Source organism: Dromiciops gliroides, chromosome 4 (assembly GCF_019393635.1).
Source record: "Dromiciops gliroides isolate mDroGli1 chromosome 4, mDroGli1.pri, whole genome shotgun sequence".
In the NCBI taxonomy this organism is placed as follows: domain Eukaryota; kingdom Metazoa; phylum Chordata; class Mammalia; order Microbiotheria; family Microbiotheriidae; genus Dromiciops; species Dromiciops gliroides.
The window spans coordinates 150,940,684-151,012,772 of NC_057864.1; positions in this window are offsets into that span (position 1 = coordinate 150,940,684).

Here is a 72,089-nt window from a genome sequence, read left to right on the forward strand (position 1 = left end):
CTGGATAAAAGAGTATATAGCAGGGAGTAAGGTGTAAGCAAATTGGAAAGATAGAATGGGGCTAGTTTATAAAGGTCTTTAAGTGCCAAAAAAGGCTTTTGTATTTCATCCTAGAGGCACTGAAGTTTAGTGATTAGGGGCGAAGGCTGTTCATGATGTGGTCAGACCTGTATTTTAGGAAAATCATTTTGGTGGCTGAATAGAGGATGGATTAGAGGAGGGAAGGCAGGCTATTGCAATAGCAATGTGATGTGTGCCTGCACCAGAGCAGTGACAGTGTCAGAGGTGAGAAGGGCATGACAAAGGTGAAATCAATAGGCCTTGACAATAGATAGGAAATGGTGAGAGACAATAAGGAATCCAAGAGAACTCCTCGGTCGCAAGTCTAAAGGATTGGGAAGGTGGCATTGCCCTCTACACTAATAGGGAAAGTTAATGAATTTGATTTTAGATATATTAGATTTAAGATCTTGCTGGACATCCAGTTTGAGATGTCTGAAAGGCAATTGGAGATGTGAGATTGGAGGTCAGCAGAGAGGGTGGGGTGGATAGGTAGGTTTGAGATTCATCAGCAACCAGATGGTAATTAAATCCAATTTGGTTGAATAGTCCAGATTGAAGATGTTATACTTTCATCCAATCATTGCATCATTGAGTCTTTTTAAAGGTGAAGAAGCAGAGTTCCAGAGATGTTAAGTGACTTGCCCAGGTCACATAGCTAGCAAGCATGAGAGGCAGAATTTGAATTCAAGTTTTCAAGTGTAGCATTCTATTCACTATTGTTTTTTTAGTCTTTTCATCTTTATCTTTCCTTTTAATTTGCTGCTGGTTTTTAATTTTTTTGTGGGTTTTTTTGGTGAGGCAATTGGGGTTAAGTGACTTACCCAGGGTCACACAGCTAGTAAATGTTAAGTGTCTGAGGCCAGATTTGAACTCAAGTCCTCCTGATTCCAGGGCCAGTGCTCTATCCACTGCGTCACCTAGCTGCCCCTTGCTGCTGGTTTTTAATTTTGTCTTGATTATTTCATGATCTGCCTGCACACAGCATGCAGATTGAGAAAGTACTACTACTTCAACAACCAGTCATTTCCTTCTTATCAAGATATATTCAATTTAATTTTCTTGTGATATGCAAAGCTTACCATGTATAGTGCCTTCCCATTCATGCTCTTTTTTGTTTGTTTGTTTTGTTTTTGTTTTTTAAAATTTTTTATGATTTGGGGGTTTTAGTGGTTTACAAGGTGGGTTTGGTTTTTTCTTTTTTTGTGGGGCAACGAGGGTTAAGTGACTTGCTCAGTGTCATACAGCTAGTGTCAAGTGTCTGAGGCTGGATTTGAACTCAGGTCTTCCTGAATCCAGAGCCGGTGCTGCTTTATCCCCATCCATGCTCTTTTAGAGGAGAGTATTCAGTTTATATAAACATGAGGCTTCTGGGTAGTCTACCAGGGCTAGGAAGGTGATCTTCTTTCACTTCTCAATCCCAAGCCATATTTTCTACTCTATCTTTTCCTGTCCTTCTGCGGGCCTACTTTCCTATTGAAATCACTAAGCACCAAGGTCTATGTTAACTGGGTTGGTAAGCTCTTGTTGTTTTCTTCACAGACTTTCTATTTCTCTTCATCCTTTTCCATACACACTGGCATATAAACTACAACTGTCCTCATGGTGGGTTTTCATTTGTTTGGTCTTGGTTTTGGTTTGTTCAGTTGCTTCAGCCATATCCAACTCTTCAACCCATTTGGGTTTTTCTTGACAAAGATATTGGAGTGGTTTGCCATTTTTTTCTCCCGCTCATTTTACAGATGAAGAAACTGAGGTAGTCAGGGTTAAATGACTTTCCCAGGGTCGTACAGCTAGAAAATGGCTGAGGATGGATTGGAATTCAGGCCTTCCTGATTCCAGACTTTGTACTTTATCTACTACACCACCTAGCTGCTCATGCTTATAAATACTTGCAACACAGCAATGACCTAAGGTCCCATGAAACGGTATTTCTTTTCACTTTTGAATTCATGAGGAAATTAATTTTGCCTACATGTTTATCTCTAGAAGTAGAACCTGTGAGCTATCCCTCCATCTAACTTCCCCTTCCTTGTGAATTCTGATTTAATTTTGTAACGATTGGAATAACGCCACCTGCTGGATACTTACTGTAGAAGAGTTCTGCCCATGAAGGGAAGGTCTTTGAGGGCAAGACCAGGAGTCAGGAAGTGACGCGGGCTAGTGGGAGGAGGAAGGAAGAGACTGGCGCTCAGTCTCGCTCTTTTTCCTGAGGACGCTGGCGGAGAAGGGAGCTAGAAATGTGCTCTCCCTTTAATAGATAGGAATCTAGGCCTTTCTCTCTCTCTTTACCAAATTCTTATTCTCCTTAATAAATGCTTAAAAGTCTAACTCTTGCTAAAGCTTATAATTTATTGGCGACCACTCATTAGATATTTTAGACAGTTTAGCTAGAATTTTAGCCCTTAACAATTTATAGAGGTAGCATTTAGATAGCACTTTAAGGCTTTAAAAGTGCTTTACAAAAAAATCTTATCTGATGTTCACAACAACCCTGGAAGGTAGGTGCTATTCTTACCCCCAATTTGTAGATGAAGAAACTGAGGCAGACAGGAATTAAATGACTTGCCCAGGGTCACACAGCTAGTAAATATCTGAGGCTGGATTTGAATTTATGCCTTCCTGATTCCAGGCCCCATACTCTATCCACTTTATTTCTAGCTGCACCTAGAATATCAGTAATACTGATCTGTCCTCGCTTAGGATAGAGACACTCATTTAAGCTAAGAAGAGGATGACAAAACATTACAAGGAGTTTCACCTCACCACAAAAAACAATGAACGGGGAAGGAAGTCTGAAGAAAGCTCTGCATGAAACCCACTGCCATCAGATCATCACGGCACATTTGTAAGTCTGGAAAAAAAACCCAAAGAGGTGAAAACTCTGGAGCATTTGTAAAAATGTCTACAATTACCTACTGCTATCTTTGAAGACCATGGGTCAATCATATTTATTTCCCAAGACCCCAGTCAGGACCTGTTATGCTATTTGAAGAAATAAAATGACATTTAAGAATTTGAGGTTGGTTAAAGCAGATGGGCCTGACCAACTACACTCTGCAATATGTTCGGATAATATGTATCCAGACAAGGAAATATAAAAACATACAAAATCAATAAAAATTAATTGGGGGAGGCTGGGGGGGAGAAGAGCCAGACCTTTGATTTCACTGGGATGGGGAACTTCTAAGAAGGAAACTCCCAATATTTGTCATAGAGAACACTTGATGATTTTAAGACCAGTTCTCTATCCCTTATATACACCACACAGAGAGGGAGAATGCTAAAAACTAGGGAAAAGGGAAAGTTCTCTTATAGGAGGTGGCCCCATAATATGACAACAATCCACCTAAAGTTAGATGTACAGTTGAATGGTGATGATAAATATGAGTGATGCTTCAGTGGTGTATGCACATATTTATGGGACTGACCACAGGCCTCTAATAAACAGGCCCCATTTGAATAAAACTTTTCTTCTATAATATTGGGAAACTATGTATTCCCCAAATTTTCTGAGTGGGGGCTATGAGTCAAGGGAGTGACAAAAATCACAATGGTCTCTTTGTGTCACACATGTCTGAGGCCCAGGGTCAAACAGAGTCAGGCAAGTAAACAAGGGTCAGTAGTCCATCAGGCAGGCAATTCAGAACCATTAGTCTAGAAGACAAATCAAACATAAATACAAGAAGCAGTACTAGGTCAAGTGATAGTGGATCTTGCAGTGCTGAAACCCCACATAATGGGCTGAGAGCCAAGACCTGGCAGCTGCTTTCAAAAGCACCATCCACTTTGGTCTGTACTGTGTTAGGTGCCCTGTGCCCTTTGGTAGATGGCGTAAGGGGCCTCTGAGGTCATCTAGTCCAACTAGAATTTCTCTATATGATCTCCAACAAGTGGTTAGCCAGTTTTTATTTAAACACTTCTAGTGATGGGGGTAGACAGGAGATTCACAACGTAACTTGACAATCCATTCCATTTTTGTAGGAGGAAGGAGGGATACAAGCATTTATTAAGTGCCTACTATGTGCCAGGCAGCTAGGTGGAGCAGGGGAAAGAGTGCCAAGCTTGGAGTCAGGAAGGCATGAGTTAAAATCTAATCTCAGCCACTTAATAGCTGTGTGACCCTGGGCAAATCATTTAACCTTATTTGTCTCAATCTCTTCATCTATAAAGTGGAGAAGGGAATAGCAAACAATTCCAGTATCTTTGCCAAGAAAACCCCAAATGGGATCATGAAGAGTCACACATGACTAAAACAATTGGGGAACAAATGTACCAGGCACTGGGCTAAGTGCTTTACAAATACTATTTCGAGACACACAACCACCTTGCAAGGTAGGTGCTATTATTATCCTCATTTCATTGATGAGGAAACTGAAGCAGGCAGAAGTTAGGTGAATTGCTCTAGGTTTCACAGCTAGGAAGTAGCTGAGGCCAAATTTAAACTTAGGTCTTCCTGACTCTAGGGCCAATACACAACTGTGCTACTTGTCTGCCTCTAATTGTGCAAACTGCTTTAATGATCAAGGAGTTCATCCTTATAGTTAGCTGAAATCTGCTCCCCTCAAAATTTCATGTATTGGTTTTAGTTCCACCCTTTGGGAATTGGGAAGTGTTGGTGATGGAAGCAAGTAGAATTAGTCTTTTCCCTTCTCCTTGTGATAAACCTTCAAATGTTTGTAGAAAGCAACCACATTCTTTCTTGTCCTCTTATCCAAGCTAAGCATCCCTAGTTATTTCAGATGATCCTCATATGTCATGGTTTCCAGATATCCCTCACCATTCTGATCACCTCCTTTGGATGGATTGAAGCTTATCCCTAAAATATAGTACCCAGATCTGACTATAATACTTCAGGTATGATCTGTCCAGCACTGAGTACAATGGTAATATGAGTACAAGGGTACCACTCTATTCTCACTCACAATATTTCTCATAATACAACCTGAGATCACATTATCCATTTTTGTTGTTATTTCGCATCATTGACTCATATCTAGATTGCAATCCACAAAAACTCCCAGGTCTTTTTTCACATAAACTGCAGGTAACCCATTTCTTCTCTATCCTGAATCTGTGCGAGATGATTTTTTTGGAGCTAAATGAAAGTCTTTACCTCTATCCTTGTAAAATTTTAAGCTTGTTCGATCCAGCCCATTGCTCCAGTGTGTCAAAATCACTTTGGAGCATGATTCTTTATTGGATCCTGATTCAGAACTAGATGAGGCAAAGCTCTGGCATAGACATTGCAGAAGAGGCTCTTAGATTAGCTAGAGGAATAAAGATGACCTAAGCGATTGTTTTCCAACTCTGTTGTGCATGATTCACAAGGATTTTCATCTCTCCCATATTAATTCAGGCAACATGTTGTCCTATTTGCTGCTCAGTTCTATAAATATTTACCAACAGCATAGAAATTACCTATACATGCATGCATTTCCTTTTCATTTTTGCAGTAACTATGATTTGTCTGGACATGATGAATAAAGAACATGGTAGATAGGGTGCCTATTCAAAGCATATATGTATTAATGCTCTGTTGTTCAGCCCAGAGCTTTTTCATGTAATGTGCCCAGTAGCTAAGTACTGCCCAGCAAAGCCATTTATCTGTTCACCTGAATGATTGGATTGTTTATTCTGAGTGGTCCATGAGCCACTTCTTGATGCCTATATTCTTGGCCCATCTCCAGATAACAAATGTGCAATGCAGTCTAATGAAAACACATGACCTTCAGGGAACTGTTTTCTCATGCCTGTCATATGCAGCCCACCAAACAACTCCTGTGTGCCCAGCTGAAGTGTGGAAACAGCAACTATACCACAGGGGGTGGTGGAGAGGGGGTGAGAAATGCCTCTTTCTTTGGAAGGACTTCAAGTAATGTAGGATAGATGTTACCCTCTGGGAAATAAGAACAGGGCAGGCCCTGAGCAAACTGAGGAAGAGAGTAAATTGCCTTTTGTTCCTCTAGCCTCTCTCCTTCTTCATTCTTTTGTTCCCTGTGGTATCTCCTTTCTTTGTATAAGGCGCCAAGGTCTTCCGGGTTCTTTGTTCTGGACTTTTCCCTATCAAAGGCTGCTTTCAAGAAAGAGAAGCTAAAAAATGCATGGACACTGATACAAATGAACTTAAAGTATTAGTCTTGTTAGGGATCCTACTGTTCTGACAGAGGGATCTAACATAAAATAAGGGATTGCACTTCTGACTTGGACTTGCTTCTAGAATTGGTATTTTGGGGAACAAACAGACCCTTCCAGAACCCCTGCAAGCTACATGATACCAGTCAGCAAATTAGGAGATTTTTTGACATCACTGAAAGAATAAATTCCTGAATAATATGACCTCCCTTACTAAGCATCAGTGCCTTCTTTGAAAAGTATAATCTTAGAGAATTGACTAGAGAGGTGAAGGGCTTTTTTCAGTGTCATATTGTTGTTTGTTCTTGAAGAGGACCTATGACATCAGGAGGGTGATATCTTGACTTGCAAGTGAATTGGAATTATGTGAGGGAGGGCAGTGCAAGGTCACCAACCTCACTCCAAAGCCATCCAGGTCCAGTGGAAAGACATAGATCAGATCAACTGGAGATGGTCCTGGATGCAGTGGGAGATCTTGGCCTTTTTAAGCTAGGTCTTTTCCCAGGTTTCAGCCTGTCTGAGGCAACATCCATTCAGTAATTAAAGGCTAGGTAAGAATTGAGGCAAAAGATAGCCTAGTTGGCCTTCACACAAAAAATCAAATTGGGAGGGGAAGACCCTCAAGGCTTCTGCCCAGAACAGAAATAATTGCTATTTACACTTACTCTCAGACATCAAAACCCAAAGGGTGAGCAAATGAGGTTTGGGCTGGGACCTATTATTGGCCAATTGGTGAGAGCCAGAGTGATTTGGTTTTAAAGGCATAGTCAAGGGGGCAGCTAGGTGGCACAGTGGATAAAGCACTGGCCTTGGATTCAGGAGGACCTGAGTTCAAATCCGGCCTTAGATACTTGACACTTACTAGTTGTGTGACCCTGGGAAAGTCACTTAACCCCAACTGCCTCACCAAAAAAAAAAAAAAGAAAGAAAGAAAAAATAAAGGCATAGTCAAGTAGCTCCATTTGAATCCCAATGGGCTTTATCACAGCCTGGTTTTCTAGAGCTATATTCAAGAAATCGTACATGAAAACTACATGACACAAAAGATTTAATTGTCCCACTTTTTTGAAAAACAAACAAACCAATGATAGAAAAAATTAAGGGGAAAATCTAGCTCCCAAAGCCCATGATACCTTGTGAAGGATAAACAATCAAAACTTATATTCCTTTGGCTAGAACACCCACATGTAAAGGAATGACTTCCCACAAGTACAAGAGAAAGAGTTCAGGGTCACAAAGCTATTATGTGTCAGAGGCAGGATTTGAACTCAGGTCTTGTTGGCTATGAGGCTGTTCTCTAACTTTGAGGTTATCTAATCACCTAAATATATATATGAAATTAGGTATATGCTATTTATTTGCTTTTCCTATATTGTATGTGTTCTTATATAGACTATATGCTTGCTTTTCCCTTTTAGGTGGCAAACTCCTCAAAGGCAGAGATCATATCTAGTCTTTCCTGTACTTCAATCTAATAAAGTGTTAAAGCAATGCTGTTGATTAACTACCTTTGTTTCAGGTTCTGAAATCCCTGGTCTTTGATATTTTGTTCCAAGGAGACAATTAATAGCACCTGCCGTCAGTTTCTCCCCTCTCCACACAGCTACCAAATGGATATTCCTAAAACCTAGATGTGATAAATGGGTAGTTGTCTCCTCTCAATGTGGATATAACAGTCAGTCATACTACCCCTGACCTCTTTGTAGGACAAAGGTCTCAGATCCCCTCCTCACCCTCAGGTTAGCAAGGTCACATGGTTCAAGGAGCCCTGGTCTCAATAAGGTCCGCTCCAGAGTTGTTTCCATATAAGGAAGTATAAGGTCCACTCCTGAGTTATGCCTATACAAGGAAAAGGGGTGGGAGTCCTGCGTTCCGATTAGCTAATTTTGCGTGTAGATTGTAACCCCACTAGTGATGAAAAAGGGGAGGGTCCATTTGTGTTAGGGACTAGGGTATAAAACAGAGGCTGCAAGCCCCCTTTCTGGGCACCCACTAGCTGCACACTAGGGTGCCTCCTTCTCATGAGAAGAAAATAAAGCCTTTGTCACTTTGATGCTGAGTTCCTGAGAATTATTGAGAAGAGGACGGATTTTTCCCTCACACTAGATCTGATTATGTCATTCCCTTTCCCCCTCGAAACTCTTCAATGCCTTCCTTTGCCTCTTGGGTAAAATAATAACATCTTTCTCGTGATATTTAAAGCCTTCCTTAGTCATTTCCATCTTTTTCTATATTTCTCCCTCACTCTGTATATTAGTTAAACTGGCCTGCTAACTCTTCCCCCAATACAACATTTTATCTCCCACCTCCGTACATTTGCACAATTAGCACCCTAATCTGGAGCACAAAGTCTCCTCACCTTTGCTTCTCAGAATCCCTGGCTCTATTCAAATCACAGCTCAGGAGCCATGTCCTCCATGAATCACAACTCAGCTCCCACATCCTACATCTCTTCCTGATGATGATCTCCCCAGTGAATGGCATTCATTTTATCTTCCAATTGTTTTGCACATACTCTGTTCTTATTTACTTATATACATGTTGTATCCCGAGCAGTAGATGGTAAGCTCCTTGGAGATAGGGACTATTTAATTTTCTTTTTGGTTTGTTTTTTTATACCTAGTGCTTAGCACAATGCCTCTTCATGTTGACTCTTGCTTCTTGAAGGGATCCTTGAGGTAAGTCAGGAGAAGCCATAGCATTTAAGCAGACACTTAGGATAGGTGGAGTAGATACTGCAGTTCTGTGGTAGCCTCCTCTCCCAATCCCTGCTGGATGAAGTCATTTTGTACATGGACAACAACAGATTTGGCGGCATCTGGTACTGTGTCCCTTATGGCTCAAAGCCAAAGTAGTCATAAATCTTGCCTTCTGCCTACCTTTGCCTCTTTTTTTGTCTTTCAATCTTACAGCAAATGTTCCCAAAGAGACACCCAAAGCCTTAGTATTTTAAGTTGCTTTTTTACAAGGTTATTTGTCAATGCAATCTGAGGCCATAACCCCATAGACTTTGATCTCTATATTTGCAGAGACCAGTGAAATATTCCCATTTTACAGCCGGTAAAGTTGAGAACCAGATTTTCCCCAAAGCACAGGTGCTGATATTCTTGCTCCTCCTTGTATCACCCAAGAATCCGGAGCTATACCGACTTTGAATTATTTTAAAATGTGTAGTTCAATGAGGATGCTTTGCTGCTCTTGCTTTCCAAGCTGTTCTCTTCTCCCTGGCAGCTTTTTTGTTCTTTCCAGTCCTTCCCATAGTAGGTCTCATTGTTGGGAAGCCTCTGATTAACCTTGTAGTGCATTTTATTTCCCAGATGTAGTGATGAGGAAGACACTATAGCACCATTTTTTTTTTATAGCGCCATTTTTACAGCACTGTTGTCCATCTGGCTTGCTCCTTGGCTTGTGTGCAAGAGCTTCTTCTGGCAAATGGGATCAAAGACAAGATTTTCCTTTTGAGTCAGCTGCTCGAAGAATAAGTTATAGAGAACCGCCTTTCACATCTCACTCATTTTAGACACATTCTAATTAACTCTGACTGAAAAATAATTGGCTTAGATCAGGTTGATCTGATTGAAGATCTAAATAACCTCGCTTGAGTGGTATTTATATTTTAGCAACTGGTCTTGGGTAAAGAAAGTGTGCAGCATGAATACTAATTGCTGACTAAGTAGATACTGAAAGGATGCTAAAGTTCATCAAATGATTAAAAAAACCCAAACAACTTGTCTTTAATTTCCTTGAAAATGTGTTGAGGCACTCCTCAACTTAGGAACAAATTCTAAAATTTAATTTGTAAGTTGGCTGTTTAGAATTTCATTTCTCGATTGGAACAATATTATACATGGTGGTCAGTTCCTGGGACAGCCTTTTAAAGCTATAATGTAGTTATACAATAAATGCTGACATATTTAGTAACCTGATTTTAGACCCTGAAAATAGAGGTGCATGTGGTCCAGAAGGGAGAAGACAGTGAAGGAGGATAAAGTGAAAGAGAACAAAGAGTGAAGAACCTTGGGGCAGTATTGAGTCTATCGCTTCCAATAACTTAAGAAGTCCTATCTATTCTACCTTCATAATGTCTTTCATATTGTCCTCTATTTTCTAGTCCCATAACTCCACCCTAGTATATCTTTCTCACCACCCACTTGTAACATTGCATTAGCCTTCTAGCAGGTCTTCCTGCCTCCACTCTTTTCTTCATCCAATCCATCCTTCATTCTTGCTCATACATAAATTTGGGCATATTACTCTCCTTTATTTAAAAAAATTAATATTTTACTTTTTCCCAATTACATATAAGAACAATTTTAACTTTAGTGTTTTTTTAAACAATTTTGAGTCCCAAATTCTTTTCCACCCTCTCTCTGCTTCAGAAGGCAAGCAATTTGATATAGATTATACATGTACAGTCAGGAAAAACATATATCAGCCATGTTGCAAAAATAAATGCAGACCAAAAACCCAAACACCCAAGAAAAATAAAGGTTTTTTTAAAGTATACTTCTATCTGCATTCAGATCCCATCACTTCTTTTTCTGGCATTTTTCATCGTAAGTCCTTCAGAACTGTCTTCTATTTTTGTATTGCTGAGAATAGCTGTCATTCACAATTGATCATTGTAAAATATTGCTGTTACTCTGTACAATATTCTCCTTGTTCTGCTCACTTCTCTTTGCAACAGTTCATTTAAATCTTTCCAGGTTTTTCTGAAATCTCCCTGCTCATCATTTCTTACAGCACATTAGTATTCTGTCACAATCATATACCACAACTTGTTCATTCATTCCCCAATTGTTGGACATCCCTCCAATATAATTCCCCTTTAAAAGGGGATATCTTCTACCTCTTCTTGGTGGAAGACATCAACTTTGAAAGGTATAAGAACTCTAATGCAATTATGATCCTACAGGACTTGATGATAAATCATGATACCTCCTGATAGAGGTGAGACATACATTACATATCTCTATCTATACACACATATACACACACACATATTTGGACTTGACAAATATGTAAATATCTTTTGTTTAGCTATAATTATTTGTTGCATAGCTTGTGCTTTTTTAAAAAACTGGAGGGGGCAACTAAATGGCACAGTGGCTAGAGCACTGGCCCTGGATTCAGGAGGACCTGAGTTCAAATCCAGCCTCAGACACTTGACACTTACTAGCTGTGTGACCCCAGGCAAATCACTTAACCCCCATTACCCTGGAAAAACAAAAACAAAAACAATTTTAAAAATTGGGGACTAGGGGCGGCTAGGTGGCGCAGTGGATAAAGCACCGGCCCTGGATTCAGGAGTTCCTGAGTTCAAATCCAGCCTCAGACACTTAACACTTACTAGCTGTGTGACCCTGGGCAAGTCACTTAACCCCATTGCCCGTTAAAAAAAAAATTGGGGACTGAGGAAGGTTGTAGGAACATTTTTTTTTAATCTACAGAAAAGAATTGAGAGAAGTTCAGAAGAAACAAAGACAGACAGTATAATGCCTGCAAAATTTACATGTTTAACTTATTTTATTTTTGGTTTTGAAAAAAGTGAGCTAAAGGGATTTATGTTTTCCTATATAAACCTCTTTTTTCTGTTCTATTTTATACATGAAAAATGTTTTTCCTTTTTTGTGTTTGTTAAGTTTTTAAAAAATCAAAAGAAACAAAAAAGTCTGTGGTGGCCTATTGAATAACGTTCAAACTCTTTTCTGCGACATTCATGGCCATATTCCATAGTACTTCTCTCCATTCATTGTACTTCAACCATATTGGACTAGGGTGTGCTCTCAGTATAAAATCTCCACTCTCACTTCCTTCATGTTCTTCATGCTGTTGCTTATACCTGGAATGTCCTCTTTCCCTATTTTCACTCACTGGATTTTTGCCCCCCCCCCTTGGCATAGGGCAATGAGGGTTAAGTGACTTGCCCAAGGGTCACACAGCTAAAATTGATGCCTTCGTTTTTGTTTTTTTTAGGACGATGAGGGTTGTGACTTGCCCAGGGTCACATAGCTAGTGTCAAGTGTCTGAGACCAGATTTGAACTCAGGTCCTCTTGAATCCAGAGCCAGTGCTTTATCCACTGCACCACCTAGCTGCCCCAATTTTTGCTTTTCTTAAAATTCATCTCAAATATTGTCTCCTCCACAAATCTTCTCTCCACTCCTGAACTTACAAGTATCAATCTTGCCCTTCAAACTTCACATTGCACTTAGTTTTTAATTCTCTACATTACATATTATGGCTGTCTGGATTGAAGTCTTATTCCCCTACTATATTGTGAGTTCCATGAGAGCTGAGATTCTGTCTTATGTAAACTTTGATCCTTTTCAACACCTAACAAGGTGCTCTGCAAAAGATAGGTGGCTAATAAATGATTGATGTATGAATGGAAAAAAGGGATAAAGTCACCTCCTTTGCTGGTCCAGGACAGGTTTTTTGAAATAGCTGGTTTTTCTTTGGTATTCTCCCACCTTCCTTTTCTTCCCTTCTTCCCAATATCCTTTTCCCTCTCTTACCAGGATCCCAGAAGCTTAGTGCCCTTGTACATTTCTAATACATTGGAGCATCTCACAAAAAGATATCATTCCCTCCTACCCTAAAGTGTCCCACATTACAAAATTCCTTTCCCAAGCCCTATCAAAAAGTTCTATTCCCACCCCCCACCCCTCCATGCAGAGGTATTAGAAAGAAAGCAACCTGACTAGATTCACAGGTATATTCATATCCTTTAATCCCTAGTTTAAAAAAGAGAGATGCTTTATCATTAAAATTCGTATTTAATTGGTAGAAATTTATGAATTGTAAAAAGTGAACATTTGAGGCAAAATGTTAAAGGGAGAAATCGGAGGGGGAGGGGCGAGCAGGGAGCATACCCCAAGGTAGGCAGAATCCCTATCTGGGATTTTGATTCTGTGATCAAAAGACCTAAGTCTCTCTGGAAGTCTGCCAATGCAACCCTCTGGTTTTGAAGGTGAGAAAACTGAGACCCACAGATGGGAGGTAATTTGTTCAAGGTCACACAGCTAGTTAGTAATTGAATTAGAGCTGAGCTCAAGTCTCCTGACTCCTTAGGCCTTGAGGTCTTTCCACTACCCCCATTGCCATTTGTTAAAGCTTCTTCCTTTCTATTTCTGAAGAAACACATTCTCTTAAAATAAAATAAAATAAAATGAAGAAACACATTCTCAAAAAGCCTCCAGGTTTATTATTTTTTAAAATTTTTCCCAAATATTCAGGATAGCAGTAGAGAAGACTCCAGGGGTTATGGAGAGGGAAGGTGTGTGTGTGTGTGTGTGTGTGTGTGTGTGTGTGTGTGTGTTGGGGGGGGTCATAAGAACAAAGAGAATTATTGATCTGCCTGGGTTATTTGTATATTGGGGACTGCATATACAGCTCAGCTTAAAAGGCTTCTTCTAATCTCTGATCTTCCTTTACCAACTTAGGAGAATTAGATGCAGGCCTCAAGGACATTAATCATTTTGAGCTTCTAAAGATAGTAATAGCTCTACCCAGGATGGTGTTGATTTGACTAAACTCACCGTCTGCGATGGATATGTTCTTTTATCCATGTAGGTATTTCTTCTACCTAGGAAGAATACAAGCCCTCTAGGACTGTCATCTTATTTGATCCTTTCACAGAGGATTTGTTCAACACCCTGAAGATTTTCTCCTTATTGTTTTTGTTGACCATGAGTAGCCCTGAGATGGGAACTGAAGCCCCTTTTCTCTCTTTCTGGATTGGCTCACTCATGCCAATCTGCTCTCACAGTGGCAAGTCTGGAATGTTTTCCCAGAGTGAAGATCAGCCACAGGCATGTGATTACTATTCAAACTCTCTTTTGGGGTCTTAGGCATAACCCTGGTTTAGGTGGGAGATACATTCTCATTCGTCATCATTTAAACATCTGAGAATCAGTTTACTTCCCATTTACACAAATCAGTCACAGTGATATAATTGACTCCTAAACATGAAACACTTACTAAACAATAAGTCATAGCATTTATTCAGTAGAAGGTAATGGCAGGAATAATCAAAATATAACAATAAATATAATAATCAAGATATTATATTATAATAAAAATATAACATTACTCATACACACAATGTCTGTTGGGGGAGGTGGACATGCACTTAGAGAAACCTAGCAGTGAAACACACAACTAGAAAAGTCCATATTTCCAGTTCATCTCATGACTCTGCATGGTAGACATTTATGTCCTTGGTCTCTTTAGAGAACAGTTTGCACTAGAGTCACTTGCTAGGCAAAACCACTTCTCTGCTATCTACTTCCCTTCTGGTCCTCATAACTATCATGGTAGGCAAAAATCACTTCTTCACTACTCTCCAGTCATTGATGCTGTGACCAACTCTTTTAGCAAACAGTCATCCTTGACAGAGTACTGAGAGAAAATTATGCTCTTTCAACAACAAGCAGTTACCTTAAGTCAGAGAACTGCCAAGCTCTCTCAAATTTGTCTGGGGTTTTGAGGATCGACTCTAAAATTGAAAATAGTAATAGATGTATGCAGCTTTTCTCCAGTCAGCTCTTTAAATAAAAAAAGGATTCTTCTTTGTCTGATCAGCTCTCTGCCAAGCCATGCTTCTTCTCATAGCAAAGTAGATACAAAGTCCATCTTTGGTGCAGAGAGACCTGGAGTCAGGAAGGACTGAATTAAAATTTGACCTCTGATACTAGCTGTGTGACCTTGGGGAAGCCACTTAACCTCTGTTTGCTTCAGTTTCCTCATCTGTATCTTCCAGGGTTGTTGTGAAGATCAAATGAGATATTTGTAAAAAAACAAAACACTTAGCACATGCCTAGCACATAGTAGGCAGCATGTAAATGCTTATTCCTTTCCTCTTTCTTTCCTCCTTTCTCTCTCCCTCTTAAACCAGAAAGGACAGTAAAGGACAATACAGGAAAACCTAGAAAGATTTCCCCTTCCAAGCTGTAGAAGGTGATAAAGGCTGATGCTTCTTGTTTCTAGCCAATCCAATCTCAGTAAAATAATGCCTCTTCCAATCCTCATGGCTCCCAGCAGAATAGCTGCACTATCTTCTAATACCTCCCATAAGGGTCTCCTATTACTCAAATGCTTTCTATCCTTACATAATGTCTTAGTTGCCCAATAGTTATTGGATTTATTATTTATCAGCCATAGCTTTCAAAACTCTGAAAACAGTCCTAGGCAAATGAGTTAATGGACCACAATGCCCTTCATCTATGTCAATGTTCTATTCATAAACACATCCTTTTCTTTACATTTATCTGAGTGGCAGTTCTCTCTCAGGTCCTCTGAACAGTCTATTCTCTCCTCCACATTTGATCTGAGAGGTTATGAATCTTTTCAAGATGATTTTTTACCTGTACTTCTTACACAAATTAGATCCATTGGATTATGAGCTCTCTGAGGACAGAGACTGTCTTTTGCTTCTTTTCATATCCCCAGAGCTCAGCATATAATAGGCACTTAATAAATATTTAGTGACTGATTTGTTGATTTGTTGATGGGTGATCTTGTTCTATCCCTTTCAGAAACCAAAATGTCCACATATACAAAGGGCAGCACCTGAAATTTTAATATTTCCAGGTACAATGTACCACTGTGGTTGTCTCTGAGCTGTCTCTCATTTTTCATGCCCAATAGACCCATCATATCCTTTATAATGTCTTTTATTTCTTCTTTCAAGCCCAAGTCATCATGTTTAACACATTGCAGCCTACTTACACCCACCATTCACCTTGCCCTTTGGGCTTTTTGCAATCTCAATTCTTCCAAGTCTGTGGTATTCCATGATTCACAGCCATTATAGTATGAGTAGGAGAGTGCTGGTATTAAAGAGAGAGGCTTTTGCAGCAATGAATGATTTGGAAAAATTGCGAGCACTGAATAATTTCCCCAATACAATTCAGCTCCATCTCCTCCTTATATTCAATTTTGGACCTAGCTCCCTGTCCATCTGCAGCACCTGTCCAACATAAATATGTTGAATAGACTAACTGACAGGCTACCACCCAGCTAAATAGAGAGCAGACAAGCTTTTATGATTTTCTACAGCACATCTTTATATTTATGGTAGTGACCGGAGGTGCCGAGAATGTAAAATTTACAGTGTCTTTTATCTGTTGATTTGTATAAAGTCATTTAATTCCTGAAAACAAAATGCAGCCTTGAAATTTATCAACAAGCAAGGCATTGTGTTCATTCATTTATTCAAGAAACATTTATTAAATTTCTACTACATTATGTGTTGGGGAAGATACAAAGCACAGGCCATAGCTGCCCACATGGAGTTTACAGTATTCCTAAGGGAAATAAGATTTAAACAGGTTAATATTAAATATTATATGATAAGTTCATTAGAAAGTCACTGGACAAAATACTATATGAGATGAGAGTGGGAAGGCCATTATCTCTAAAGGCAGGTAAGAAATCAAGGAAGGCTTTGGGAAAGAGGTGGCCTTTAAGTTAGAATTTAAAAGTAGGAATTTCTCTAATATAGAAGGAAGAGCACACAGACATTAAAATTACATGAGACAGATGTGATGACAGGGGTAACTTTCTAACATTCAGCAAAATGTAAAGCAGTGAAACATATGCTCACAAAAGAGGTTCACTCATGTCATGACAGATGTTCCGTAAAGAGACCAAATAAAACAAGGATTTTCTTTAATACTTTAATGAATCTATGATTTCACTGATATGTGTTCTTATCCAGTTGGGAAGATAGCAATCTACCCAGAACTTTTGCTCCCATGTCTTCCCATAAATATTCCATGAGAGCCTTCCCAATATGATGAGGGCTTTATTCCATATCTCTTGGAATCACATGGATACCAATGGAACATATATGTTATCTATTGATTGGTTATTCCTTGATCTTACCATGTGACTAATCCACTTCCAATTTCTGGTCATAATTCTTTATGCGACTTCTCCTGCAAAATTATTTGCTGGTAATATACTCTAGTCTACTCAGGATCACTATAGGCCTTTCTGTACTCCTTTGGGTGATCTGCAAATTTTATTCCTTGGAGACTCTGATAATCTGTGACGAACCAGGACTGAATCCATCTCATTGTCTCATTGTTCAAATCACATTTTCATCCCTCTCTCCAACAAGAATAACATAAAAGTAAATTTGGTAAATGCATTGCCAAAGACTAGGCAAACTATATGGAAACTATACATTATTCCCTTGAATGGTTTAGTAACCCTATCCAAAAAAAAAAAAAGAATGAGGTTAGTCTGGTATGACTGGGTTTTTTTTGTCACAAAGAACATGGTCTCTTTGTGCTTGGTCACTTCCTTTTCTGGATTTTCACTAACCATCCTTTTAATATAGGTTGTCCCAAATGTCTTAGTGTGGTTTTAAGCTATTAAAGCATATATACTTTGGAACACACCCTGTAATTTGTTTGAGAATTTTGCCAGAGGGCAACTAGGTGGTGAAGTGGATAGAGCACCTGCCCTGAATTTGGAGGATCTGAGTTCAAATCCGACCTCAGACACTTAACACTTACTAGCTGTGTGACCCTGGGCAAGTCACTTAACCCCAAAATGCCTCAAAAAAAAGATATAAAGAGAATTTTGCCAGAAATCTAAGTCATACTACACTCTGAAAACTTCATTTTGTCCATATAGTTGACAATTGGGACAAATTTGACCCCTTTCCCTATAATTTTTCTCTAGTACGCTATGGATTTTCAAAGATCATTGACAGTGACTCAATGATCACATCTGTCCATCCTTTCTGCACTCTAGGATATAATTTTTCTGGACCTGGTGACTTAAACCCATCAAGGTGAGTCAGAGGTTCTCTCAACACCTTTCACACTCCCTTGGTTATCAAATGCCCACATAATTTGTTGTTGTTGTTGTTCTATCTCTTCCAGTCATCATTTTGGCAGAGCAAACAGAAGTAAAATAGCCAACAAAGGGTCATACAAGAGAAGTAACATAAAGGATATCAGCAGAAAGATGCCAATGACAGGTGGTACCATGGATAAAGCACTGAACTGAGAGGTTGGAAGACTTAAGTTCAAATATGGCTTCAGACACTTACTAGCCATGTGATTCTGGGCAAGTCACACCTGCTTCTATTCATTTCACTCTGATTCAATTCATGTAAGTCTTCCCAAGTTTCTCTAAATTCATCCCTTTGGTCATATCCTATTAGGTAATAAAACTCCATTTGATTCATATGCTGTAATTTTCTCAGTCACTCTCCAGTTGATGGACATTGCTCTCTCAGTTTCCTGTCCTTTCCTACAACAAAAAGTGTTGCCATGAATATTTTTGTAGATATGGGTTCTTTCTCTCTTCCTTATATCTCTTTGGAATGTATGCTGATGAGTAGTAATGCTGTGTCAAAGGGTGTGCATAGTTTAGTTAACTTTTTGAGTATTGTTCCAGGTTGCTTTCCAAAATGGCTGGACAGCTCCACCAATAGAGTATTAGTGTGCCTGTTCAATTGCACAGCCTCCAACAACTGTCACCCTGGTTCAGGCCTGCCTTTATTATCTCTTGCTTAGTCTATGGCCCTAGCCCCCTAAATGGTTTCCCTGCCTCTAATCTCTCCTCCTTTCCAAATTATCCTCCATAAAGTTGCCAGATTAATATTCCAGTAGCACAAATTTGGCCTCTGCTCAAGAAGGTTCAGTGGCTCCCCATTGCCTTTAGGATAAAACACAAACTCCTCAGTTTGGCAATTAAAACCCTTTGCAACCTGGCTCCAATCTATCTTTCCAATTTGATTTCACATTTCTCCCTCTCACATACTTTATGTTCCAGCCAGACTGGCCTACTTGCCGTTCCCCAGACACATCAATCCATCTGTTGCCTCTGTGTCTTTTCACAGATGGTTCCCTTACACTTGGACTTCACTCTCTCCTCCCCTCTCCCTTTTAGAAGCCTTATCTTCCCTCCAGCTCAGTTCAGGTGCCACTTCTTCTGTACCATCTTGCCTGATCCTCCTGATTGGTTGTGTTCCTCCTATCCTCAAGTGAGCTTGCATTTACTCAGCTTGTTATATCCCCCAGTAGAATTTAAACTTCTTGAGAGTAGGGGTTATTTTTCTTCTTTATCTTTTTGTCCCTAGCACCTGACATGATGCCCTGCAATGAATAAATGCTTGCTGAATTCAGCTGGATTGTTGTTAATTAAAGGCATGAGGAAAACAAGAGAGTCCCATGAAAATGGGACTGCCTGTGGAACTGTCCAGCCCTGGCCTCTCCCAGGAGGACTTAGTCAGGTGTATTTATTTGCCCAAAGATTGCCCACTCCAAGTTTGGGCTTCATAATACTTTGGGACCTCTGGAAACATTCCAAACCATAACCTGCTTCAGTAAGGAACAGGGGTGGTATGTTAGGGGTGTGAAGGCCAAAATTTGATATATGGAGCGTTGTTTGGGTGACTCGCCTTAATATTGGGGTCCCGGAAATATGAGGGACCCTTTTAAGTTTAACCCCCCCCCTCTGAGCTGCCCTTTTTAGATATTTTTCCCAGACCAATGAGAAAGGAGTCTCTAAGCTTTAGTTCACAAAAGGATCAGATTTTATTAGTTGGAAATTAATTAAACAACAAAGGTGAAACTAATAAAAATCAAAGATAAGGAAATAGGAAAATAGAAATACAGAGAAATGCTCTTAACTCTAAACTTAGCTTAAGCTGGTTCAAAGGAATTTAGGGTTTTCAGTAAGTAACTCACCAACCTGAACAGCCCGCCAGTCTAAGGTTGCTTGTATGCCACCAGGACCTCAGTCACCAGCCAGAAAGAGCGAACTTGAGTTCCGTAAGTCACTCTAGAGTTAGTGTTCCAGAAGTGCCTCAAGAACTTAGCATTCCAGAAGTGCCCTTTAACCTCCCTTCAGGGAGTGTTCAATCTTTTCTCCCCCAAAAGGGGAGGTCCTTCAAAAGCTGCCTATACCACAAATAATTTTTACCACAGCGGAAAAAAACATTAGCTACAGAGCCAGGGGACTGGGGTTTGATTCCCACTTCTGCCTCCTACTGCTTTTGTGACTTTGGGCTCATTTATTCTCCTTCCTGGGCATCAGTTTCCTTAGTTATAAAATGAAAAAAATCAGATTAAGTGATTATTGAGGTCATTTTTAGCTTTAAAACCCCATGATCTTGCATCCCTATATAGTCCACCATCAGCACAATGATAATAGGAAAACAAATCCACCATAGACTTCTCCATTTGGGTCTAGTCATATATAAAAACTTATATCTGAGTGAAGCAGAGATTTTAGGGGTCACCTTAGGTTTGAATTTTAAAAGGGAACAGAGAGAGGAAGCCCTCTCTATGAAGGAACTTAGGGTGAAACATGGGGTTGGTTAGGAAAAGATTAAAGGTGACTCTTTACACTAGTAAAACCATGCTTCTACATGCAGTATTAAGGCAGTCAGGGCCTCATATAAATCTAAGGCATACCCTAAATACCCAGCCCCACTTAAATAGAAAGACCTGCTGGACACCAGAAACCTGGGTATTTGCAATAGGTCCATCAGGGCAAGTCAGTCTCCAGAAAGAATTTCTGGAGTCAGAGAACATAAGAGGCATTTTTGGAGACAGTGAAAAGGAGCAGAACATGAAATCTTGGGTATCAGAACCTGTCTGAGCATAACCTTTATGACAGTTGTTTGGGAAGAGTCAAATGGAATCCCTTAGAGTTGCCAGAGCTGTGCTGTGACATTAACACCAAGTGATAACAGTTTCTGGGGGGGCATGAAAGCCATCTCCACCCTAGTGATAGAGAGAAAAAGGATAGAGTACTTGGCTAAGCCAGATCCCTTTCCACTATGTGGCCCTTGAGGAAGGCAGATGCCCCTTGACAGCTTCACTGGGTGACAGGGAATTGAACAACATTGTCCTGCCAATTGCTAACGCCATTTTTGACTTTATCAATATGGTGGACTAGGTAGTCCAGGCCCCAGGTGAGGGGCTTATTGACCTCTCCCGGGGTTTTTTCTTCTATTCCTCTGGTTGAAAATAGTCAAGAACAGTTTTCTTTCACCTGGGAATGTGTCTACTTTCCCCATTCTTCCCTAGGGCTACCTGAACTCTCTTTCTTACTGTCACACTCTGGCAGTTAGAAACCAAAAGGAGGCTGAGATACCAGCCCTATGGCTATTGTGTAGTAATCTTGAGGTAGAGAGTGCATGGATTCCTTAGAGAGGTAGCCATGGATGTGGGCCCTAGAAGAAACAGGACTGACCCAGTTCTGACCTCACCTTTGGGTCAGAACCAATGGAAGTGCTTTCCCAATGCCCCCTCTTGTATACAGTTGTTTATGGGGCATATCAACACCCATCAGAGAGATGATACACCCTCTGCTGAACTAAACAACCAGAGTGACATTCTTACAAGAACGGCAGGATTAGAATGTTAGCAATAAAAATTGCTTTAAGATGTCACCCATATTTTACATTTGGAGAAAAACAGAGATCCAAAGAAGTTAAGCTATTTGAAGGGTATGGTGTCTGGTTTGGACTTGTAAAGAGTTAACTATTGAGAAAAATGTGGTGTAAGGGAACTACACATATCCCTGAGTATTGTGTACCAGTGACTCATGCTCCACCAGGCCAGTGATTAGCTCGCATGTGCCTTAGCCAAGAGTTAATCATAAGAGTCACTGAACTGGTAAACAAACCAGGCCAAATCCACCAGGAGTGGTCTACCACAAAGCCAGAGCTTAGGAACCAACAAATCTAATAGCATTGTCAAAATCCAAGACTGGCAAATTCACAGGCAGAGAAAGAACCAATCCAGAGGCTAAGCAGAGAAGCATGATTAGCGTTCACAAATGACCCTTTAAGAACCCGAGGATCAAAACCAGAGGAAGATCAGGGCAGTCCATGGGTACAGAAATATGATGCATCCAAATGACATTTTGCTTTGCTCAAGGACCAGCTGCAGGAGGTAACACAATATGGCAGCTGGCCTGCTCATTATTTTCACCAATCCAATGATGATGTAGCTTTGGGCTTGGACACTTGAGTGTGGATACTCAAAAATGGAGACAAAAATGTTATTGGACGTTGTCAATTCGTGGAGGCTGAAGCCAGTTTTTACCACTACCTCATAGCTGTGGTAATCTGACTGGCTCTCCCAGGTTCCTTGGCTCTTAAACATTTTTGCCCATGAATGAACAGTCTGATAATGCCCCAGTCAAAGGACAAAGTTTTCCACTCTTAGGCAAGACAATGTTCCCTGTGACTAGGTCTAGGGATATACATGAAACTCATACTGATGGGAAAGAAAGAAATTCTAACACTACAATTGGGAGGAAAAAAAACCCCCAAAACTAGTTGTATAGCACTGGGTATAAATGTCAATCTGTCAAATGCATGGTAATCATACTTGGAATAACTTTCTGACATGATAGAGTTGTCCGAGTGTGTAATAAAGACAATCTGAACAGAAAGGTGAATTAGATAAGGAGTTATGGAAATAGAACATGGGACTGGCAATGAAGCATAATATGGTAGTGATCAGCTAGGTAAGCTTTTTAAGAGTCCACTGGGTGGTATGGTATATAGAATGCTGGGCCTAGAGTCAACAAGAGTCAACAAGAGTTCAAATTCAGCCTCAGATATTTAGTAGCTATGTGGCTCTAGGAAAGTCACTTGACCTCTATTTACCATAGTTTCTTCTACTATAAAATGGAGATAATTATGACACCTATATTATAGGGTTATTGTGAAGATCAAATGAGATAATATTTGTATAAAAGGGCTTAGTACAATACTTGGCATATAGTAGGTGCGACATAAACACTCATTTCTTTCTTTCCTTTTAATGGTCACTAGGGGTGATCAATTTTCCCCCAGCTAATGCTGAACTCCATTTCTGACATAAAGGTCATCTGAGTCTTCTGAAAACCACCTGTACAGAAAGAAGAACTAGATCACGAATTCAGAAAATAAACCAGTAATAAGGCATAATATGGTCACGATTAGGACTTCAGTTATTCGGACTAGAGCTCCCTCTTTGCCAAAAGCAGAGCAGTTAGTAACTTCACACTAAAAATAATTTCATCCTCCAAAAGGTTGAGAAACCAATAAGGAAATTCTATTTTGGATCAGATTTCTACTAAAAGGGGAACTTGCAGCTAGGGTAGAAATAATGGGAACCTTGTGGGGAAATAACTATTCTTTTCCTGGAGTATGTGGTAGAAGAAAGTAAAGATGGTCTTGGTCTGACAAGACCAGATTTTTGGAGAGAAGATTTCAAGAAACTGAGAGGAAGGATAGAAAGGACCTCATGTACTAAAAGTCTACAGGGTAAGGCAGCCCAGGAGAGATGGGAAACTTTCAAAAGTCAAGGTCTGAAAATACTAAGGGAAACACTTTCAATGAGAAGGACAGACAGCAATTGTTTGAGGAGGTCAATATGTCTGCAGGGAACTCAGCATGCAACTTAGACTTTTAAAAAAGCTATGACACAAGATGGAAGCCAGGACAAGTAACACAGCATGCATAAAAAAAGAGTAGCATAAGATTATAAGAATAATGTCAGAACTGTCAAAACTTAGAATAAGCTGAAACTGTTGAGGAAATCTAAGAATAGCAAAAAGATTGTTGTTGTTTTAAATCTACGTTGAGGAAAAGAAGAGGCTCAAAAAAAGATTTGGACAGCTGCTTGGGAGTGAATGGGATGATGGTAACCAAAAACAGAAAGAAGGCAAAGCTGTTCAAATTGTTACTTGGTTTCTCTACCAAGGAAAATCACTTTTAAACTGGACAGAACAAAAATGGCTAATAGGGAATAGTAGCCTAGATAGGGCAGGAGATAATAAGAGAGTAATTGTGTATCCTTAATGAATTCCAGACTCCTAGCACATATGTATTGCATCCTCAGGTACTGAAAGAACTGGCTTATGTGATTAGTGCATACCCTCTAGGTGAAGCTTGAGAGACTAGGTAGAATGAGAGGCTGAGAAAGGCAGATGTCCCCATTGTCCAAAAACAAAAGGCGGTGGTAGAGGAGAAAATGCAATCTGCAAATGATAGGTCACCAAGCTTTGCTTTAATTCCTGGGGAGAATCTAATATGGATTATTAAAGAACCAACCAGTGAACATCTAGAAAATAAAGCCATGATCACAAAAAGCCAGATGAAGCTTATTTCCATTTTTTATCAGGGTTATGAAACTGATAGATCAGTGAGGTGGCACATCATGATAGAGTGCTGAACATGGAGCAAGGAAGACATCTCACTGAATTCAAATCCAACCTCAGACACTAGCTGGGCAAGTCACTTAACTGTTTGCCTCAGTTTCCTCATCTGTAAATTGAGCTGGAGAAAGAAATGGCAAATCCCTCCAGTATCTTTGCCAAGAGAACTCCAAATGGGGTCACAAAGAGTCAGACACTACTGAATACAACTGAACAACAACAAAAACTAAATACATAGATCAGGGGATGCTGTAGATGAGAGGTTTCAAACACAAAATTCATGGGAATCATGTTAAAATGGAATCAGGAACTAACAAAGTGAAAAAAAATACAATAGAACATAGATAATGTTAATATGTAGTTTTCTGAACCAATATGCCCTAGATAGGGATCCTTATGTATGGTTTTATGACCCCTTTTCTATTAGCTAGTTTGATGCTCTTACCTCATCCCCACCTCCATATCCAATCTGTAGTCAGTCTATTTCACTTTTGCAGTCTCCTAATTATGCCCCTTCTCTCCTCTGACACTGCCTCAACTCTGGCACAGGTCCAGATCACCTCCTGCCTATATTACTACAATAGCCTTCTGGTGGGTCTACCCACTCCAATCCATCCTCCACTCAGCCACCAAAGTGATTTTCCTAAGGTGCAGGTCTGACCATATCACCCTCCCCACTCACACTCAATAAGCTACAAGTGACTTCCTATTGTCTCCAGCATCAAATATAAAACCCTCTGTGAAGCACTCAAAGCCCTTCATAACCTAGCCCCCTCCTATCTTTACAGTCTTCTTAACCTCATTCCACTTGTGTTCTTTGATCCAGTGACACTCCTGGCTTTTCCACAAACAATGTGTTCCCTCTCTTGGCTCTGGGCATTTTCTCTGACTGTCCCCCATGCCTGGAATGCTCTTCCTCATCATCTCTGCCTCTTGGCTTTCCTGACTCTCCTTAAGTCTCAGCGGAGGAACCGCATTGTACACAGTAACAGCAATATTATACGAAGAACAACTATGAATGACTTAGTTATTCTCAGCAATATAATGATCCAAGAAAATTGCAAAAGATTAATGATGATAAATGCTCTCCACCTCCAGAGAAAGAACTGATGGAGTCTGAATGTAGATCACAGCACACTATTTTTCACTTTATTTTGTGCGTGTGTATGTATGGGTGTGTGTGTTTCTATTTTGATTTGTTTCTTCTTTCACAACATGACTAATATGGAAATATGTTTTGTATGATTGCACATCTATAACGTACATCAAATTGTTTACTGTCTCAGGGATGGAAAGAATTTGAAACTCATTTTTTAAATGAATGTTAAGAATTATCTTTACATATAATTGGGGGAAAAATAAAATACTATTTTTAAAAAGTCTCAGCTAAAATCTGGCTTTCTATAGGAAGCCTTTTCTTTTCTTTTCTTTTCTTTTTTTTTTGGTGGGGCAATGGGGGTTAAGTGACTTGCCCAGGGTCACACAGCTAGTAAGTGTCAAGGGTCTGAGGCCAGATTTGAACTCAGGTCCTCCTGAATCCAGGGCCGGTGCTCTATCCACTGCACCACCTAGCTGCCCCAGGAAGCCTTTTCTAACACTTCTTAAATCTAGTGCTTTCCCCTCTGCTAATTATTTCCTATTTACCTTTTTTATAGCTTGTTTGTTTATATTTGTTTGTTATCTCTTCTATTAAATTGTAAGTTCCTTGAGGAGCAGTAACTATCTTTTGCCTCCTTTTTTTTTTTACACTCAGAACTTAGCACAGTGCCTAGCACATAGTAGGTACTTAATAATATTCAGTGAGTAATTGATCTAGTAAATGACACATGCTACAGATCAAAGCTCCTTAAATTGTGGATTGTGACCCCATATGACAGAATGTGGGGTCACAAAAAATCTGGCAACAATAAAGGTTATGTGTACCTATTTTATATACCTATATACCTGGGGTCGAATAAAATTTCTCAGGCAAAAAGGGGTTGTGAGTGGAAAAAGTTTAAGAATCCCTGCGGTAGATAATACCTTGCCTAGATCTTAGCAAGGCATTTGACAAATTATATTGTGCTATTTTCATGGAAAGATGGAGAAATGTGGGCTGGACAACGATACAAGATGAATTTGGAACTGGTTAAATGGCTGGATTCATTCATGATTTTGTGTCAACTTGGAAGGAGATCTCTAGTAGAGTGTCCCAAGGATCTCTTCTTGGCCCCCTGAAGTTGACTTTTCAAAGATCAATGACTTGGATAAAGGAATAGCTTGCATTCTCATCAAATTTGCAAATAACAGAAAAGTAGGAAAGATACTGAATGACTATCAGGGTACAACAAAATCTTCACAGCTCAGAACATTAGGTTAAATCTAATAAGATGAAATTTTTGTTGTTGTTGGGTTGTTTCAGTAACGTCCAACTCTTCATTATCCCATTTGGGGTTTTCTTGGCAAAGATACTGGAGTGATTTGTCATTCTCTTCTCCAGCTTATTTTACAAATGAAGAACTGAGGGGAACAGGGTTAAGTGACTTGCCCAGGATCACACAGCTAGCACATGTCTGAGTCCATATTTGAGCTTAGGAAGAAAAGTCTTCCTGACTTCTGGCCTGGCACTCTATCCAAAGTGCCACATAGCTGTCCTACTTTCTGAAAAGATAGTGACCCAATATCATAGTTCCAGAGTGCTTGAGGATGCCAAATGGTTAATTGATCATTCAAAGCATGCACAAGGTTATTAAAATCAGTTCCTCAATCAATACCCTTTAACAGGGACAGAGAGAGGGTCCGTTACCTTTCAGGGATGATAGTCAAAAAAAGCAATAACTGTGGCACAAATGACCCAGGAAGTCCTATTAGTAGGCAGCTCTTTGAGAGTACTAGTCTGACCCAACAGGTTTGGGTTCGATGAATGACAGAAGCATATAAGGGGAAAGCTTCCCAGAAGGGGATGATTAGCTTCCTGATCTCTGCCCCGGTCAGACGTCATCTCAAGTATCACCTTCAGTTCTAGGAGCTACCACTTGGGAATGATATTGAAAAAGCTGGGCACCATCCCTAAGAGATACCTAGGATAATGAAGGGCCTTGAGTTCATGCCTTTAGGATCAGTTGGAAGAACGGGGGATGCTTAACCTGGGAAAGAAAAGGGAGATGTTATGACTGTGTCCAAGTATTTGAAAGCTTATCTTACAAAAGAGAGAGTTCAGATTTGTTTTGTTTGGTCCCAGAGGGCAAAACCAAGAACAATATTGAAATGTGTGAAAATTGTAAAGAGACAAATTTAGGTTTGAAGTTAGGAATAAAGGGCATACCATCTAATCCTTTGTCCAAAAATCAGAGGTATCCCTAAAGGGAATGGTTTGTCTCAGCACATAGTGAGTTCTCCCTCATCAGAGGGGAAAGGGAGAGAAACAGTCATTTAAGTACCTACTATGTACCAGGCACTGTGATAAGGGCTTTACAAATATTACCTCATTAGATCCTCAAATCAACTCTGGAATGTAAGTGCTATTATTATCTCCATTTTATAGATGAGGAAACTGAGCCAGAGAGAGGGTAAGTAACTTGCCCAATGATTAAAATTCTGCTATTGAGTTTTGTTTTGTTTTTTTAGTGATACAATTGGGGTTAAGTGACTTGCCCAGGGTCACACAGCTAGATGATTAAAAATCTGAGTCAGGATTTGAACCCAGGTCTTCCTGACTCTAGGCCCATTGCTCTATCCCCTGTGCCACTTTGCTGTCACCTAGCTATGTTCTTCAAATATAGGCTGGACAACAACTTGCCAGGTATATTATAGTAGGTATTCTTTTTTCATATATGGATTGTATTGTTCAGTCATTTCAGTCATGACCCAGTTTGGGTCTTGGTAAAGAAACAATAGTGGTTTGCTATTTCCTTCTCTAGCTCATTTTACAGATTAGCTCATTTTACAGATGAGGAAACTGAGGAAAATAGGGTTAAGTGACTTGTCCAGGGTCACACAGCTAGTAAGTGTCTAAGGCTGGATTTGAACTTAGAAAAAAATGAGTTTTCCTGACTCCAGGCCCAATGCTCCACCCTCTGTGCTACCTAGCTGCCCACTATTTAAAACAACATTATTATTGTATTAATGGCTTGCTGAGGTCCCTTCTGCCTCTAAAATTCTGTGATTTGTGATTCTATGGTCAGACACCTCCATCAGCAACAGATCACCAGAGGAGTATTTCCTCTCTCACTGGCTTTCATCCCCTGACTGGCAATTGGTTGCACAGAAGAAAATTAGTAAATGAAAACAGTCCATGTTGGGCTGCCTTCAGGCAGTCCTGAGGTGGCCTCTTCTGCCTCTTCCCCTCTCCCCCTTTTTCTGATAGCTCTGTCAGTTGCTGAGGATGGTGCTTGTTCTCTGTAGCTTTTGTTTCTCTTTCTCCAGGCAAGAGTATTGATCTTGACCCCTGGAGAGGTTGGGGTAATATTTTGTTTAGGTGAACACTATCTCCCTGGTACTTTGAAATAGTCCTAGAAGGTAATCTCCTGGAGCCTAAGGGGTTAATTAAGACCCTTCTCAGATATTTCTGAATATTTGCATTCCCTGCCAGAAGATTAGCCACTCCAGGAGTTACAGTAGAGTGGAAGGATTCTGAGTGGGGGGCCTGGGTTTGAATCTCAGCTCTCCCCCTGAATACCTAAATCACTCAACTTCTCTGGGCTTCAGTTTCCTCTTTTATGAAATGGGGAGAGTTTGACTGGATGATCTTCCAGCTCTAGGTCCTGTGATTCTGGGATTTCTGGGAAGGAAGCTAAATAATTTGGGGAGGGGCACTAGCAGTATCTTCATCTTTGCCATTGATTGAACAGAGATGATACAGGAGAGAAAAGTAAATTTAGGAAGTTAACAACTGGTTAAGAATACAGTTCAAGAGAAAATATGACAGATATCTGGTGGTGGTTGTTGTTGTTGTTCAGTCATGTCCAATTCTTTGTGACCCCTTTTGGGGGGTTTTCTTGGCAAAGATACTGTTATTTCCTTCTCCACCACATTTTACAGATGAGGGAAACTGAGGCAAACAGGGTGGAGTGACTTGTTCAGGGTCACACAGTTAGTAAATGTCTGGGGCTGGATTTGAACTTAGGTCTTCCTGACTCCAGGCCTGGCACACTATTCATTTCACTACCTTGAATTTCTGGATAGTTGGGGGTGGGGGTGGGGGTGGGGGTGGGGACAGGGCTAAAGATACAGGAGTGGTAATCTCTTAGCATTGTTTAAACTATAGCTCCCAATGGAAAAGAAGAAATGATCTGTTCAGGATGGTTATATTAACCATATCAAGATAGTTAAATTAAAGAAGGGCGAGGAGACTGGGTAGAGAATAGGATGAAGAAAACTATTTACAGAAGAGAAGCCTTGTAATTCATAGGAGACAATATCCAAGAAGAGGGGCAATGATACTGCTTATAACATTAGATATTTATATACAAATGTACAGAATCTGGATAATAAAATGAACTAGAAATCTCAATGCAAGGAGGTAAATTCCATTTCATAGGTACTTCAGTTTATTAGGCTGTGACTCTTTTAACTGGAGCATATCCATGAAAGGCAGAAAAACTTATTCCAAAGGAAAAGACTAGATCAAAGAAGTGGTGGGAGAGTAGTTCTTCCCCGTAGCACCAAACCTGGTAGGGCTGGGAGGAGGCCTGAGGCACTCTTAGGGAGGTGCCTGGGGCAGGGCAAGGGTGGAGACCTCACCCTATTGGGATGGAAGGGGCAATGTTTCAAGGAGGAGTATCAATCATTTAGGTACAGACTCCCCTGGCTTAAAACCTCCACTCTGGCCCTTAGCATCCAGCTTTCAGCTCAGCCCCTTGGACGTTAGCATTTCTGAGAAACTCTGGTTTCTTCTCCTACCCAGTCCTCAGTCCTACTGGCCTCAGGGCCCACCCAACTTTTGTCATCAAGAGAAATGGAGTGGGGAGGAGGGGAAAGGGTGGTTTTCAGGCACAGTGATTAGGCCAATTACCAATAGAGGGTATTCTTTACCATCCAGATTGACCTGCCAGGGCCCCGTGTATTACAGATTAAAAAAAAAAAAACAAAACAATCCAGTGGCTTTGGTAACCTCTGTAAACATTTTGGGTCCAATTCTTGCTTAGAGAGTGAGAGCCACAGAAATTTCAGGTCACCCCAGGAAATGAAACAATAGATAAGTTCCCATTTTGGTCTGGACCCAGAAAGCCAAGCTGTATGTGAGTCCATGTGATATGGATTCCATTTCAGAATACTTGGCCTGAATATAATCCACTCTGCCTCTCTTTGGTTCATTTCACAATCCAGCCATTGTATAGAGCATGGAGAAGGCCCCCTTCTGCTTCCAGAGCTGCCAGAAACATTTTCTGGAATAGGTGTGTACCCCATTAAACAACAGCAACCAGACATACCTTGTCCTAGAACTTCTTTCCCTGCATCATAATGTTTGCTATTCAGTCATTTCAATCATGTCTGACTCTTCATGACCCTATTTGGGGGTTTTCTTGGCAAAAATACTGGCGTGGTTTGCCATTTCCTTCTCTAGCTTCTACACTTGAGGAAAGTGAGGCAAACAGCGTTAAATGACTTACCAGGGTCATACAGCTAGGAAGTGTCTGAGGCAGGATTTGAATTCAGGTCTTCAGAATTCGAGTGCCAGTGCTCTATCCACTATGCCATCTAGCTGCCCATATTTTAATGACGAGGATCTATTTAGAACAGATAAGGCAGAGAAGTTGACCCCAAATAAATCATATGATTTTGAAATTAACCTAGAACTAGGAGCTCCAATCCAGATTTTATTGTTGACCAGGACTATGGTAATGGCTTTATGGTAGGTTTTTTCCCTTTTCTTTTTTTACTGTAGTTTAAAAAAAAATTGAAAAGAATTAATTCCATCTACCCTTTCCTTCATCTGATGCTATTTGTGTATAGGTGGGGTAGAGGTATGGGGATCAGGAAATTATGGCTCTGTGATAATTATAGAGACTTAAACATCATTACCATCCATGACTAATACCCCTTTCTGATTTGATAAACCAATTCATAAGGGAGGTAATAGTCACCCAACTGGACTTCTGAAAGCCATACAAGCTAGTTGTCATATAGAAAGTTAATGAATAAAAGCTTACCTTCCCAACCCAACCTAGCTTCCCTGGCTAAAAGTCCACCTTCTACAGCAAATCTTTCTTGGTCTTCCCAGCTGCTAGTGCCTTTGCCTCTGAGATCACCTTCCAAAGTGTCTGAGACTACCCTTCACCTGAACTGCATATACCTTGTATATACCTAGTTATTTACAAGTTCTCTCCCCCATTATAATGTAAACTCCTTTGGGAAAGGGACTGCTTTTGCCTTTCTTTATAACCTCAGTTAGGAACAATACCTGGCACATAGTAAGTGCTTAATAAATGGTTTGTTTTTGTTTTTTGTTTTTTTGGGTTTTTTGCAGGGCAATTGGGGTTAAGTGACTTGCCCAGGGTCACACAGCTAGTAAGTATTAAGTGTCCAAGGTCAGATTTTAACTCAGGTCCTCCTGAATCCAGGGCTGGTGCTCTATCCAGTATGCCACCTAGCTGCTCCTTAATAAATGTTAATAAACATAACAGACTGACTGTACTATATATGTTATCTCCCCCGGTTAATGTGAGTTCTTTGAGAACTGGGACTGTATCAATTTTCTAATTGTATTTCCAGCACTTGGCAGGGTTTGGTACAGTTAGGAAACCCTTAATAAATATTTCTTCATTTCGTATCATCATCAGTCCAATATGCACATGGAATATATGAACTGAACTCTACCATAATATCTATGGTACTACAACTTCTGCCATCAGAATGACTTGGCATCCTACCACCTACTGCACAATTTTATTTTAATTATTTGGGATTCTTATGTATCCAGAGAGCATCCTTTTATGCAAACTAATTTTTCTTACTTTGGTTTTTATCTCCATAGAGTTCTAACCCTGCCCCACAAACTGGAGTTCTTAAAGCCAATGACTATCTGAAGGGGAGTAGAAGGAAAAAGGAAGGGGAAGGGGAATGGGAAAGGATTACAGTGTGCCCAGACTGATTTGGCACAAACCCTATAAGCAACTAAAACAGTATGTTAATGGAAGGCTGACCAACATTACCTCTCCTTTCCCCTCCCTCTGCCTTAAACCCTTAAGAAGAAGAGGCCAGTTCTGGTTAACCTCCTGTAATCCCCAGACCAGCAACCCTTTGTTCTAGGATCTCCTGAATGAAGTGTTATTCTTCTCTATCTATTAGTAGATAGATGGGTAGTTATTCTGTGGGCATAACTGAAGATGGAGGTGAGCTGTCACAGCAAGGAAAATGGGATAGATCCATAGATGTTAGACCCCAGAACTTATCACTTAACTGATGGAGAATGGATTTCCCTAAGTAGGTTTGCTGACAATACTTAGTGGACTGGTAGAGAATAGGTCTAGGGAGAGGATATTGCATTTATTAGGTGCCTACTATAGGCTAGGCACTAGGGAGACAAAGGAAAAAAATAAAGTCTCCTCCCTAAAGGAGTTAATATTTTATTGGAGGAGAATCAACATAAACACAGATAAGTAAATACCAAAAAAAAAAAAAAATCCAGGGAGAGTCAATGAATAACTGAGAGGAATCAGAAAAAGGTTCATGTAAGAGGTGAGGCTGCTAAGGTGGCACAGTAGATAGAGGGTTAGGCCTGAAAGCAGGAAGATCTAAATTCACATCTAGTCTCAGACACTTACTAGCTGTGGACAAATCTCTTAACTTCTGCTTGCCTCAGTCTCCTCAACAATAAAATGGAGTTAATAATAGTACCTACCTCCCAGGATTGTTGTGAGGATCAAATGAGATAATATTTGTAAAGTGCTTAGCACAATGCCTCACACATAGTAGGTGCTTAATAAAAACTTATTCCCTTTTGAAATGTAGGAGGTAGTACTTGAGTGAAGCCTAAGTTCTAAGGTTCAGGTGAGAAAGGAGGGTGACAAACTTGGACATTTTCTCACAAGCCGTCTCTTGAAGAATTTTGCCAGTAACAGAAGCCAAGGTCACTGGCTTGGAGTCTGAGAGATCTGCCTTCTTCCCCTTTTGAGAATAGGGGCCTGATTCGCTCTTTTTCCAAGTCTGAAGAATCTCTCCCATTCTCCCCAGGATTTCAAAGATCATGAGTAATTGCTTGTCCATTAAGACTCAGCTCCAATCTTACCTTCTGTGGGAGGTCTTTCCCAATTTCCCAGCTGCCTTCTGAAATTATCTCCCATCCACTCTATATCTATCTTGTATATACCTAGTTATTCACATGCTATCTTCCCCATTAAAATATAATTTCCATGAGGGAAGAGGCTAATTGTTTTTTTTCTTTTTTCTTTTTTTCTTTTTTTGTATCCCCAATGCTTAGCAAAGTCCCTGGAACATTTGTTGTTGTTCAGTCATTTCTGACTCTTCATGACCCCATGTGGGATTTCCTTGGCTAAGGTACTAGAGTGGTACACCATTTCCGTCTCCAGCTCATTTGACAGATGAGGAAACTGAGGCAAACAGGACTGACTTGCTCAAGGTCACACAGCTAGTAAATATCTGAGACTGAATTTGAACTCAGGAAGATGAATCTTCCTGATTCCAGGCCTGGTGCTCTATCTACTGCATCACCATAGTAGGCATTTAATAAATGCAGGTTTATTGTTGATTAACTGACATCTGAAAATGCTTTCAGCAGAATGGAGTAAGGTTTACCTGAAGGCAGGGGCCTTATGTAACTCAAATGAGATAATGAATGTAAAAGCACTTTGTCAACCTTCAAGCCTAGGTAACTGTCAATTGTTGTTGTTGTCACCAGCCTCCAGCCATAGGGTTTCCAGTCTCATGACTACTCTATTCCTCAAGCTTTCTCTTCGACTTCTGCTGAGCTCACACAGTATTTATAGAGCAATATAGGGGTGTGCTGGGAAATGTTTAGCAACTGGGCTCTCAAGGGGGGAAAAACTCGTAAGAATGCACACACATTTTTAAATATAATCTACATTATTCACACTTTTCTTGAATCTAAACAAGCAACAGATGAATAAATCGAGCCCTGGTTTGTAGGATTGCCTATTTCTGATGCATGAATGCTCATTGTGAAAATGTAATAATCAGCTCTCTGGCTAGAGCTGTTCTAGTGCACCTGAAGGCATGAAGGCAGCTGGATATTCTTCTTGCTTTTTTTTTTTGGTGGAGTGACTTGCCCAGGGTCCCACAATTAGTAAGTGTCAGGTGTCTGAGGCTGAATTTGAACTCAGGTCCTCCTGAATGCAGGGCCGGTGCTTTATCCACTGCACCACCTAGCTGCCCCCCCTCCCCCCCCCCTCAACCATTCTTCTTTGCACTCCTTGGAACAGAAAACAAATCAAGTTGAGGGCTTACATCTTTTCTTCTTCACGTGTTAACTCTCCCAGCCGCTCTAAGCTGAGATCCTATCCCTTCTTTGATCTTTTTCTTGCCCCTGACATTGTATAAGGATGCCTTTTGTTGCCCTCATCACTCATCACTAGCCTCAACTGGCTAAGCTTTTGTTACTCTAGGCATTTGCCATATAGGTCTCTACTTCTCCTTTGTATTCACCCTCAGTCACCCTCCCTTGCTTCTTGTCTTATTTTAGCCTCTAAATTTAGTCTCTAAATTGGTCTGTGCATTCCTTCCACACCCACAAGTCTCTCTAGACAGCTCTCCTGTCTCTTCCTCATCAGAACAATTTGTGCTCATATCATTAGAATGTTGTTCATGAGAGTGTTGCATCCCTCTTGGGATGATTTCTATGGAGATTCTAGGCCATAAGACCCTCCCTCTATTTTTTTTTCTGAATTTCTTGAAAATGGGTTTTCTCAAATCTAGAGTGAATGTGACAACACCTGTTGTCCCCCTCCTTAGACTGAATGACCTCAGTGATGCCTTCTGAACTCTAAATCTATGATTCCCACAGAGAGAGGTCTTTAGTGGAGGGCCATAGCATTCGGTCTTTAGCCCTGTTTAGTTGCACATTTTTATACATTTTTTAAAAATGAAGGCATAGATAGCACGCTTCTCAGATTTGCAGTATACACAAAACAGAGAGGGATAATTAATATAGTGGCTGATAGAACTGGGATCCACAAGATCTTAACTGGATAGAATGATGAGGTGAATCCAGCAATATGAAATTTATTACAGATAAATGTGAAAATCCTACAAAACCCCTCAACTACACAAGTACAGGATTAGGGAGACCTCATTAGACATCCTTTTATTGGAGAAGATGGAAATAGCGTGATGCAAGCTAAGAATCAGTAAGGATCAACAGTATGACATGTTTAGTTTGGTGCAATGCCCTATTTTCATCTCCAAATCAGTCTGTTCATCTCTTGTATATCCACAAGAGCTTCTTTAGACAGCTTCCCCCTTCCTTCCCCCTACGGGATAGTTTGTGTTTGTATCACAATAATTCTGTTCATGAGAACATGCAGTTTTGGGCTGAATTAACAGAAGAATGATGTGAAAAATGACAGTCATTCCTACGATGCTGCCTCTGATTAGACATCTAGGGTATTGTGTTCAGTTTTAGGAAAGGCATTCGTTATGCTAGGTTGTTTTCAGAGGAGAGTGACAAGGATGGGGAAGGTTACTCGAAAATCCTTGGGACTTTCATAAGAGAAAACTGATGAAGGTATGGTAACTTTTTCAAACATTTTAAGCCCTGCCCTCCAATTAGGTGGCACAGTAGATGGAGCTCTGGTTCTGGAGTCAGAAAGACCTGTGTTCAAATCCTGCCCCAAACACTTACAAGCTGGGTGACCCTGAGCAAGTCACTCAATCTTGTTTGCCTCAGTTCCTTATCTGTAAAATGAACTAAAGAAGGAAATGGTAAATCACTCCAGGGTCTTTGTCAAGAAAATACCAAATGGGGTCATGAAGAGTCAGACATAACTCAACAACAATAACAACAAATGTGTTATGCGCTGTGCTTAGCTCTTTATAAGTATTATTTCATTTGATCCTCACAACAACCATGGATGATAGGTTATTCCCATTTTACAGTTGAGAAAATAGAGGCAAACAGAGGATAAATGACTTGCCCAGGGTCACACAGACAGTAAGTGTCTGAGGATGGATTTGAACTCAGATCTTCATACGGTCCCAGCACTCTAACCACTGCATCACCTACCTACTATATGCTATAACCAAAATATAGTACATATGAACCACTGTGAAAGACTTAAGGATTTTGATCAAAACTTTATTTTTTTTAATTTTTAGTGAGGCAATTGGGGTTAAGTGACTTGCCCAGGGTCACACAGCTAGTAAGTGTTAAGTGTCTGAGTCCAGATTTGAACTCAGGTACTCCTGAATCCAGGGCTGGTGCTCTATCTACTGCGCCATCTAGCTGCCCCAAGATCAAAACTTTCTAACAATTAAATCCATCAAAGAGTAGATTAGGATCCTTTTGAAGTCTCCATCATTGGATATATCCAACAGGAAGCTATATGACCACTTGATAGGGGTATGTGGTGAGTATTCCAGTTCAGACAGAAGTGAAATGCTTTTTAAGGTCCTTTTTCTGAGATTAAGATTCTAGCATTCAAGTCCAAGTTAGAGACATCTTAGATTTTCTACATTCAAGCTTTTGAAGTGTTGAACCTGAGGTGAGGTCATTAGTTTACTGCTTCTGGCTGCTGGAAAGAAAACTCATCATTCTGTTTGGTACCTTCTATCCCAGGCACTTGTTGGCTACAGATCATAATAAAAACAAACATTTTATTATAATAGAATTTTTTTTACTATAGCATATACTTTATTCTACATGCATAGAACATGTATATATTGTTACAATGTATATACACACACATATAATACACACATATGAATAACTATTCATATACATAGATTTTTTTTATATGTGCATATATATACATACATATACAGTACTAAATTATATACCCATTTTATATATGTATATACTCATTTATGTATATTCTCATATATACTCATTTTCTATGTGTATGTATACATACTAACTTATAGACACACATTGCCATATACACATATATACATATACATGTACTATATGTGTAATGTATACAAATATTTGCTTTGTCATATAATAGATTTCATATACATACATGTTTATATACACATATATTTATTACATAAATACATGAATACGTGTATAAGTGTGTATTGTGTGTTGGTGTGTATACACGTATGTATACATATATGCAGACAAAGGACGTCTAAATACCTATACATGTGTACATGCATGTGTTGATATACTGTATAGGACAAGAAACAGAGAGAGGTCGACTTCTTTGGTTTAAAACCAGTATGGAAATATATATTTTTAAGATCTCTTGTGCTACTGAATCATACACAGTCCAGATGAACAAGGAAGTAACCATGAGGTCTTGGGTTCAGAATCTGACCCTGACGCAGAATTCCACTTCCTCCCCAGAAAAAGGGTTATCAGGAAGTTGTTTGGATTTTTTACTTTGCAAACCTGTCTTAAATTTGAATTAGAGATGGGGTAGGAAAGAGCACAAACTCTAGAGTAGATGACAATCAAATCTCACTTCCACTGCTCACTCTCTGTGTGACTGGCCTATCATCAGTAACCTCTTTGTGCTTCTGGTCACTTTATAGTTGAAGTTGGGACTAAATGATATCTCAGGTCCTGTGCAGCTTTCAAATGCTGATCCTTTGATGAAGGTACATAAACTGCTATGGATTTACCAGGCTTTCCTTTGTCTCTTCCTTTTCAGTTTGGGTTCCTTTGGGTATTGACTACTGCTTCTTGTGTCTTCACTCCCCTCTCCTCTGAAAATCCCTGTCTATTCCACTAGAATATAAAATAATGTCACCAGCTTTTTAGAAACTGTGGGGACCAATTTTTAATTGGGGAGTGCTAGCTAAGCGGCTCGCTGCAATATTGGGGCAAGGAAGGAGACCGGCAGCCTCCCTCAAAACAGAACAAGATTTATTTTAACAAGAACGAACTTAAAAAAAACACACACACAAACAGGAACGGTAGGATCAAGGGAAAGGAAATAAAATGGGGAAAGGGAAATTATAATACCTGAAAAAATACCACCACTCAGGAATCAGCTGAAAATACGCAGCAGAACACCTGTTGCTTTCCAGCTTCCACCTCCAATGCCCAGTTCTCCTCCCCCAGACCTAGAAACACCCCACACAGCCCCAGCCAATGGGATGGCCGCTCTGACAGTCACATGACTGCCCTCACTAGGCTTCCAATCATTATAATTTTGCCAGGCCAATGGAGCACCATGCTGTTTGCAGAGCCCCAGGCCAGTGCGAGCTGAGGCATAAAAACCTCCAATAACAATTAATTCTTTACAAACCAGAGGAAGAGAAGGGGAAGGGAATCTTTATTAAGCACCTACTATGTGCCAGGCATTGTGCTACACTCTTAACAAATAATTTCTTATTTGATCCTTGCAACAACCTTGTGAGGGAGGTGCTATAATGATTTCTATTTTTACAACTGAGGAAATTGAGGCTGTTAGTTGTAAAGAGACTTGTCCAGGGTCACAGAGATAGTGTCTTGGGCTAGATTTGAACTCAGGTCTTCCTGACTCCAGGTTCAGTGTCCCACCTACCTGTCATAAGATTTAGGACATGGCTCCATCACCTCTTCTTTTATATACAAGGTTGAACTAGGAATATGGGAACACATTTACTCAAGAACTTGACAACTCATGTGTCATTGTCATCAAGTAGGTGAGTTGGGAGGAGAAACATCTCCTCTAAGTTGAGCAAGTTGCCAAGCCTTCTCTTGGTCCTAGCCCTTTGATTGATAACAATACATTGACTTGGAAGTCAAGAGGCCTGTATTCTAGGCCTAGTCCTGTTATTAACTATTACATTAGGCAAGTTGCTTCATCTCTCTGGGTCTCAGTTTCCTAATTTGCAAAATGTGACAGATGGACTCTAAGCTTCCCTATAGCTCCAACATCTTTGGGTTTCCTTCCTTCTCCAGTGAAGATAAGTCTCTTCCTCTCTGGGCTGTACCTCACAATTTCCCTCTCTCCTATTATTCTGTGAATGTATTCACTTAATCCCAAATTGCAACAGAGGATACAATTTGTGGGGGAAATGTTACACTAAATAAAGTTGTGCTATAACATAAAAAAGGTGTTTTGCCTTAGGACACAGCTTTTTTCTCACTTCTAGTTAAAATATGTGTCCCTACTTGCTTGTCTTATTTATTTATTCTCCTCCTCTCTGAACTCCAATTAACTGAGAGAGAGAAAGAGAGAGAGAGAGAGAGAGAGAGAGAGAGAGAGAGAGAGAGAGAGAAGGTGTACATTTCATTCAGAAAGATGCTGAACATACCAAAAGTGAGAAAAGTTCATGCTTTTCCAACTCAGCGAAGCTTGGTTTCTTACCAACTGATTAAATTTTTTTTTTTATCGATAACATTTATTTTTTTGTAAAGTAATAAACATTTTTATTTATAGTTTTGGGTTCCAATTTTTATCCCTCCTTCCCTCCCTCTCCTCCTCCCCTCTCTAAGGCAGGGCTGGTCAATGAAATATAATAATTTTGTCTTCATGTAGCTAGGTCATTGGCTGCTTGTGTTGGGGGTAGGGGGTGTTTGGAAAAGGAGACCTCTTGAATTGTTTTTCAGCTTAAGCATTGGACAATGATAATAAACAGTTGAAGAAGGAAGAGAAGTAAAGAATAATATTTTTTCTAGTCCCTAATAATGTGCGTTTAGTTGTTTTCATTCATGTCTGACTCTTCATGCCCCCATCTGAGGTTTTCTTGGCAAAGATATTGTAATAGTTTGCCGTTCCCTTCTCCAGCTCATTTGACAGATGAGGAAACTGAGGCACACAGGGTTAAGTCACTAGCCCAGGATGACATAGACAGTGTCTGAGGCCAGATTTAAACTCAGTAACTTCCAGGACTCCAAACCTGGTACTCTATCTACTGCACCACCTAGCTGCCCCTCCTTATAAACACAAAGTACTTTAAATACATTTCACCTAATCTGGTCATCACAATTATCCTCAAAATAGGCATTATAAAGATTATCATCCCCATTTTATAGGTAAGGAAGTTGAGGTTGAGTAGTGTGCCCATAGTCACAAAGGTCATCGGTTCTAGATTTGGGATTAGACTCTAGGGCTCTTGACTCTCCAACTAGAAGCTACATGGTGCAGTGGAAAATGAAGGACAAACAACAATTTTGCTCTAGAAAGAGGGTGGAACTCAAAAAAGGTCCAGGTGCTCTAGCCAGTAACATATAAAGAGAAAGCTCTCCCTCTCACTCTCCTCAAATTGCAAAGATGTCTTCAGTGACTGCAGGGATTGAGAATTTCAGTAACAAATACTGATCCTGCTGTGACGACGATGATGATGAAACTGAATAAATGGACAAACAAGTAAATACATAGGATAGGTAGATAGATGATAGATGAGTCAAAGTTAACTATATATTTTATTTTTATATCACCTTCATTTACAAATGTATCTTTCCTCCTTCCCCTTCCCAGAGAGTCATCCCTTAGAACAAAAACAAAAAAGAAATAGGGGAAAAAAAGAATTTGAATAAACCTAACACATCAATGGAGTTGTAGTGGGACCCCAAGAAATCCAAAAGATTCCAACCCCTTAGGCCAAGGGAAAAACAGCTCTGTCTCCCACCTCAGGTATGAGGTGTGGCAGGGCATGACCCCAGTACACTGATAAGCAATATTAAGGTCTGCAAAATGATATGCAGGGGGCAGCTGGGTAGTACAGTGGATAAAACACTGGCCTTGGATTCAGGAGGACCTGAGTTCAAATCTAGCCTCAGACACTTGACACAACTAGCTGTGTGATCTTGGGCAAGTCACTTAACCCTCAATGCCCTAGCCAAAAACCAAAAACCCAAAACCCAAACAAAAAGATGATATGTAGAATATCATGGATGCTGCATATTCTACTGATACCCAGTTATCAAAGATCTCCTCTTAGTTACCTGGCCCCAATTTTTGCATTTCTTCTTGCTTTGTAATTCCCTCCCCTTTCTTTGTTTTGTAAAGATACAAAAGACCAGGTCTTCTTTTATTCCAGTGAGATGGATTTTCCCTAGTGAGTCTGTCTCCCAGCCAAATATTCCTCTCTTCTAATAAATCTCTTTTTATTTTACAAGATTCGTTATGTGCCTTCAATTCTTTGGGTGAGCTAGTCCCCTGAAGCAGGTCACTAGACCCTCCAACAGTCTAGTAGTATGTGAACTGTCCCATACCCATAATCCCCCACTTCTTTAAAGAAAAGAGAGGTAAAGATTGTTATCTCTTCTTCAGTGCAAACCTTGCTCATTATAATTATTACACAGCTTTCGTTATAATTTTATTTGTTCTCTCCCTTTAGATTGCTGCAATCATTGTACATATTGTTTTTCTGGTTTCTTTATTTTCTTAATATCAGTTCATAGAAGTCTTTGCATATTTCTTTGAATTACTTATATTCATCATTTCTTCTGACACAGTAGTACTCCATTACATTCATGTACCACTATTTATTTAGTCTCCAATCTTAAAAGAATTCTAGAAACACAGATTCACGAGGGACTTTAGGAGTAGTGTACTGGAGCCAGCTCCTACTAGTTTTTGAGAAGTGATTGTTAAAATTTTGGTGTGAGCATTTACACCTTGAAATTGGCAACTGCTACAAATCTGGGCTTGACATTGCTTTATTGGTTGTCCTAAGAAAGTGTTGAAAGAAGCTGATTAAGGAAGGGCAGACTGCTTCTGACTTTACCAACTATGAGCTGATTGAAGCTGACCTTGTTCCCATTCCCAGACCTATGAATTGCTTGAGGCTGACCAGATGTTACACCACCCCCAGCCTCGGGCTAGTTTATAAAAAAGTTTAGCTCTTCCCTCACAAAATTCCCAAGTTTTCTCTATGGACTTTTTGTTGTTATGCAAAACAACTTAACTGTAAAACCCTGGCAGGTCCCTACCCCCACCCCCCCACCCCAGCACCAGCAGCTGGATCAGTTCCAAAAATTGTACCCTCTCCCTCCACCCTAGTTTTCTGTAAGAACCCAGTACCTAACCCCCTCTTCAGTCACTCTAGCACTTGCTGATGAGTGGCATCCTTAGTTGCAACTCCCTCTGCCTCAATTAAAGATCACAATTCTTGCTATATTGGCAGTCTTTTCTTTAATTCAGGCTGACAAAAGGAATGGAGAAAATGTTAACAATGTAGATTAAATGTAACAATATGTCCTGAATACATTATTATTTTTATTTTTTGTAGGCAGCTAGGTGGCACAGTACTGGGTTTGGAGTCCCGAGACCTGTGTTCAAATCTGACCACAGACACTAGCTGTGTGACCTTGGACAAGTCACTTAACCCTATTTGCCTTGATCCACCTAAGAAGGAAATGGCAAACCACTCCAGTATCTTTGCCAAGAAAACCCATGGACAGTGATTGGGTGATACGGGGTCATGAAGAATGTGACACAACCGAACAGTAGCAGCAGCAGCAGCAGCAAAAGAAGCAGCATCATCAACAGCAGTAAAAGCACCAGCAGCAAGCACCACCGTTTTTTGGAGAGCAGGCTGTTAAACATTTACCAGTACACCACTGCTTACAGACCATGGAGTCCAACCTATACCTAACAAGAGTTCCACTCTGCAGTGTCAGTGAAAAGCAGATCTTCTAGCTTTTACCTGAAGACTTCTAGCAAAAGGAAATCTCCTACATCCTTAGGACATTTAGTCCACTTTTGGACAGCTCTACTTGTTAAACCTAAATCTACCTCTCTGGAGCTTGCAAACATTCCTTCTAATTCTTCTCTCTGGGACCAAGCACAACGAGAATTCTCTGAACACTTGACAGCTCTCCACTGTTTACTTCCTTCCCCCACCCCATCCCCAGTCTTCTCTTTAACAGATTAAATGTAGCCAGTTCCTTCCATAGATCTTTGTAATCACATGATTTCCATCCATTGTCTCCCCACCCCCCATCATGGTTTTCTCCTGCAGGACATGCCCCTTCTTGTCAACCTCTTTCCTAACTATGGCACAACTAAATGCAGTACTCCAGATGTGGTCTAATCAAAGGAGCACACAGTGGGGCTTATTGCATTCCTTGTTCTAGAAATTAGTATTTTCTTAATGTAACCCAGGGCAGCACTAGGCTTTTTAGCTACCAGGTCTTACCGTTGACAACAAATTGAGTTTGTAGCCAATCAATGAAGTATTTATTAAGCAGCAACTATGTATCAGGCATTATGCTAGGTGATGGTGGTGGGGTACATTTCAGTTGTGCCCTACTCTTTGTGACCCCATTTGGGGTTTTCTTAGCAAAACTACTGGAGTAGTTTTGCTATTTCCTTCTCCAGCTCATTTTACAGGAAATGGAAGCAAACAAGGTGAAGTGATTTGCCTAGGGTCACAACAGCTAGAAAGTGTCTGAAGCCAGATTTGAACTCAGGAAGATGAGTCTTCCTAATTTGAGGTCCAGTGCTCTATCCACTGTGCCACCTAAATAATTGTAGGGGCCAAATTTTAATTTGGGAGTGTTAGTTAGGCAGCTCACTGCAATATTGGGGCAAAGAAGGAGATTAACAGCCTCTTTCAAAAACAGAACAGGGTTTATTAACAAGAATGAACTTAAAAACCTATCATATCCTGACTTCAAATGAGATTATTTTTCAGGACTTTATGACACTGCCTATAAGAACATTTAGTTTTCTGCTTTGGGTACTGATAGTTTAAATGGTGATCAAATCTTTTGGTTTTTTCCTTCTTAGTTTTCTTTTCTCATTTCTCTCAGCAACTATTTAAGAAGTTTTCCTCTCTCTTTAATCCCCTGTACTTCACTCCCATTCTCCACACCTATAGCAGGTGACATGTTTCCTATTTCCTTTAAAAGACTAAGTCTATCTAGTATAAGCACATTACACTTTCCTCCTGCCTTCCTCAAAAACTATAGCATTATCATCTATTCTCTCCTCCTTTCCTGCCATAGCTGGATAGATGATAACTAATATATAGAATATTTATTAAGCACACATCACCTTCCAAGCTATGTGCTAAGCCCTTGGAATGCAAATATATGCCAAAAGCAAAAACAGAACAAAAATCTGGGAATACAGAATTAAAAAAAAAAAAAGACAGCTTTTACCCTCAAGTATTTTACATTATAATGGAGGGAGGACCACACATAAAATACAACTGGAAGGGGCTATAATCCTGCTTCTCACAATATTCACAACAATGCTTTAGGATTGGTGGTACAATAATAATAATAATAACAACAACAATAATAATAATATAATGTAATTTATTTTATTCTGAACTTAAGAAACTAAACAAGCATTTACATAATAGAGTAGAATAGAAAAAAAGATGATTGCATATGAAATTGTAAATCTATTATGCACGACATACTATTTCCTTGTAAATATATAATAGTTATCATGTAACTTTCTTTTTCCTGTCTTTCCTTCTTCCCTCATGAATGAATCTTGGAAAGGTAAAATAGGAGCAGAGATAAAGAGCTGAAAGATTTAGAGATTGTTGAGTTCAACTTCCTCATTCTGGGTCCCATAGAAATGACTTTTGTGGGCAGTAAGTGGCAGAGCCAGGATTAGGGCCTAGACCCTGACTCCAGATGTAGCTGCCATCTTGCTGCACTGTAATGGCTACAAATATACAGCTAACAAGCACTGGAATTAGGACTGAAACTCAGGTTGTCCAACTCTGAATCAACTTCGCCAAGCAGCCCCCATGGAATGAAACAGCTATAAAACTCTTTAAAGAGATGAAATGAGGGAAGTATATTGTTCACCTTGAATGTCTCCTTCAAAAAGCTCCAGAGAACACACTAATGTGGTCTGAGTCCTGGAGAGGAGGAAATCCTTCCTTTGCAGACATCCCAGAATTCTAACAAATATTCACTGCTGCTGCTTCTGCTGTGGCAGGGGCCATAACAGCTCTATTGTCCCAGGAGAAATCTGGGGCACACTCCTCAGTTTGTGCTCTCTAACCATCTGTGTTTCAAAACTTCTTGGATATAACATCCTACCCGCTAAGTGTGAGTCCAAGAAGGAGCTCAGCAACCCATTATTTAAATCAGGCTTGAAATGCAGAGGACCTTGGCTAATGGTGAGTAGTGATGAGTGACCTTCAACTATTCCTTGAATGATCTATCCATTTGAGTTCACTCTAGTCTATACCCCCTCCTAGTATATTAATCTCCAAGAATATGACTTCTACTATAATGATTGTAATAAATTGAAAATAGGCTTGATAAAGAAGAATAGTCACGGAAGGATGGCATTTATTTTTAACAGACAATGTGGTTTCAATTGGCACATGGCATGGAGAAGAAAGAGTTTAAGACATACAGAAAGGAGACTTGGGTTCAAGTCCTGTTGCCAGGACTTATTAGCTATATTAACCTTAGATGTTTATTTCAGCTCTCCCTCATTTAAATCTGATTCACTGCAAGTCATAACATCACCTCCCCAATGTCAGGGTCCCCTTTGAGTAAGAAGGACAAACAACAAGTACATGTTTATTTAACCTCTCTGAACCTCCATTTCTTAATCTGTAAAAAAGGGATAAATGACATTTATGTTACAACTCGGGAAGCTTCCAATTTTCATGTAGGCCCCTCACCCCCTGCTCATATACCTACTTAAAACTGTAGATTGCAAGCTTTCTCCTATCTCACCCCCTTCCCACCAGCATGTTTTCTTTTGCTAGTAAACCAGAGGACTGAGAGAAATGATTATTAAATAATCACTTGTTGGAGAGATCCACAGATTTTTTTTCCCCTTCCTATCTCCTCATTTTCTACCAGGTCAAGTCAGCATCTGAAGGATATTGCTAGGGCAGCTAGGTGGCACAGTGGATAAAGCAGTGGCCCTGGATTCAGGAGGACCTGAGTTCAAATTCTGTCTTAGACACTTGATACGTACTGTGTGACTCCAGGCAAGTCACTCATTGCCCTGCACCAAAAAAAGAAAGAAAGAAAGAAAGAAAAGTCAACTACTGAAGGACATTGCTGATAATGAGATTGGATTAACTTTTTCCTCAATCTTGTTCAGATCCTCCCCCCCACCCCAGAAAGAAGGGAAGCCCTCTTGAGGCTTAGGTAGGGGGTAGAACCTTTGTTTAGATCCCAGCTTCTTAAACTGTGGGTTGAGACTTCATACTGTAACTGAATGTGGTGGTGGTGGGGGGGGGTTCATGAAAAATTTGACAACAGTAAAAGGTTATGTATACCTATTTTATATACCTCTATACCCGGGGTCACATAAAAAATTCTCTGGCAAAAAGGGGTTGTGAGTGGAAAAAGTTTAAAAAATCCTGGTCTAGATTGCCCTAGTCTGGGACTGGTCTGGGAGCTAAAGTGATGAGTCACATCCCCCACTCCCTCATTAGAATAGTTCCAACTTCATTATGATATTCATTCTTCTCATTAATTGTTAACCACTCAGAGTTGATTGCACCCTCAGGAGCACCCACTCTTCCAAGGGCATATAAGCATTGAGTGGGTTCCATGAGGGGTCTTTGGCATTCAAGAGTGTCATTAACCCCTTTTATTAATTATCTGCTAGCATAATTAATAAAATTATTAATAACCTAGAAACTGTGTCTTTTGAACTTTTTAAATGTCACAGGACACAATTCAAAACAGAAATATTTTATAAAATAGTCTAGTTTAAAAAAAGTAATGATAATTAATCAGTAAATATTTATGAAGCATTTACTGTATGGAAGACATTGTACAACACACAGGAGATAAAAATACAAAAGTTATATGGTTTTCGCCCTTAAGAAATTATATTTCAATTGAAAGATATAATACATATACAAGGATCTAGGACACTTAGGAAGGAAATTTTGGTCTAGATCAGAGGTGTCAAATTTGAGACCCAGTGGCAGTTTGTGGCCCCAAACTACCTAACTGGATTAAAATAGAATTGGGAAATGCTTTAAAAAATAAATAAAAAGCATAATACAACATAGATAATGTCAATTTGTGGTTTTCTAAGTCAATATGTGGCCCACAAGGGTACATTTTTATTTGTTTGACACCATTGTGAGATAGTTGCTGTATGACTGGAACTACAGGAGAGCCTTTTCCAGTAACAATTGTAGAATTGTTATGATTATTATTTCTAGAACAAGAGGAAATGAAGAAGAGACAGGAAAGACTCAGAGTAGGAGGGGGAGTATCCAGTGGATGACTGGACAGGATGTGAAACATTATCTAGGACTGGTTAGATATCAAATAATTTACCCCCACAAACCTGGTGTACACTTTGCTACAAATTCACATATTCTCATTTGGAAGAGTGAACAAACCTATGGAATACACAAGGAGGGACACACATGGAGGAAACACAAAGGGGAAGGGACCTCAAGTCTTTGATTCTGCTAGGCTGCCTGTTGTCTTCAGGTGACATCATCATCTTGCTCCTGCTGGGATTGCTTCCTGCCTGTCTCATGCATGAAAGTGTGGAATTCAATCTCCATCAGTCATTGTTTCTTGCTGGTCTCATGTAGTTGCTGCTCTACAGTGCTCTGCTGGTCCCATGGTTTTGGCTGGGTAACCACCAGGTCCAGTTTCACTGGGCATAAGGTTGGGGAACTTCCCTTTGCTTCCACTTTCTAAATTTATCTGGAGTCTTCAGATGACATGCCATTTCTTCTCCTGGAAAAGGAAAAGTGGGCTTGCCATTTCTCTCTAGCTTAAATACCACCCAAGCAGCCCAGAGGCTTAACACAGAACTCTTTTAGAAAGTTGGAGCCCTCATACATGCAGTCATTAAACTGCATTAGAGGTAGGGAGTAGGGAGAGGAGGATGGGGTTTTTTACATTCATAAGGAAAGTCTGTTATTTCAAAGAACCCTGGCTATAATTGGAACTTCTTCTCCAAAAGGAAAATCCGAAAGGAAAATTCTTTCCCCAGGAACCAAGCTCTTTGGAATACAGAATAGTTAGTTATTAAATGAGGGCAATTGAAGCAGATAGGTGGCACAGTGGATAGAGTTCCAAGCCTGGAGTCAGAAAGACTCATCTTCCTGAGTTCAAATCTAGCCTCAGACACTTACTAGCTTTGTGACCCTGGGCAAGTCACTTAACACTGCTTTAGTTCCTTCATCTGTAAAATGAGCTGGAGAAGGAAATGTCAAATTACTCCAGTATCTTTGCCAAGAAGACCCCAAATGGGGTCATGAAGAGTCAGACACAACTGAACAACAACTAATAAGGGCAGTATCTCTTTCTGAAATTTATTACTGATTTTGAAGTTAGAAAATCGTTGGATCTTCTTTCTTAATGTCCAAGTTGCCAAAACCCACTCATTCAGCCTCATTTTAGGGGTTGCCTTTCCAACAATTCATCAAGAATTATTTGAGTCTGAGGAGCCCCAGAATTTTAACCCTGAAATGCCCTTGATGTCTCATGCAAATGGACAGTCCAGAGAAAGCCTTTGGAACCAGTTAAGCCAGGAATTAAGATTATTGTATTCTTTTTGTCTTACCTCATTTTCACCTTTATTGCATACATATGGCTGGCTAAAATCCTTTCCAGACTTTGGAACACACCCAATACTTGTACTACCTACCTAATGGAAGAGTATGAAGAAAATACTTTGTAAACATTAAATCACTATCCTAATGTTAAATTATTATTATTATTATTACCAGTTTTCATTGTATTCTAGAATTCTCATAGATTATTGGGCTTAATATCGAAAGTGTTTGGAAGATAAATGTACCTCTTTTGCCCTCAGCTCCCGTTCTAGATATGACAGTAAGATTCAAAATCACCTAAATTCAGTCAAATTACTTTACTAATAAGCTAGAATAAGACACATGCGTTTTAAAGTGAAGTATTTCATCAGGATTCAGACAGTTAGCCAACAAATAGAGAAAACAACTTCACACATATTCCCAAAGGATTACAATTTAAATCTTCCCTAATGTCCACTAATTCCCCAGAAAATTCGGGTGGGGAGAACCCAGGAAAATGATCCCTTTCAAGAAAGATTCTTGCACTGGTATAAGGAGACCATCTCTCGATGAGCTGGCAATCTTTTCCAATATTTCAGGTGATTTTGGGAACTTTACAGGAAGGCTGCATCAGAGTGCAACTCATTCTGGAATGAAATGATACTAACAGAATGAGTTTGGAGTTAGACACCTGAGTTCCTTTCCACTCAAATCCCTAGAACCAAGAAGTTGCTTCCAATGCAGGCATCTTCACTCAGGAGACCAAGTTCTGTGACTTCAGGCTGTTCTGAAAAGATTCCCTGCCCTTGGTTGATATGGAGTACCTTATTCCCTGGGTTTGAGGAGTATTGGGATTTCTGAGGTCCTAGATATTGAATTCCCACCCCTTCTCTTTCTCTCCATCTCCATGCCCCAGGCACACATCTCATAGATGTCAATCCTGGGAACTTCCATCAGGCATCCTGGCAGTCCAATGGGAAATGCAGTTTGACATGTCCTTAGATGTCAGTGATGAGGAGCGCAACAATTATCACCCTTTGCATTCACTTGTTTGACAGCTTGAATCTCCTACTGAGATTATCCCTGCATTTCTAATTCTGAATTAATTATAACTCAAGTGCTTCTCTTTGGTTGTTTTTTGTTCCATTCACCAGTCTGAGCACCATCTGAGCAACTGACTCACTTCTGTAGAGCAATCATAGGAACTTGAATTCTAGGACCCCAAAACAAAAGGTTCAAATAGCAATTCTTTATACTGTTAGTTGAAAAATAAGGAGCTCTTTATCAGAGTGCTGTCTTTTAGTATGCCCTTGGCAATGGAGGAGCTGCTTGGGTAGTATTTATGTCTTGCTTGTTCAAAAGCATGCGCCAATAAGTCTAGCGCAGTGCCTGGTACATAGTAGGCTTTCAATAAATGTTTATTGAATTAAATTGAATTGAATATGACAGGACAACCTTCTCATTCAAAGCACCTTTGATTTGAAAACCTTTCACAGAGACTTGAGCAGAGCTAAAATGTAAGGAAAAGCAAGAAAATAATACAAATTTGACCTTTCACCTGCAGGCAAGCACATCATCTGTTTTCTGATTGGCCTGCTTCCAAAACCAATGGCAAAGCCAGAGAATCTTACTTTTACTCTTAAATTGGAATTTTCTTCTGCAGAAAATATACTTTCACCAGAGCCTAGGTCTCATTGGGACATGTGCTTCCAGCAACATAGCATGACTCCAAGGATATAATGCATCCCATAGCTTGACTCTTTCTTTCACTATTGAGTTCTGAGACAAGATCTAAGATGTGTCTCTCTCTCCACTGCCGCTATTCCTTTCTGATATGTGCTCCCTGCCATCTCAGCTTGGCCAAAAGGTGAAGGCATAGGCCTTTCCCGTTATCTCTTGCCCTGCTGCCTGAAATCCGTATACAATTCTTCCTTTAGGCGTGTCTAACAGTTTTGGGGTGCTTTTCCCCATACAATGGAGAAACTGTACACAGTTCCAGAGGTCTTATTCTTTTACCTGACTGAACCCCTTTTTTCAGACCTCATTCTCAGAATCATCTGGCCTTATCCTTGTCTAGTCCAGATGCCAGGTCAAGCTTTAGGTTTCTAAACAAAAACTACAGTAATGTTTATATGACCATAGGATCATAGATCTATATCTGGAAGGAGCCTCAGAGGTCATCTGGTTCAACCCCTTCATTTTACAGTTGGCGAAACTGAGACCCAGGTAAGTTAAGTGAATTCCCCAGGGTCATTATAGGTCAAGTGTCAAGTGGTAAGTTTTGAACCTAAGTTCTTTAATTCCAGAGCCAATATTGTTAAGGACACAAGACAAAAATCAAATATGTAATTATCACAAACAATTTTGGCTCCAGAGAAGAGATGAGATTATGTACCATTCTCCTATTATTGGAAAAGTAGGGTATTATGGCTGTGGAATTTTATATACACTGTTAGATGTAGTTATTGTGTTCATTGCTTTTGCTTACCTTTTTAAACTATTGTTACAAGGGATAGATCAATGTGGGGAAGAGGAAGGGAAAGAGGTATATCTGGAAATGTCTATGATGTAAAAACAGTGGGGTCAAATTCAAATAGAAATGGATTCCACAGGTTGCATATTGATTAGAAAACCACAAATGAACATTACATTTTATTGTATTTTTAATTATTTTGTTTAAACATTTCCCAATAACATCTTTTAATTTAGTTGAGACTTCACTTAGAAGTTCTGCAGCTCCTGTGTGACTGCAAGTTTGATACCTCTGATAGGAAACACCTGAAATTTAGAGGTAAAACAGATAGAGTGTTAGATCTGGAGTCAGGAAGACTTGAAAAATAAAAGGCATCAACAAAATACCAAAAGAAGCACACTCCTTATTCTTGATCTTCTGCATTAGAAAAAACATGTAGCTACTCTGATCTTCCAAATTTTTTCCATTGTGGCTTTAAGCTACAAGAATATTCTGGCTAATATGCTGGTAAAATGTTTGCAACTGAGTCCCCAGAAGAAAACATACACATGACACACTTTAAGTTTAATATGTATTGGCATTTTCTCCATCACTTTTAAAAGTCTAAATAATCAATAAAACAACAAATCAAACCCTGATTTGTAGCATTTGTTGATTTCTGAGGAGTAAATGTTCACACTGAAAATTTAACAATCAGCTGTTAAGAGCCGGTTCCAGCATACCCCTGAATTATAGTGATCTCTCTCATCCCTTTACACATTAACTCTGTTCCTGTTGCTGTGCTAGGTGAGTGGGGTATAGAAGCAAAGATTGAAGCTACTCCAAGTAGCTTGCACTGCTTTAGCCACTAAAACCTTTCTGTCTTCTCTCCATCTGTCTGCCTCTGTTTCTATATCTCTGTTTCTTTCTCAGGCTCTGTCTCTCTGTCTCTCTCACATACACACACACACACACATACATACACACTCACCATTCACCACACTTACCCATGACCTCTTCTTTTATCTTCTCTGCCTGAAGCAAATTCCATAGCTAGATTTGAACAGGTATACCTTCCCTTTACTAGACCACCATCATTCCTTTTCGTGTTCTTATCATGAAAGTCTCTTCCCAGACTGACTTTTCTTTTTGTCTGTTCTAACAATGAGTCTCCATGATGGATCTCTCCTGGCTCCCAGTTCTGGATTCACCACTTGATAAATCTCTTTTGATAACCATTAGATAGATTCCATAGAAGTTAATTAGGGGCAGCTTGAAAAATAATGCAAACAAGTTATAAGGATCAGCATTTAATACATGCCCAGGCATAGTAGGTGCTTATTGACTGACTACTGTTAGTGGGACACTCACAGCCAGGGTTAGGCTCAAATGTATTCATGAGCTTACCAAATTTGGAAGATTGAGTCCATTCCTTTGTCTAGTTCATCCCTTTGCTTTTTTTGCCCTTGAACTGACAGACTTTAGGGACTTACCCTCACTTGTCCCTTCATGGCCCTTTTACTTATTCTAATTTGGACCTTACTTTATGTGAAAACAACTTTTTCCACCTATAGCAATTTGGTCTCCCTCACTTGTCCATGTGATTCTTGATATCGGCTAGTTCACACTACATTTTTGTTTTTGCAGGGCGATGAGGGTCACACACCTAGTAAGTGTCAAGTGTCTGAGGCTGATTTGAATTAGGTCCTCTTGAATTCAGGGCCTGAGCTTTATCCATTATGCCACCTAGCTGCCCCCCATACTACATTTCTGATCTCTATCTGCATGAGAACTTTTTGATTGTTTCTTTTTCTGCTCTCCAAATAGCTCAAATGTTATTTTTCTATGAAAGAATGGATGTCAACATTATTGAGGACCTTTCAGTCTTGGCCCTTGGTGAGACTGAGGAACAAAGAGGCAAAACATATATATCGCTATCTCTTTCCCCTTCCCTCCACCTCAGGTTGCTGAGGTTATCCTGGGTATTTGTGCAGAAGGTATGGACAGTGTCTTGCTAGACTAAGTTGAAAAAGAGAGTATTGGAATCCACAGTAAACAGCAAACAATTTCCTTACCATATAGCCTTGAGCTACCACTATAATGGAAACAGGCAGGCAGATCCAAGTCAGTTTGTAGAAGAACAAGAACCAGAAATCCTGAGTTCAAATCCCAGTTCCATCCCTGAGTAGCTATACAACCTTGGGGAAAACTCTAACCCCTCCCAATTTCCTCATGTGTGAAAAAAAACTAATAATAATAATATAAACAGGAGGGGCAGCTAGGTGTTGCAGTGGATAGGAGTCAGGAGGACCTGAGTTCAAATCCGGTTCTCAGACATTTGACATTTACCAGCTGTGTGAACCCTGGGCAAGTCACTTAACCCCAATTGCTCACCAAAAAAAAAATGCAAAAAGGAATGCTGTGAGATTCAATGGAAAAATGTCTATAGCAAACTTCAAAAACTATATGGAGTTATACAAATGTAAGGTTATCATAACTATAAATGGGAATGAGGAAGACTCAATTTGGTTCTCAACCCGGGAACTGACCTATTGTGTGACCACCAACAAGTCTGATAAGGTCATATATTTAAGAGCAGAGACCTCAGTGCCCATCAAGTGAAGCCCCCTCAGTTACACAGGGTCTACCCTCAATATTTCAGTCTGTAGTACACAAAGAAACATGTATATGCCACCAGAGTCTAGCTATAAAGATGGATTGTAGATGCTTAATAACAATTCATTCATTGATTGACTGGTGTTTCAGTGAGTTAGCAAAAGTGAAATATTTGAGGAGAAGCCAATGTTCAGGGACTCCTATAATCCCATAAAGTAAAGAAATCTTTAATTGATAGGAAGGGTCCCTGGGAAGCAGAGATAGGTGTGAAATAGGGATGGGAGTGGAAGTCGGGGAAGGAGAAGTCACCAGTGAGGAGGGAGGGAGGCAGAGAGAGAGAGAGAGAGAGGCGCTGCTATTGTACTGGCTAGCCAAGTTCTTGTAGGAGGTTATGTTTAGTTTAGTCAGGTTCAGAGACTTACCTAGACATTTCCTATAATTCTAGAGGCTCAAAATGGCTGGAACACACTCCTTGAGGAGTTCTTAAAAGCTTCCTTGGTGAGAGAGTGGGTCTAGAAAGTATAGTAATTAAGCTTTCCCAGTACATGGCCACCCCTATCTCTGTGTGAGCCACTCAGAACAAAGAAGACAAGTCTCTGAGACCTGCAGTGATAAATTGAATAGGACTTCCCAAAGGCCCTTGTACTTAACTTCTTATTCTTATCATCATTATTATTTTTATTTTCCTGAAATGAGAATTTAGATCTTTAGTTTCAATAGTCTAGAATGCTCACAACTTGTTTCATTTGGGGGTCATGGGATGGGAGGCCAGTCTGACCCTATTTGTTATGTTGCCTGTAATTTATCTATCCATCCATTCATTGATTTAAGAAATATTGAGTACATACATAACAATAATGCTATACACAGTGCAACAGCAGCAATAAAATGCCCTTCTATATGCACATAATATAACACAATATAAAATATACAAATAAAACACACAATAATAACTCCTTTACATATTTATGTAACATTTTAAGGTTTATAAAGCAGCTATTCACATTCCTATGAGGAAGTAGTAAATTATCATTCTTAGTTCCCATATGAAAAAATTAAGTGTCAGGCACATTAAAGTGACCTGCCCCAAATCATACAATTAGTAAATGTCAGGGTTGTGAGTCATTACTAGGTGTCCTGTATTCCAAATCCATGGATTTCTTTTACTATATCACATTTTCTAGTCTAGTCACTGAAGGGAATCAAAATTAATTAATTGATTAATTAATTAATTAAGCTATCCTAGTCCTCAGACACTAAATATCTAGAATTCAAATAACAATAGTCTAGATAGAATATAATAAATGCCATATTATAAAGGCAGCCAGGTGATGCACTGGACAAGTGCTGGATTGGAATCAGGCTCAGGAAGGCCTGAGTTCAAATCCCTCTCAATATTACTAGCTGTGTGACTCTGAATGAGTCACTCAACCTCTCAGCCTCAATATTCTCATCTATAAAATGGTTATAATAGGGGCAGCTAGGTGGCGCAGTGGATAGAGCACTGGCCCTGGAGTCAGGAGTACCTGGGTTCAAATCCGGCCTCAGACACTTAACACTTACTAGCTGTGTGATCCTGGGCAAGTCACTTGACCCCAATTGCCTCACTAAAAAAATAAAAAATAAATAAATAAAAGTGGTTATAATAATAATAGCACTTATTTCCCAAGGTTGTTGTGAGGATTAAATGAGTTAACATATATAAAGTACTTTGCAAACCTTGGAAGCATTAAAGAATTATTAGCTGTGACAGTGGTGGTGGTGGTGATGGTAGTGGTAGTGGCCGCGGTGATGGTGATGTGTGAAAACAAAGTCCTCAGAAGAACAAAAAACTAGATAAAAGTAGGAGTAGTCAGGGAAATTTTCATGGAGGAAGCAGCATTTTTGCTGGTTATCAATAGGCAATAATGGGGGGAAATTTTCAGGTGGAAGAATGGAATACATACAGATGGAGAGATGCGAAACATGGGATATATTCATGGAATGATAAGTTTTTACTATAACAAAGGGTACATGGAAGAGTAGAGGATGGAGCAATGGATATGTAGTTAGAAGACTTGAGTTGCAGTTTTAGTTTTGCTCCTCACTACCTGTGTTACTTTGGGAACTTCACTGACACTCAGCTTCTCACCAGTGAATGATGGTACTGGGCTAAACAGCTCTAAACTTCTCTCACCTCTAAATATATAGTCCTATGTTCCCATATAATCCTATATAGGACTAAAAAGAGAGCTTGGGGTCATATGATAGAGGGTCCTGAATTTCAGGTTCATGACATAATTCAGTTGACACTGAGGAGCCAGGGAATGTTTTTTTGAGTAGAGAAGTGGCACAGTCAGAGATGTGCTTCAAAAGTTTTCTGTGGCAGCTATATGAAGAATAGATTAGGGCATGGAGTGATGGGAAAAATAGTCAAATTCGAAAACCATTCTTACTGTCTAAGTGAGAGATAATAAAGAACTGACTTAAGGTGATGGCAATGGAAATGGGAAGGAAGGGAGACCATGGGAGACAGTAAGGAGGAAGATGGCTCAAGACTCATCAACTGATGAGGGGGTGCCCATCAATTGGGGAATGGCTGGACAAGTTGTGGTATATGAATACAATGGAATACTATTGTGCTGTAAGAAATGATGAGCAGGAAGAGTTCAGAGAAACCTGGAGGGTCTTACGTGAGCTGATTGATGAGTGAGATGAGCAGAACCAGAAGAACATTGTACACAGTATCATCAACATTGAGTGTTGATCTACTGTGATGGACTATATTCTTCTCACCAATGCAATGGTACAGAAGAGTTCCAGGGAACTCATGATAGAAGAGGATCTCCAAATCAAGAAAAAAAAGAAAGAAAGAACTGTGGAGTATAGATGCTGATTGAACCATATTATTTCTTTTGTTTTGGGTGCTGTTGTTTTTTTTTTCTATTTTGAGTTTTGCATCTCTGCTCTGAATTTTTTTCATTGTAACAGGATTAATGCAGAAATAGGATTAATGTTATTACTGTGTATATATATCTGTGTTGTGTATATATCTATATCTATATCTATATGTATAGAGATATATAGATATAACCTATATCAGATTACCTGCTGTCTAGGGGAGGGGGGAGGGAGGAGTAAGAAAATCTGAAATTGTAAAGCTTGTATAAACAAAAGTTGAGAACTATCTTTATATGTAACGGAAAAAATAAAATACCTTATACATTTAAAAAAAAAAAAAGAAACAACGAGCAGGAGGAGTTCAGAGAAACCTGGAAGGACTTGCATGAACTGATGATGAGTGAGATGAGCAAAACCAGAACATTATACACAGTATCATCAACATTGTGGTTGATCAACTGTGATAGATTAGATTCTTCTCACCAATTCCAATGGTACAAGAAAGTTCCAAAGGACTCATGATGGAAAAGGCTCTCCAAATCCAGAAAAAAAAAAAGGGAACTGTGGAATATGGATGCTGATTGGACCATACAATTTCTTTTGTTTTTGGTGCTGTTGGTTTTCTGTGTTGAGGTTTTTCTTTTTTGCTCTGATTCTTCTTTTATAACATGACTAATGCAGAAATATGTGTAATGTTATTATGTATATATAACTTATATCAGATTACCTGCTGTCTAAGGGGGGAGGGTAGGGAGGGAGAAAATTTTGAAATTGGAAATCTTATATAAACAAATGTTGAAAACTATTTCTACATGTAACTGGAAAATAATAAAATACTTTTATTTAAAAAAAAAGACTCATCAACTGAACGGTTGTGGGAAGCATTGGAAAGCTGAGTCAAAGATTACTTAAAGGTTTGTAGACTGGGTACTTGGGAGTATGGCCAATTCATGAATAGTTATAGAGAAATTAAGGTAAGATACAAAGCAATAGGGGAAGGTGTTAAGTTTTGAATATTTTGAATTGCTTTCAGCCAAGGAGCTGGTAAACTTTATGTCAGCATAATGACAAGGAAGAAATGCCCAGCTTGCAGTTGGAAATGCTGGAAACATTTGTCTGGAGCTCAGGAAAAAAGGTCAGGGTTGATGATTTAGATATGGGAGACATTCCCATAAAGCTAGAGTTTTTTGTTTTTTTTCTGAGGAGGGCTCTTTGAGAACTGACCAAAGGAGAAGAGGATGGTAAATTTCTCTTCCACTTCTCTCCATTCACAACGCACTACCTCCTGTCTCTCCATAATTTTGCAAAGCCCACAAACCACCCCCATCCCCAGGCCAGCAATGCCTCCTGTAATCCTGAACTCCTTTTAAAGCTTGGCTCAGATGCCACTAAAGGTCTTTTCTGATTCCCCAGATGCTGGTCCTCTTCCTCCTCTTTGTAATACATTGCAGGAAAGGTGCCAACCTGCACTGGTAGAGGGAGTTTCTTCATCCAGGGGTTCCACATAGCAATGAAACCATAGGTCCAAGTCTTAATTCCTAGCCTATATTTTCTACTGAATTGTCTGTACACAAATTGTTTCCTTTCCTTTTCCCCCTCCTGGTAAAATGTAAGCTCCCTGAGGTCTGACATTATTTCATTTTGGGTTTTATCCTAAGTACAAAGTGGGGCAGCTAGGTGGTGCAGAGGGTACAGAGCTGGGGCTGGAGTCAAGAAGAGCTGAATTCAAATCTGCCCTCAGACACTTCCTGGCTGTGTGACCCTGAGCAAGTCACTTAACTCTGTTTGCCTTAATTTCCTCACCTGTAAAATGAGTTGGAGAAGGAAACGACAAACCACTCCAGGATCTTTGCTAAGAAAACCTCAAACGGGGTCACGAGGAGTCAGACATGACTGAAACGACTGAACAACAACATAAACACAATGCCAAACACATAGTAAGACCCTAATCCATGCTTGCTGGACTCAAGTGAATTTAGGATAGACAAGTCCTGAGTATATTTGTAGGCAAATGGGAAGGAACCAACAGAGAGGGAAGATCTGAAGCTGTGAGGCAGGAAGTGCAGAAATGATGGATAGAGAGAGTCCCAGAGGAGAGAGAAGAAGACAGGATCAGCAGCCCAGCTGGAGAGGTTAGCCTTGACAAAAGAAAAGGATGCTACTTCATAAGAGACTCATGTGTGGGAGTGTGGGGGTGGGGGGGAGTGCATAAAAACAGAGAAATATTTAGGTGTAGAACAGTGGAATTAGGGAATATCACAGCAGATAGCACGGTGCATAGAATGATGAACATGAAATCAAGAAGAGTTGGGGTCTATGTTCACTCTCCTCCTCTCCACCTATTGCTCTCCCGGGCTTCCTTTAAGTCCCAACTAAAATCCCAGCTTCTACAGGAAGTTTTCCTTAACCCCCTTCATTCCACAGCTTTCCCTTTTAAAAATACTTCCTGTTTATATTGTATATAACTTGCTTTGCATAGATCTGCTTGCACTTTGTCTCCTCCATTTGAGTCTAAGCTCCTTGAGGGCAGGGACCATTCTTTCCTTCCTTTTGTATCCCTAGCACTTGGCATGGTGCCTGGTACATGGTAGGCACTTAATATATGTTTATTTAATGAATTAAATTGAAAAATCCTGCCTACATTTTCCTAATGGTGTGATACTGAGCAAGTTGCTTGGCCTCTCTAAGGCTATTTTCCAGTTTATAAATTGGGAATAATAACAGCATCTTCTACCTCACAGGGTTTAAAGTGCTTTGTAGGGGCAGCTAGATGGCACAGTGGTTAAAGCACTGGCCCTGGATTCAGGAGTACCTGAGTTCAAATCTGGCCTGAGACACTTGACACTTACTAGCTGTGTGACCCTGGGCAAGTCACTTAACCCCCATTGCCTGCAAAAACAAACAAACAAAAAAGTGCTTTGCAAACCTTAAAATATGATGTAAATATCAGTTATTATTATTGTTGTTTGTTGTTGTCATCAGTTTTTATAGAAAGTAGGAATACCCTGACTTCTGTCATTTGCTGAGAGTGAAAGGTCCAGAGGTCATTTCAGGATTTTGAAGACAGTGGAAAACGTTTAGAACAGCCGCTGTGGCAGCCATTGACCACTTGCTTTGTGGCAGAGAGTTGATAAGAGATCATATAAAATGTAAGATAGACCTAGAGTATATTTGAAGGTTCTTAACTAGAGTACCTCAGTCTGAGAGCTACACCCTAGTTACTGCCTATAGTGGGTTTGGCAGAGGGTAGGAGGTCAGTTTCTGGAGAGGTCAATACCAGAAATCCACATGGCCTCCACAGAAGAGGAGTCCAGATGCCAGTTCAAGATAGTAGATAAAAGAGGTAATTACTCCACATTCCTTAACCATCATTATCCAGCTAGGAAGTTATCGGACAGATGCTACAAGTACAAGATAAGAGATTTTTTAAAAAAGTTTTCAAGGACTGGCCCATCAAATTGTCCAGAAAGAAAGGGAGACAATTGGTAAGTCGGGGCAAGAGAGCTAAGGACAAAAGGGAGAAGCTTGGGTGATCAGATAAGGAAGAGTCTTATTGGGGATTGAAGAGGGTGGTATTCCTTCCTTAAGTCCATAGTCAGAGAGTCTAGAGTAAGGAAGATAAATGTAAGAAGAAAGGCTTTATTTGAAGTGAGGAGTTAAAAAACTCCAGCCAAATGCACCTGAAGGTGAAAATTGGAGAAGCAGATCCTAGAAGAGCTGAGACAACAACCACATGGCCAAACCCTAACTATAAGAAAAACTTGATTAATATCAGTCCCCAAGTAGAAAGAACAAGCTGAGAACAATGTAGAGGGGAGGGCTGTGTGCCCAGGCATTGCCTTAGGTCACTTTGCCAGTCCCTGATGAAAATTTTGTTCTCAAATTCAAGGTTTTTATTTTTTTTAATTCAAGTTGTAAATATCCCCATTAACATCATATTTAAAGATGAATGATTGAGTTATGACTAGGTGACATACCTGAGCTACATCCTTGGACTTAGCCTTTAAAAAAAGCTGAAGTGAGACAGAGAAATGGAAGGAACCAGAGCAAAGATGGACAGAGAGAAGCTGAGTGGCTATGTACCAACTCAATTTCACTGGAGGGAAGCCTGCCACCACCCCATGGAACCTTGTGTATTGGAGAACTTGGAAGAAAGAGTAACAATTCCTAAGAGAACACCAGTTTCCTGACCCAGGAAAAAGAGTGTCAATTCCAAGCAGGAGCCAGAGCCAAGGATAAGCCAAGGACAAAGCTTCCTTGTGGGAGAGCACACCTAGACCTTGTCTTTCACTGTGAGTTATGTGGACTGTGCAGGGCCAGAAGAAAGGGGTGGACTCTATTAACCTTAAGTACTTTTTCCTCATGGGTATAGAAGGAGGTTTAGTCAGGGCAGTGTTATAAATCTGAAGCTGACTATATAGATCCTTGGGAAGGTAGAGGCCCACTGAAAAGGGAAGGAGAGTTTTATTGACTTCTTATGGTCTCACAAGTAAGTTCTTTCCCTTTTTTTTTTTTTAGGTTAAATAAAACCTACTTTTTATCCAATGTCTTGTTAGTCTAAGTGCTTGCCTAGTAGCTGAAGCTTTTCCCATTGTTGTGGAGACCTAATCAATCAATGAATCAATCTACAAACATTTATTATTTGCCAGGAGACTCATCTTCCTGAATCCAGATCCTGCCTCAGACACTTAGTGGCTGTGTGATCCCAGGCAAGTCACTTAACCCTGTTTGCCTCAGTTTCTCCTCTGTCAAATGAGCTGGAGAAGGAAATGGCAATCTACTCCAGTATCTTTGCCAAGGAAATCTCAAATGGAATCACAAAGAGTTGGACAAGACTGAAAAAAATCAAAGCATTTGCTAGGCCCTGTGTTAGGCTGCGGTGTTAGGCTGATATAAAGACAAAAGTGAAAAAATTCCTTCCCTTAAGGAGCTCATATTCTATCAGAAGAGACAATACATACATGTATATCTAAATTATAGTGATCCCAGCAGAAATTCTGGTAGAGAACATAGGACAAAAAGTGTGAGATACCCCCAAGATCATACCTATCTTCCCTGACCTTGGGTTCTGGGCCATGGGTTATCAAGAGAGGCATACATAGGGGCGGCTAGGTGGCGCAGTGGATAAAGCACCGGCCCTGAATTCAGGAGTTCCTGAGTTCAAATCCGGCCTCAGACACTTGACACTTACTAGCTGTGTGACCTTGGGCAAGTCACTTAACCTCCATTGCCCTGCAAAAAAAAAAAAAAAAAAAAAGAGAGGCATACGTGGAAGATGGGCTGCGTATGACCTTGAGGTACTGGCTCAGGTTCTCCAAACTCTTTGGTTACATGCCTATGGTTACAGATAGATATCTCAGAAGGAGCTCAGGAATAAGGGAAGACTTGCTAAAAATGAGTAAGGTTTGGCTCTTCATAGTTGTCATGAAGGACAAGAATTAATTAATAAGACATCTATAGCATGGAACTTCCCCATTTAATTTATTATTCTCTTATAGCTATAATCTCTTATTATACCTAGCACAATAACTGGCACACAGTCTGCACTTAACAAAATGCTTGTTGACCTGTTGATTTATTAGTGTAGTGCAGTTATGAAGCCTTTAAAAACAACTATCAAGGATTCTTGAGGTGAGTGAATCTGTTTAAAAATTTTTGATTGTTGTTTCAAACATTTGTCAATTGTGTCCAACTCTTCATGACCCCATTTGGGGTTTTCTTGGCAAGGATAGTGGAGTGGTTTGTCATTTCCTTCTCCAGCTCATTTTATACATGAGGAAACTGGGACAAAAGAGGGTTAAGTGACTTGCTCAGGGTCACCTGGCTAGTAAATGTCTGAGGGTAGATTTGAACTCAGGAAGATGAGTCTTCCTAACTCCAGGCCCAGAGCTCTATCCGCTGTACCACCTGTATTTCATTCTAATTGATTTCCTTTGAAATCCTATATATTTTGTTTCATAAACTTAAAAATATTATTCTGAGGAGAGTTCTATAGGCTTCACCAGAATGCTAATGGAGTCTGTGACACAAGAAAAGTTAAGATCTAAAAGAAAAGTTATGTGCTGTTTCTAGAGGTCAGGAGAAGAGAAAAGGGAAGAGTCTGTGTTTTCTCCTGAAGGGGAAGCTGGATAATAGGAAATCTAGCCCACAGGGGCCAGGTGATGGCAGTGGAAATAAAACAAGCAGTAGGAAATGCTAGTGAGACATCTCCTAGGGTGCTCTGGTCAAAGAAAACTGTGGAATCATGCAGGGTGGTAGGTCTGTGGCATCACACAAACCCATCAACAGCCAAATTCCAGCACAGCCCATTTACCTAGAAGCCAAGGTGTATGTATATCCATGGAAGGAATCCCTGCTGTTTGAATACATCTGTTTTGATTTGGTTCACAAGCTATGTATTCCTCTAGCAGCTGTACTCCTTCACTGGGCTCCATTTATTCCCCTATCAGACACCTATTTAGACAGGCTCCACTGACTCCCTATGCTTATTTAGCTTTGTGGAGAGGAAATGGGATTCTTTTCACAGTCCCCTTTCTTCGGCAGGTGGTTTGTGGGCCAGGGGGAGGGGCTGGTGCGCTTACATCCTAATGAGTAGCTACTAGTCTTTTCCCATCTTTATTCCTCCTTCTCATTACTCTACTGACAGCTCCAGCCCCCCTGGGGAGAAGTGAGAATGTTAGAACAATTGAGATTCTCAGCTCCAAGGCCCCGACAGTGGAGTCCAATAATCCAACAGCTGCGTCTGGCTCTGCAACCCTCCTTTAGCCATTACAGGATGGGTTGTTGGCAAAGGGAATCATTGGGGGCATGGTTATTCAAGTGAAAGATTTAAATCAGTTGGCAGATACTTCTTTCCCTTCTCAGCAGGCATGTGTATACACATGGACATACACAGGATAGGGTATTTTACATTTTTAGCCTTCCTATTGGAAATAAAAGTGTTCAGGGACTCAAAGCTTTTCCAGAAAGTATGAAACCATAAGTCAGAGAAACCTCAAGAGAAATGGGAGCTTCACTTTAACTCTCTCTAGCACCTATGGTATAGAACCTCATTAAACCCCCTGGATCAGGAAATCTTATTATTTTCAATCTATGGTCTGTTTCAGGTGATCTGGAAATTCAGTCTAATTGAGCATTGGTTTATCCCAACCTGAGTCACATTTCTAACTCTGAATTCCAAGGTAATTAGGTAAACAGAGTTTAGCTAATGGACAATTAGTTTCATCAAGCTAAACAACAGATGGGAATACAGGCATACCTCATTTTATTGCATTTCGCTTTTGCAGGTACTGCATCTTTTACAAACTGAAGGTTTTTTGGAGACCCTGTGTCAAGCAAGTCTGTCAGCACCATTTTTTCAACAGTATGTGCTCACATCATGTCTCTGTGTCACATTTTGGTGATTCTTATAATATTTCAATTTTTTTCAGTATTATTATATCTGTTATGGTGATCTGTGATCAAAGATCTTTGATGCTATTATTGTAATTGTTTTGAGGTTCCACTAACTGCACCCATAGAAGATGACTAACTTAATTGATAAAGTTTTCTGTGTTTTGACTGCTCCACCAACTAGCAGTTCCCCCATCTCTCCCTCTTCCTGGGATTCCCTGTTCTCTGAGACATAACAATATTGAAATTAGGCCAGTTAAAAACCTTACAATGGTCCCTAAGTGTTCAAATAAAAGGAAGAGTCAATCAGAGAGACAAATATCCTTGTTGTCTTATTTTAAGAAATTGCACAGCCTCCCCAACCTTCAGTATCCAACATCCTGATCAGTCAGTAGCCAAAAACATTGAAGCAAGAACCTCTATCAGCTAAAAAATTACAACTTGCTGAAGACTCAGATGATGGTTAGCATTTTTAGCAATAACGTTTTTTAAATTAAGATGTACTTTTTAAAGACATAAATACTATTGCACAGTTAATATACTACAGAATGTAAACATAACCTTTATGTAGAGTGGGAAACAAAAACATTCTTGTGACTCATTTTATTGTAATATTTGCTTTATTATAGTGGTCTGGAACTGAACCTGCAATATCTCCAAGGTGTGCCTGCCTGTATATGAGACTAAACATTTTCCTGTCATCTGTTTCATCCAGGTCATGTAACCCTGGTCTAATTACTTAACCTCTCTGTGCCTCAGTTTCATTCTCTGTAGATTGAGGATTGTCATCAATTTGACACAATAATTTATGGAATTGCTAAGAATATCTTGTGTACATTTTTATCAAACTGTTATGGGAGGATTATGGGCCCCGGTTACCCCAAAAGTTGTCTGGGGAGGTCAAGGAACTTTTTCCTTGAAACCTCAGGAGTTTTCCCTTGAAATCAAGTAGACCTCTCCTTGAGCTCAATCAAGGACACACACATCCAAAAGAGATAAGCAGCACCAGATCGAACTGAGCATGCTCCAGGACCACCAGCCCGAATTCCAGACCTCCTGAGCACCTGGCGGAGGTCATCCTGTTGGGAGTGACTACACCAGGAGAAGACCACCTGGAACCGCTCACCAGCAGACTGCTCAGACCCACCAGGATGGAGTTAATGCCCATCACCAGATTGCTCACAACCGATCATCACCTACCCCAGCCCCACCACCAGAGGTCCCCCAGCCCATCACCCAATAAGGAACGTTCTTACCTATGTCATCTGAACTCTATAAAAAGGTGCTCCCCAAGCTAGCCGGGGAGCAAAGCGTTCTGTTTCTCCAAAACCTTCCTCCCGGCCAGTTTCTCTTGTACCCCAGTAAACCTGTTATTTTATTCCTAACTAGGACTTGTGCAAGAGTGTAATTCTTTACAGAGGAATCCTAAGGACCCACGTGCTTTCTCCCCATAACATTTGGTGCCATGTGCTTTCTCCCCATATCAGAAATAAAAAGGTAGAATGGGCAAAGGGTATTTATAATACCTTTTGTGTGTGTGCTTACGTGTGTGTGTGTTACACCTTAGAACTCAGGCAGAAACAAAAACACTAAATAAGAAAAATATACCAGACCTTCCAGGATTTCAAAAATAAGCTAGCTTCCATGGAATGTGAACAACAAGGATTTAGGACTTTGAGACTTTACTCCTTCATGAGTTTCCAAGTCCAAACTGATTAATTTACTTTAATTTTTAAAAAGTTTTATTGATATCTTTTGTTTTTGAATTGCATTCATTTCTGATTATATCCTTTCCTCCTCCCTGGCCCAGTTAGTCATTCATTGTAACAAAAATAGAGAGGAAAAAAAGCAGTCCAGCAAAACTAGTCAATACATAAACTTAGTCTGGCAGTAGATGCATTATAAGGAAGAAGATACATTTTCTCATCTCTTTTTCCAGGACAAGTTGAAATTTCTCACTTTTCTATAGTCTTGTCTTTATCAACTTGCTCCAACCCCATTTGCCCTGTAGCATCCGGCTATGGAGGCATTCAAATTTGCAAACTTTTTTATTCAGTAGTCCAAGAATGTTATAGACTTGTAAAGTGCAAGTCATCAGTTACAAATGAAGAAGCTATGACACAACTTTCTTGTCACGCTTGGTTAATCACGCCCCCCAAACTCAAGTACCGAATCATTAGAATAGCTCTTTATAAAATGCTATATGGAACTGCAGTAAAGGCTTGGATCAATGCAGATATTATCTGAGCAGCCCTCTGGCTGTAGAAGATGACATACAGACCTGGGAGTGATGTCCTGGAGGTTTCTTTAAGAAGTAACATTAGAGGAGGAAGAGGAATTTAGAGAATAGTGATGTAGATTTTTTAAAAGGCCACAATTTTTCCTAATTCCATTTCTAGGAACAAAAGAACTCTTTCTTTCTCACTTTTTCTTCCCCTTTCCTCTATTTTCTTCTCCTTTCTTTCCCTCCTCATTTCCCCCTCTCCTCCCCATTCCTTCCCCTCTCCCCTTTTCTCTTTTCCCTTTCCCTCCTTTCCCCTCTCCTTTCCTCTCCTCCTCTCTCCTCTCTTTTCCTCCCTTATCCTCCATTTCCATTTCCTGTCCTCTCCCTTCCCCTCTCTTCTATCTTCCTCTCCTTTCCTCTTACATCTATCTTTATGTAATTAAAAAATATCTGGGAAGCTGGGTTCAAATATTGCCTCTTACTTACTACAACTTGTGTGACTTTAGGCAGTTAATAAATCGACCAGTAAACTTTCATTAAGCACTTGTTTTATGTTCACATCTTAGACACTAGGGACACAAAGACCTCAAGGAAACAGTCCTTGCCCTCAGGGAGCTTAAATTCTATTGACTTTTCTGGACCTGTTTCCTTATCTGTAAAATGAGGGAGTTGGACCAGATGAACAGGAAGGTCTCTTCCAGTTCTCAATCTATCACCTTATGATGAATTAATGATTTACTAAGAGAGAATCCCAGAATAGTCATCATGAATCCATTCCAGTGTTTTCACTTCAGCAGTCTTCTTGAACTGTAAAATTCCCCCTGCATTGCCTCCATTTCTCCATTTCTCTTCTCTTGAAATAAATATGGTAGGTGATAGGGAGTCCTTGGGGGGGAGGGGGGGACGGGATGAAATTTTCCCAGTTCCCCATGGAGTTCATGTCATCCAATGACAAGCTAGATTTTAAGATTTTATTGTCAAGCTCTAAGCCATTCCCCATGGCATGTCTTAGCTGCCAGGTATTGTGCATAATAAATTGAATGAGCATGCACAGACTTCAGAGGTGCTCCAGTCCTATAATACATGCACTAAGTAGAATGTGAGATGAAGCCAGTTTCTGAAAGGGAGAGAAGGAAAATGCAGGGAAAAATCAGGCTCTTTTCATATTTCTAAGTTCCTGGGCCAGGCTGAGTGGGCTAAAGAGTGGATCTTGTTTCCATCTCATAGGTTTCCAATCATAATTTAGTAGTTTCATGTTTCTTAAGCTCTTTCTCACACTCTTGATCCTCCTTCTCTTGCTGATAGCCAAGAATGAATAGCAAAGAGTCCAATTACTGAAAGCTTCATTAAAACAATTTTAAAATGGCTTAAGCAATTAGCCAACAAGTGATCTTTTTAGGTAACAGCTGTGCTCAAGAAATTTATGAGTTATGGAAGCCAGAAGAACTTTTTAATAAACAGATTAATTAATTGGGAGTTAACTATCCTAATGACTGGCTCTGGTTTGGATGATTGCTACTGTCCATTTGATCTCATAGCCAAAACAATATGGGTAGGGACAACAGGGCCCATTAAGATAAGCTGCTAACAGAAATAGTACTGAAGTATAGGCCTTAGCTAGGAAAGGCCTAACTAGTAAGATCTATTTCATTCATTCATTCATTCATTCATTCATTCATTCATTCAGTGAAAAAGCATATTATTAATAACCTAATATGTGCCAGGAACTATTCTGGGCCTTGCACTCAAACAATTTCTATTCTACTGGGGGAAAACATGTACACAGATAAGGTAATACAAAATGCAATACATTGTATACAATGCAATACAAAAGTAAGAATTTTGTGTGTGCGTGTAACTCAAAAAACACAAAGTAATTTTGACTTTTGTAAGAGGGAATGGGAGGGGAATGCAGAGACTGGAGAGTATTGTGGATAATGAACTAAGGGCAAGGAGGAATGAGGTATAAAGACTGGGTTAAAATAACTAGGGATTGAAGAAGATTCACTTCATTTAAATATTATATAGTTCAAATATCAATCACATGGATAATAGCTTACAAGTCTTTATCTATTGCTTGTCAGTCTCCCACTGGAGTATTTCTTGTCAAGCTCCTAGACATGATCTTTATTGTTATTAATTAGCATTGTAATCAATGGAATTCTTAGAATCATAGTGTCTTGGAGATGGAAGGAAACTGAGGGCCCAGAGGACATAAATTCTCAGAAATGGAAGGAAGCTATAGTCACCTCTCACCCGATGTAGGAATCTCCTCTGTGGCATCTCTGACAGGTGATCTGTGAATGAATTCATGCTTCTGCATGAATAGTTGAAGCCATGGGGGATGGCTACCTCACAAAGCATTTTTGGATAACTCTAATTATTAGAAAGTGCTTCATTAGACTGAGCTGAACTCTGTTTCTCTGTAACTTCCATGACTGCTCCTCTTGAATTATTGTAACTATTATTTATTATTATCACATTATTTATTACTATAACTATTGAGATTATTAATACTACTGATAACTAGCATTTATTTAGTTCTTTAAGGGTTGCAAAGTACTTTACATGTTATCTCATTTGATCCTCACAACAAGCCTGTGAGGTAGGTGCTATTATTACCCCCATTTTACAGATGAGGAACTGAGGCTGAGAGGTTAAGTGACTTGCTCAGAATCACATAGCTAGTAAGTGTTTGAGGCAGGATTTTAACTGAGGTCTTCTTCACCCTAAGTCCATCTCTCTATGCACTGCATGACCTAGATTCTTTCTGAAGTAAGTATGGCAAGTATTAGAAACAGAATGTCAAATCACTTTAAAAGAAAAATGTTATTATGCCATCCTCCCATCTTTTCCCACCCCAAATATTTCTCTTTTCCAACAGTATTATTCTCAGTTTCTTTGACCATTCATCATAATTTTGTATTGCTTCATTTTCTACTCATCCTCATTACCCTCTTTAGCATACCCTCCAACTTGTTGATATTGCTCTTAAAGCAGAGCCCAATATAGAATATGATAGTCCCAATGTGATCCACCCAGTGCAAAGTTATGATAAAAATGATGATAATTTTGCATATATTAGCTTTCTTCAAACCTAGCTCAGACTATGACCACTTCACAACCTTCTTCCTACTGACCTTCTCATGCAGCAGTGCCTCCTCCTTTATTTGGTCAGTTCTTCCCTAGAACTTCCAATTAAGGAAGCACTGACATTAGCCATGTTCACTTCAAATTAATGACTCTGATATGGTGGGAAAATGGGGTATGGGTTGGGGTTGGGGTTCTTGGGAATTCCTCTTTAAAGAATTACACCCTCTTGCACACAAAACTTAGTTGGAATAAGGTGATAGTTTATTTAGGGCCAAGGGAAGGGAAGGGTGGGGGGAGGGAAACCATGAAAGAAATCCTTGGACTTCTCATGGGGAGATTTGGCATAAAGCACATGACTCAGAGGTACCAAATCTCCTCGAACAGGAGACTGGAAGGTACTTTTATAGAGGCCTGATGGGGGTGGACCATCTGCTCGTGAAAAGTTCCTTTAGTGAGAGAGGACCATCCCCCACTGGTGGTAGCTGGGGGAATTGGGTGAGGAGTGGAGGACCATCCCCCACTGGTAGTGACTAAAGGAATTGGGTGAGGGGTGGCTACGGATCCCTCTTCAGAACACAAAGGCCGCAGCCACACCCAAATTTATCTCCCCAGGGTAAGGGAGACCAGAATGAAGAGTAGGATTCCGAAGCTAGCTCAGTCCTATTTGGTTCAGCTTATCTCTCTAGGCGTTATCTGTCCTCTGGTTTAGTTTCTCAAGGAGAAGATTCCTTGGTGTGCCCCAGAGAACTTCTGGGGTGCTCTGCACCCCATGACAACTCCTTAGATGAGTTCACCTTAACTTCCATGTGGAAGTACCACTTCCCTTTCCCACCTCACATCCTGTTCATCTCTTTTTTATAGGTTATCTTACTCCATTAGAATGTAAGCTGCTTGGGGTAAGGGACTGTCTTTCTTTTTGCTTGTATTTCATTATGAGTGCTTAGTACAGTGCATGGAACACAGTGTTGTGTTAAAAATAACATGAATAACTCCATTTTGCTTTTATCTACCATTTTGTGAAGTTAAGTTTCAACTTGTTGGAAGTCACCTGATTTGAGGGAAATAATTAGATTATGTTACATGATTTGGGAAAGTCAGAAGACTCCTGCTCCCCTTTTACCTCAGTATTTCCCAAACCCCTCCATCAATAAGAAATCAAATGTCTCAATCCCTACAATACTATTTTTCCACTCCCTTCAATTGTCATGGGGTGCCAGAAGTTCTCTGGGGCACATCAAGGAACCTTCTCCTTGAGAATCTAAACCAGAGGACAGATAACACCTAGAGAGATAAGCAGAACCAAATCAGACTGAGCTGGCTTCAGATTCCAACCCTTCATTCTGGTCTCCCTTACCCTGGGGACATAAATTTGGGTGTGGCTGCGGCCTTTGTGTTCTGAAGAGGGATCCATAGCTACCCCTCACCCAATTCCTCTAGTCACTACCAGTGGGGGATGGTCCTCCACTCCTCACCCAATTCCCCCAGCTACCACCAGTGGGGGATGGTCCTCCCTCACTAAAGGAACTTTCCACAGTCAAATGGTCACCCCTCCCCCCATCAGTCCTCTATAAATGTACCTGCCATTCTCCTGTTTGAGGAGATTGGTACCTCTGAGCCACATGCTTTGTGCCTATCTCCCCATGAGAAGTCCAAGGATTTCTTTCATGGTTTCCCTCCCCCCACCCCTTCCCTTCTCTTGCCCCTAAATAAACTACCACTTTATTCTAACTACTTTTGTGTGAAAGAGGGTGCAATTCTTCAAAGAGGAATTCCTAAGAACCCCAACCCCTACCCCAACCCGTACCCCATTTCCCCCCCCCTTACACAATGGTTAGGGTCCTTGTGTGGGCCAAAAGCCTTGGACCTGTTTTGTTTCTCCAACCACATACACTGTTCTAAATAAAGCGTTGTCTGGGTGTAACTACTCATTGTTTTTATTCCACTGTAACAGTTATGGTTACCACTAAGGGATTGAGACTGTGAGTCCCTCTATGACAACTGGACCTTCACTAAAGGAACACCTTGGGAAGTGCTGGTAAGATTTTTTTTTTTTTTTTGCGGGGCCATGAGGGTTAAGTGACTTGCCCAGGGTCACACAACTAGTAAGCGTCAAGTATCTGAGGTCAGATTTGAACTCAGGTCCTCCTGAATCCAGGGCCAGTGCTTTATCCATTGCACCACCAAGCTGCACTTCTGGTAAGATTTCTACAGATAGACTTCCTTGACAAAGGACTGCCTATTGCTGGACTTTCACATCCCCCTAAACCACATCCAAACAGCTAAATCCTTAGAGGTGAATGGTCTCTGATGAAGGTACCATTGGTGCTGGCTCTAGTAAAATGATGGATTATCCCTCCGGCCTTAGGGAAGTTCTTATTGCCCTGGAATTGGAGAAGCTTGGAATTCAGAAGTTGACTAAGAATAGAGCTCTCATATGCAAAGATTGGTTTAACATATATAAGAATCTTGATTGGCTCCAAATTTGGCGGGAAGAAGGAATTTTTAATTACTGCAAATTAAAGGTTTTGAGATTGCTTTTAGA